Source organism: Panthera onca, chromosome B3, assembly GCF_046562875.1.
Source record: "Panthera onca isolate mPanOnc1 chromosome B3, mPanOnc1 haplotype 2, whole genome shotgun sequence".
In the NCBI taxonomy this organism is placed as follows: Eukaryota; Metazoa; Chordata; class Mammalia; order Carnivora; family Felidae; genus Panthera; species Panthera onca.
The window spans coordinates 23,581,672-23,653,760 of NC_138344.1; the positions used below are offsets into that span (position 1 = coordinate 23,581,672).

The 72,089-nt window shown below is 38.9% G+C and overlaps 1 protein-coding gene and 3 pseudogenes across 1 annotated transcript; 2 read left to right on the forward strand and 2 right to left on the reverse strand.

Annotated features, from left to right (window-relative positions):
- The first annotated feature begins 34,154 nt into the window (after positions 1-34,154).
- Positions 34,155-35,173, forward strand: LOC132668819 (heterogeneous nuclear ribonucleoprotein F-like; annotated as a pseudogene).
- Positions 35,174-45,945: 10,772 nt separating this feature from the next.
- Positions 45,946-48,196, forward strand: LOC145715526 (uncharacterized). The gene is made up of 2 exons (XM_081795804.1): positions 45,946-46,324; positions 47,958-48,196. The coding sequence occupies exons 1-2, from the start codon at positions 46,117-46,119 to the stop codon at positions 48,164-48,166; spliced, it is 417 nt and encodes a 138-aa protein (XP_081651930.1). The 5' UTR covers positions 45,946-46,116; the 3' UTR covers positions 48,167-48,196.
- A 15,676-nt stretch (positions 48,197-63,872) lies between these two features.
- Positions 63,873-64,626, reverse strand: LOC132668339 (small ribosomal subunit protein eS26-like; annotated as a pseudogene).
- A 1,200-nt stretch (positions 64,627-65,826) lies between these two features.
- Positions 65,827-69,115, reverse strand: LOC132669615 (centromere protein K-like; annotated as a pseudogene).
- Positions 69,116-72,089: the final 2,974 nt, after the last annotated feature.

The following is a 72,089-nucleotide window of genomic DNA, read 5'->3' on the forward strand; positions in this document are numbered from 1 at the left end:
TCCATGAGCTTGGAATATCTTTCCATTTTTTTGTGTGTCATCTTCAATTCCTTTCCTCAGTATTTTATAGTTTTTAGGGTATGGGTGGTTCACCACTTTGGTTAGGTTTATTCCTAGGTATCTTATTATATTTAGTGCAATTGTAAATGGGATTGTTTTCATAATTTCTCTTTCTGCTGATTCCATATGGGTGTATAGAAATGCAAAACAGATTATTGTACATTGGTATTGTATCCTACAACTTCACTGAATTCATTGTTCCGTTCTAGCAACTTTTTGGTGGAGTCATATATATATATATATATACATATATATATATATATATATATATAGTGTCATCTGCAAATAGTGAAACTTTTACTTCTTTATTGATTTGGATTTTTTTTGCTTCTTTTCATTGTTATATTGATGTGGCTAGAACTTCTAGTACTATGTTGAATAAAAGTGGTAAAATTAGGGGCGCCTGGGTGCCTCAGTCAGTTACATGTTTGGCTCAGGTCATGATCTCACAGTTTGTGAGTTCCAGCCCCACATCTGGCTCTCTGCTATTGGCATGGGGCCTGCTCACTTTGAATCCTCTGCCCCCTCTCTCTCTGCCTCTCCCATGCTTGTTCTCTCTCCCTCAAAATAAATAAACTTTTTTTAAAAAGGGGTAAAAGTGTATATCCTTGTCAATTCCTGACAACAAGGGACAAGGTCTCAGTTTTTCCCCATTAAGCATGATGTTAGCTGTGGGTTTTTCATATATAGCCTTTAATAAGTTGAGGTATGATCCCTCTAAACGTACTTTGTTGAGGATTTGTATCATGAATGGATTTTATACTTTGTGAAATGCTTTTGGGGAGGGGTCAACATGGTGGAGAAGTAGGAGGACCCGAGTTTCCCAAATCCTTCAAACACAGCAGTTTTGAGTCCAGAAGACTTGGAATTCCAGGAATCCGGGCTATAGAGTAACAAAAACCTCTCCAGGGGCCCTAGGTGGGCCATAGGTGTGTGATAGCAAACTAGGAGAGATAAAACAGGTGGCATAGGCATGGAGGGGAGCAATCCCCCATCTTTGGAGAGACAAAAGAAAGAGAAAAAGGCTGTGGAAGTGTAGGATTGTATTTGGACAAGAGGAAAACCACAGACCTAGGAAGAGAAAAAATGGAGAAAGAACCAATTTCTAACCACAGGGCTTTCTCTGGACTGGGGCCAGCTACCCTGTTCATGCACCTGGGGAGGTGGGGAGCCAGCTCCGGGCTCGGTAGGGAACTCAGAGGCACAGTCTGAGAGAGCAGTCCCCTCCCTTGAGTGCTGTGTGAAGAAGACAAATAGCTGTTCCAAGGACAAAAGACCCTGCAGGCACCCACCAGCCAGATGTCCTTTGTCAGCTGGCTGGGTGGACTGGCACTACCTGGGAACCAGGGTGCACAGAATGAGATCCTTTAAGACATCAGGGTTTGAATCCCAGCCGAGCACCTGAGAGGCAAAGGAGACTGTAGAGCAAAAGACACTTGTGCACTTACACCCACATTACACTGTGAGGATGACCTAAACAGAGTGATTTGGGACACCCAGTGCCGAGGAGGGTGTAGAGACTAAGGTGTTGTCATTTTTCTCCCCATCACCAACAAGGTGGTGCTTCAGGGAACAGAGAAGGGGCCCACAATGGAAGCAGGACGTGCTTACACCAAACCACACTTCTCCATGCCTGGTAACTGCATATCTAACAGAATAAGATTGACACTGACCAAACCAGACAGCCCCTCCTCCAGACCAGCAGAGCCACAGGTTCCAAGGCACCATCAGATATCTGTCCAGCAGTTTTGAATTATCTTATTTGATTCTTCGTCAATTTTTATTTTACATACATTTTCTCTCCTTTTCTTCCTTTTCTTCCTCTTATTTCTTCCCTTCTCTAGTCTGGTTAGTCTGGTTGTTGGCTTGTTAAAGCAGACATTTTTAATCTGTTTTTTCAGACCTCTTCTGCATCCCCTTCTAATTTATTTTCCTCTCTCTCTCTCTCTCTCTTTCTGGATTAAGCCATATAGTTTCTCTGATTCTCTGTCTGGTAATTTTTTTTTCTTTTCTTGTTCCCCACCCCTGTCATTTCTCTCTTTGTATGGGATAGGCTTCTTCCACCACCACCATCCCCCCTTTTCAAAAATTTTTCCAGGGTTACTTCAATGAACAAATCAAAGCACACCTGCTGGAAGGTCCAAACTACCACTGCAAGTAGGGAGATAAAGCGACCAGAGTCACAACAACAGAGAGCACACAACACAGTCCAAAAACACTTCCAGAATGTCCAGGCCCTGGAAAGTGTATGAACACTTTTTTTTTTTTTCTTTTTTTTTTTCAACGTTTATTTTTTTATTTTTGGGACAGAGAGAGACAGAGCATGAACGGGGGAGGGACAGAGAGAGAGGGAGACACAGAATCGGAAACAGGCTCCAGGCTCCGAGCCATCAGCCCAGAGCCCGACGCGGGGCTGGAACTCACGGACCGTGAGATCGTGACCTGGCTGAAGTCGGACGCTTAACCGACTGCGCCACCCAGGCGCCCCTGAACACTTTTTAATATAGTAGTGCTTGCAGGTGTAGGACACATAACAAGCTATTAAACCACATAAGGGAAATAAAACTAGCCAAAATTATGAAACAGAATAATTCTCAAAAGAAATCCCAGGAAAAAATGACAACTAGAGAATTGCTCAAAACAGATATAAATAATATATCTGATCAAAACTGTAGAATAATAGTCATAAGATTAAGAGCTAAGTTTGAGGGGCGTCTGGGTGGCTCAGTCTGTTGAGCATCTGGCTTTGGCTCAGGTAATGATCTCACAGTTTGTGGGTTCAAGCCCTGCATCAGGGCTTGTCAACTGTGTTGACAGTTTAGAGCCTTGAGCCTGCTTTGAATTTTGTGTCTCCCTCTCTCTCTGCTCCTCCCCTGCTCATGCTCTGTCTCTCTTTATCCTTAAAAAATAAATAAAAACATGAAAAACATTAAAAACAATAGTTGGGCTTGAAAAAAGCATAGGAGGCAGCAGAGAATCTATTGCTTTAGATATGAAGGAAATAGTCACAATGAATTAAGAAATGCTGCAAATAAGGTGCAAAATCAGCTAGATGCAGTAACAGCAAGGGTGGAGGAAGAAAAGGGGAGAATAAGTAAAATAGAAGATAAAATTATGGAAAATGAAGTCAAGGAAGTATTTTCTTATTAAAATACTAGATCATGAAGAGAGAATTAGAGAACTAAGTGATTCAATGAAACGCAATAATATCCATATCATAGGAGTTCCTAAAGAAGAGAGAAAGGGGCAGAGGTTTACTTGAACAAATTAAAGCTGAGAACTTCCCTAACCTGGAGAAGAAAGCAGACATCCAAGTCCAGGAGGCATAGAGAATTCCCTTCAGATTTAACAAGAATAGGTCTTCTCCATGGCATATCATAGTGAAACTGGCAAAATACAAAGATAAATAATCCTGAAAGAAGCTAGGACAAACAAGCCTTAACCTACGAGGGTGAAATGCTGTTTCTTCATCTACTGAATGATCATACGGTTCTTATCCTTTCTCTTATTGATGCCGTGTCACACTGATTGATTTGTGAATATTGAAACACACTTGCAAACCAGGAATAAATCCCACTTGATAGTGGTGAATAATTTTCTAAAATGTATAATTGGATTTTGTTTGCCAGTATTTTGTTGAGGATTTTTGCATCTATGGTAATCAGAGATATTGGCCTGTAGTTCTCTCCTCTGGAAGTGCCTGTTTTTTGTTTGTTTGTTTGCTTGCTTTCTTGCTTGCTTGTGTGTTTCTTTGTTTTTTTGTTTGTTTTTTTCAGAAAGAGATAGAGATCAGGGGAGGGGCAGAGAGAGAGAGAGAGAGAGAGAGAGAGAGAGAGAGAATCTCAAGCAGGTTCCACATTGTTAGCATACAGCCTGATGCAGGCCTCAAACTCACAAACTATGAGATCACGACCTGAGCTAAAATCAAGAATTGGATGCTTAACCAACCATCCAGGCACCCCTCTTCTAGTGGTGTCTTAATCTGGCTTTGGTATCTGGTAATGCTGATCTCATACAATGAATTTGAAAGTTTTCCTTCCTTTTCTATTTTTTGGAATAGTTTGAGAAGAAATGTATTATTAACTCTTCAAATGTTTGGTAGAATTCAACTGTGAAGCCATTTGGTAGTTACTTTTGTTTGTTGGGAGTTTTTGTTTTTGTTTTTGTTTTTGTTCTGTTTTTTAGTTTGTTGTAGTTTTTACTGATTCTATTTCTTGGCTGGTAATCAGTCTGATCAAATTTCCTATTTCTTCCCCTTTCAGTTTTGGTAGTTTATATGTTTCTAGGAATGTAACCATTTCTTCTAGGTTTTCCAACTTGTGTCATACAGTTTTTCATATTATTCTTTTTTTTTTTTTTTTGTGGTGTTAGTTACTATGTCGCCTCTTCTATCATTTGTAATTTTATTTACCTGTGTCTTTTCTGCTTGCTTGTTTGTTTTTTCTTGATAAGTATGACTATAGGTTTATCAATTTCAATGACTTTTTTCAAATAATCATTTCCTGATTTTATTGATCTGTTTTATTATTATTTTTGCTTCTATATTATTTATTTCTGCTCTAAAATTTATTATTTCCTTCCTTCTGCTATTTTTACTTTTTTGTTGTTCATTTTCTAGCTCCTTCTGGTGCAAAATTAGGTTGTTTATTTGAGATTTTTCTAGCTTCTCTTGGTAGGCTTGTATTGCTCCAAACTTCCCTCATAGAACAGTTTTTACTGCATCCCAAAGGTTTTGAACCATTTTATTTTTCACTTTCATTTGTTTCCATGTAGTTTTTTTATTTCTTCGTTTATTTCTGGTTTACTCATTAATTGTTTAGTAACATGTTATGCAACCTCCATGTATTTGTGGTCTTTCCAGATTTTTCCTGTGGTTGACTTATAGTTTCATAGTGTTGTGTTCAGGAAAAATGCATGATATGACTGTTCTTTTTTAATTTCTTGGGGCTTCTTTTCTAGCTTAATATGTGATTGATTATGGAGAATGTTCCTTGTGCACTTGAAAAGAATGTGCGTTCTGCTGTTTTAGGATGGAATATTCTGAATATATCTATTAAATCCATCTGTTCCAGTGTGTAATTCAAAGTCATTGTTTCCTTATTGATTTTCTGTTTACATGATCTATTGATGTAACTGAGGTGTTAACATTTGCTATCCTTATTATATTATTGTGAGTTAGTTCCTTTATGTTTGTTATTAATTGCTTTATGTATGTGGGTGCTTTCATGTTGAGTACATAAATATTTACAATTGTTATATCTTCTTGTTGGATTGTCCCCTTTATTATTATATAGTATTCTTCTTTGTCTTTTGTTACACTATTTAAAGTCTATTTTTGCAGGGGCACCTGGATGGTTAAATCAATTAAGTGTCTGATTTGGCTCAGGTCATGATCTCATGGTTCACAGGTTTGAGCCCTGCATCAGGCTCTGCACTGACAGTAGAGAGCCTACTTGGGATTCTCTCTCTCCCTCTCTCTCCTCCTCCCCACTCACTCTCTTTCTCCCAAAATAAATAAATAAACTTTTTTTAAAAAAAGTCTATTTTTGCAATATAAATATTGCTACTCTGGCTTTATTTTGAAATCCATTTGCATGATACATGTTTCTCCATCCTGTCACATTCATTCTGCAAGTGTCTTTCAGTCTAAAACGAGTCTCTTGCAGGCAGAATATAGATGGATTTTGTCTTTTTATCCATCCTGACATTCTCTGTCTTTAATGATATGTATTTATTGCCATTTTATTAGCTGTTTTGTGGCTGTTTCTGAAGGTTTTTTCTGATCCTTTCCTGTTTTCTTTTCATTGTGTGTTAGTTTCTTTAGTGATATATTTGGATTTCTTTGTCTTTGTTTTTTTGCATATTTTTAAATTTTCTATTTAAATTCCAGTTAGTTAACATATAATGTAATATTAGTTTCAGGTATACAATACAGTGAGTCAACATTTGCATACAACAGCTGATGCTCATCACAAGAAGTGCACTCCTTAAAACCCAACACCTACTTAACACACCCAGCCACCTACCTCCCTTCTGGTAACCATCAGTTCATTCTCTACAGTTAAGAGTCTGTTTCTTGGTTTGCCTCTCTCATTTCACCCCCATGATAGTTTATTATATTTCTTAAATTCCACATATGGTATTTGTCTTTCACTGATTGACTTATTTTGCTTAGCATAATACTCTGTGTTCCATCCATGTGTTTGCAAATGACAAAATTTCATTCTTTTTTATGACTGAGTTGTATTTCATTGTGGATACACACACACACACACACACACACACACCATCTTCTTATTAGTGGTTTTGATTTGTGGTTACTATTAGGTCTGTGTATAACATCTGCATATAGCAGTCTATATTAAGTTGATGGTTGTTTAAGTTTGAACCCATTCTTTTCACCTCTTCTCCCCACATTTTAGGTATATGGTGTCATGTTTTACACCTTTTTTATTTTATGACTTCCATGACTGATTTTTTACAGAAATACTAAATTTAATGCTTTTGTGTTTCCTACATTTATGCTATCACTTTTGGTCTCTTTTCTACTTCAAGTGTCCACTTTAATATTTTTTGTAGGGCTGATTTAGTGATTACGATCTTCTTTAGTTTTGTTTGTCTAACAAACTCTATTTCTCCTTCTAATCTGAATGATAGCCTTGCTGGAGAGAATATTCTTGGCTGCAGATTTTTCACATTCAGAACTTTGAAGATATCATGCCACTCCCTTCTTGCTTGGAAAGTTACTCCTGAAATATCCTTTGATAGCCTTAGAGGGTTTCCCTTATATGTAACTATCTTTTGTTTTGCTGCTTTAAAATCATTTTTATCATTATTTTTGTCATTTTAATTACAATATGTCTTGGTGTGGATCAACTTGTGTTGATTTTGTTAGGGGTTCTCTGTGCCTCCCAGTTCTGGATATCTGTTTCCTTCACCAGGTTGGGGAAGTTTTCAGTACTCTCTTCCAATAAATTTTCTTCTCCTTTTTTCTCTTCTTCTGAGGCTCTTATAATACAAATATTATTATGTTTGATGGAGTCAGAGTTCCTTAAGTCTGTTCTTGTTTTGCATAATTAATTTCTTTCACTTTTGTTAAGTTTTATTACTTTCCATTACTCTGTCTTCTAGGTCATTAATTCATTCCTCTGATTCTTCCATCCTGTTGTTCATTCCATCAAACATATTTCTCATTTCCTTTATTTAGTCCTATCTCTGCTATGTTATTCCTTATCTCTATGTTAAGGATCTCACTAATGTCTTCCACTCTTTTTTCAAGCCCAGTGAGAATTTTTATGATCATTACTTTAAATATGCTATAAGGGATATTCTTTATATATGCTTCACTTAGATCTCTGGCCATGGCCTTGTCCTTTTCCTCCATTTGGGTCAAATTCCTCTGTCTTCTCATTTTGTCTCAGTTTCTGTGCCTGCTTCTGTTTGTTAGGTGTTAGGAAAGCCAACTGAATCTCCTATTCTTGAGGATATTGGACTTATGAAGAAGAGTTCCTATAATGCCTTGCAGTGTATTGTCCCCTATTCCCCAGGTCCTAGTGCTTCAAGGAGTGTCTCCAATGTGTGCTCTGTTATTGTGTCCTGTCCACTTTATCCATCAGGCCAATAATCTGTAGAGGCTCCTTTTGCCTGCAGTGGGCACTGTTTTGTCCTGGTCTGAATGTGGCAAGTTTTAACTAGTTGTGCTCTTGTCTACTTGTGAAATGAGACCTAACACTTCCACTGGAATCAAGGCCCAGTAAAACTCCCAGGTCAGGAGATGAAGTTTGTGCAGGGATATAGGTGGGTCTCTGGGGAGGGACCCATCCACATTTGTAATGTGTCAAGAGTGACTGGGAAGGGTGGTTCCACCAAAGCACAAGGGCAGGGTTTGGGCTTGGTGTAAGTTAGACAGCGTGGGTGATGTGCTTATGCTGTAGGTTGGGGTAAGAAAATGGCACCTGCCAGTTTGCTCCTGGAGGGGTATGCATGAATGCTGCCTCCCTGGGACATGCTCTGAGATGATCAAATGACCTTCTCACTCTATGCCCCAGGTGCTCTTCAGATGTTTGTTTACATGCTGCATGTCTGTGGTGTGTTTTCCCTACCTTCTCTCCAAGAGAAGCCCCAGTGCCTCCAGGTTCTCCTAATTCCAAGCCCACTGACCTTTAGAACTCAAGGTTTTAAGCTCTGCTGGTTGCACGAACTCACAAAATTCAGTCCCTCTCACTTTCCAAACTAATTGTTGTGGGTATTCATCTTCCCAGTGCACTCCTCTACGTGTTAGTCTGTCTCTTGCACTTCTCCATGACCATGGCTGCCTCCCCACAGCAGCAGTCATATTTTTTTTCCCAAACCACATCTCCACACTTCCTACCTTCTTCAGTGTAGATTCTTCTTTACCTTTAGTTGTGGAGTTTGTTCTGTTAGTCTTCAGGTAAATTTCTGGAGGTCATCCTAAAGTCTTCCTACTCCACTGTCCTCTCTCTCAAGGTATCTATTTTTTTCTAGGAGTTTTATGGAATCAGCTCTTATAGTCAAAGTAAATTTATAATTTTTCAATAATTATGTTGTATAGTGTTTTGTTTTATAACATGCTTTATGGTAATTGTGTTTTATAATATCTACGTAAAAATAGTTCAACATACATTTTTGTAACTTGAAACCTTAAAGCTTTACTGTTAAGGGAAACAATGTGTAATCACCGAATACCTAGATAATGTCAATGTAAGATAAAATATTCAAATATTAATTGTTGAACATAATTTTACCTATTCTTGGCATCTTGTTTTCATATGGCATAGAGAATCTTAATGTATTAGATATTTCTAAACATGAGAAAATGTAGTCTGTAAAAGGCATAGAAATTTATGAAATGATGTATCCATAAATTTACTACAAAATGTAGCACATGCCAGAAAGTTAACCATTGCTTATGTCCTGGTTTTCTTTCTATAGGAAGGAGAATATTGATTTAAAATTCTAATTATTAGGAACAAGAGTTAAGATGGCAGAACATGGTAAACCCATGGTATGGGTACCCTGAGCTTGTCTCCTCCCTGAAACACAGCTAGATTAGTACCAAAACTTTTGAACACCTAGGAAATTTACCTGAGGATTAACACAAAAATCTTTATAACTTGAGCCACAAAACATGGCAAGTATGCAGTGGAGAGAGGTGAATTGGGAGAGAGAAAATTCGTGGAGGGCAGGGAGCTAATTTTGCAGAACAGAGGACAGAGAAAAAGAGAAAGGGGGAGAGTGTGGCACATGGGGATTGCTCAAGGAAAGCACTCCCCCCAAAAATAGCTGGAGTGAGAACACTAACAGGGTACTGAGAAACCACAACAAAAATGTTCCATAAAACCATTGACAGGGAGAAAGGAGAGCATTTCAATACCAACAGGATTCTATAAACAGTGGCCATAGAGCCTCCCCTTGGGCAACATTCCCAGCAGAACCCAGAGAACAGCCACGTTTTCTGGTATTGGGACAAAGATGCCAAGAGTACAGCACAACCTGGTGATGGCTATGCTGTGATCTGCCATAATCGTTGAACCTCTGCCACTGAGCAATCATACGAACATATTCTGGGGCGCGCCAACACTCACCCATTGCTTAGCAAGACCCTTCCACAGAGAGTCAGTGCGGGTTTCAGCCACAGGGGTCTCTGAAGTGTGGGGTTTTTGAACACAACCTTATCTGAGATAAAACTCTGGATGGAAGTGTTGCTGAGCAGGCAGACAGCTTGGAAACGGACATGGTAGAGTCAGGAAGTGGATAGAGGCCTGAGACAGAGTAGGGGTGCTTGACTGCAGGTCATGAGAGCACAAACTTCCTGCACCAGAGACTGGGGATCTGGGTGCAGCCATTTTCACCTCTACCTCGCAGGCATATGTGCACACGCACATGGATCCACCCCAGTAAGCTAAGCAGCACGAACTAATGGAGAATGGAGCCATTATACCATGACCCACCCAATTGCACCCCCCAGACACATTGCCCAGACTAGCACAAACCCATTCACCTGCTTAGTGTATAGACTATAGTGTGCTTTAAAGTTTAAGTTCTAAGGGAAACTTGATGTAACTTCATCTAAGTTTCATTCTGTTTACTGGTTCACTTATTTATTCATTTTCATTGTTTCTGTTTTTCCTCAAATTATTTTTTCTTTCTTTCCTTTCTCTTTCTTGGATACAGAAAAAACAAATTCTTTTTTAAATCTCATATATTCATTTATTTAAAGTGTTTATCCTATTTTACTTTCTTTATTTTATTTTATTCTATTTTGTTATTTTTTAATTTTTAATTTTTTTCTTAACTTCTTTTTCTTTCCTTTCCCTTTTTTCTCTATTCTACCAAACTTATTTCACCAAGCAGACAGAAACACACCAAGATATAACTTCGTTTATTTGATTTTTGTTTTGTTTTTGTTTCAATTGTATTAATTTTTGTCTTCCTCCAAAATGACAAGATGAAGGAATTCACTCTGAAGAAAGAACAAGAAGAAATAACAGCCAGGGATTTAATCAACATGGATATAAGTAAGATGTCTGAACTATAATTTAAAACCATGATTATAAGAATAACAGCTGGAATTGAAAAAAGTATAGAAGATACCAGAGAATCCCTTTCTTCAGAAATAAAAGAACTAAAATCTAGTCAGGCCAAAATTAAAAATGCTATAACCAAGATGCAATCTGGAATGGATTCCACGACAACAAGGATGGATGAAACAGAGCAGGACATCAGAAAGATAGAAGATAAAATTATGGACAATAGTGAAGCAGGGAAACAAAAAAGAAAAAAGGCAAAGATCATGACACACGACTTGGAGAACTCAGTAACTTATTACAAAAGATTAACATTCTAATAATAGAAGTCCAAGAAGATGAAGAGAGAGAAAAGGGGCATAAGGTTTATGTGTCCAAATTGCAACAGAAACTAACCTAATCTGGGGAAGTAGATAGACATCAAAAACCATGAAGCACAAAGATCTCCCATTAGATTCAACAAAAATGAATCATCACCAAGGCATATCATAGTCAAATTCACAAAATACAGAGACAAGGGAAGAATTATGAAAGCAACAAGGGAAAAAGAAGTCCTTAACCTACAAGGGAAGATAGATAAGGTTCACAGCAGATCTATCCACAGAAACTTGGCAGGCCAGAAAGGAATGGCAGGATATATTCAACAAGCTGAATGGGAAAAATATGCAGCCAATAATTCTTTATATAACAAGGCTGTTATTCAGAATAGAAGGAGGGATAAAGACTTTCCCAGACCAACAAAAGCTAAAGGTGTTTGTGACCACTAAACCAGCCTTGCCAGAAATTTTGAGGGGGAACTGGGTGGAGAAAAGACAAGAAAAAACAAAAAAGAACAAAAGAAACAAAACTAGAAAGGACCAGAGAACATCATCAGAAACTCCAACTCTACTGGCAACACAATGACACTAAATTCATATCTTTCAATAATCACTTTAAAGGGTTTTTTTTATGTTTATTTGTTTTTGAGTGAGTGTGAGAGAGACAGAGAGACAGAGACAGAGAGACAGAGAGAATGACCAGGGGAAGGCAAAGAGAGGGAGACAAAGAATCTGAAGGAAGCTCCATGCTCTGAGCTGTCCACACAGAGCACAGCAGGTTGGAACTCATGAACCATGAGATCATGACCTGAACCAAAGTCAGATGCTCAACTCACTGAGCCACCCAGGTGTCCCTCAATAATCACTCAAAATGTAAATGGACTAACTCCTCCAATCAAAGGACACAGTGTCAGAATGCATTAAAAAAGAAAACCATGGGGGCGCCTGGGTGGCGCAGTCGGTTAAGCGTCCGACTTCAGCCAGGTCACGATCTCACGGTCCGTGAGTTCGAGCCCCGCGTCAGGCTCTGGGCTGATGGCTCGGAGCCTGGAGCCTGTTTCCGATTCTGTGTCTCCCTCTCTCTCTGCCCCTCCCCCATTCATGCTCTGTCTCTCTCTGTCCCAAAAATAAATAAAAAACGTTGAAAAAAAAAATTTAAAAAAAAAAAAAAAAAAAAAAAAAAAAAGAAAACCATGATCCATCTATATGCTGCCTACAAGAGACTTAGTGTAGCTCTAAAGACACCTGAAGATTGAAAGTAAGGGGGGTGGAGAACCATCTATCATGCTAAAGGACATCAAAAGAAATCAGGAGTAGCTCTACTTATATAAGACAAACTAGATTTTGAAAGAAAGATTGTAACATATTAAGAAGGGCTTTTTATCATAATTAAGGGATCTATCCACTAAGAAGACGTAAAAATTGTAAGTATTTATACCCTCAACTGGATAGCACCCAAATATATAAATCAATTCATCACAAACACAAAGAAGCTCATTGATAATAGATGCTAACAGTAGGGGACTTCAACACCTCATTTAAAACAATGGACAGATCATCTAAGCAGAAAATCAACAAAGAAACAATGGCTCTGAATGACACACTGGGCCAGATGGGCTTAACAGATATATTCATAACATTTCATTTCAAAGAAGCAGAATACACATTTTTCTCGAGTGCACAAATAACATTCTCCAGAATAGATCATATATACTGGGTCACAAATCAGCTCTCAACAAGCATGAAAAGATGGATATCATACCTTGCATATTTTCAGACCACAGTGTATGAAACTTGAAATCAACCACAAGAAAAAATTTGGAAAGACCACAAATACCTGGAGATTAAAGAACACTCTACTAAAGAATTAATGGGTTAACCAAGAAATTAGGGAGGAAATTTAAAAGTACATGGAAGCCAATGAAAATGAAAACACGACAGACCAACACTTCAGGGATGCAGCAAAGTTGGTCATAAGAGGGAAGTACATAGCAATCTAGACCTTTCTAGAAAAAGGAAGAAGGGCTCAAATAAACTAAACTTACACCTAAAGATTCTGGAAAAAGAACCAGCACCTTTGTGGTTTTAGATAAAGCCCCAAAACCACAGAAGAAGGGAAATAATAAAGATTAGAGCAGAAATCAATGGTATCAAAATTAAAAAAAAAAAACAGTAGAACATATAAATGAAACAAGGAGCTAGTTTTTTGAAAGAATTAACAAAATTGATAAACCCCTAGACAGATTGATTACAAAGAAAAAGGAAAGGACCTAAATAAATTAAGTCATGAGTGAAAGAGGAGTTATCACAACCAATACCACAGAAAAACCAAGCAATAATAAGAGAATATTATGAGCAATTAATGGCAACAAATTGGGAAATATAGACGAAATGGACAAATTCCTAGATGCAGATGAACTACTAAACTGAAATAGGAAGAAATAGAATAAATGAAAAGACCCATAATCAGTAAAGAAATTGAATCAATAATAAAAAATCTCCCTACAAACAAGTGTCCAGGGCCAGATGTCTTTCCAGGGAAATTGTACCAAATATTTAAAGAAGAGTTAACACCTATTCTTTTGAAGCTGTTCCAAAAAATAGAAATGTAAGGAAAACTTACAAACTCATTCTATGAAGCCAGCATTACCTTGATTCCAAAACCAGACAAAGACCACACTAAAAAGGAGAACTACAGACCAATTTCCCTGATGAACATGGATGAAAAAATCCTCAACAAGATACTATCCAACAGGATCGAACAATACATTAAAAGAATTATTCACCATGACCAAATTGGATTTATACCTGGGATGCATGGCTGGTTCAATAACTGCAAAACAATAATGTGATACATCACATCAATAAAAGAAATGACAAGAACCACATGATCCTCTCAATAGATGCAGAGAAAACGTTTGACAAAATACAACATACACTCTTGATAAAAACTCTCAAGAAAATAGGGATAGAAGGATCATACCTCAAATTCATAAAAGCTTTATATGGAAGACCCATCACTAATATCATCCTCAATGGGGAAAAACTGAGAGCTCCCCCTCCTAAGTTCAGGAACATGACAGATTTGTCCACTCTCATCACTATTATTCAACATAATGTGGAAGTCCTAACCTCAGCAATCAGACAATAAATAAATAAATAAATAAATAAATAACAAATAAATAAATAAATAAATGTCATCTAAATAAGCAAGAAGGAAGTCAAACTTTCACTCTTCACAGACAACATGACACTCTATATGGAAAACTCCACACACAAAAAAGTGCTAGAACTGATACATATATTCAACAAAGTCGTAGGATATAACATCAACATACAAAAATCAGTTGCATTTCTATATACCAATAATGAAGCAGCAGAAAGAGAAATCAAGGAATCAATCCCATTTACAATTGCACCAAAACCCATAAAATACCTAGGAATAAATCTAACCAAGAAGGTAACAGATCTGTATGCTGAAAACTATAGAAAGCTTAAGAAAAAAAATTGAAGAAGACACAAAAAAAATTGAAAGAAAACATTACATGTTCATGGATTGGAAGAACGAACATTTTTTTAATGTTTTTATTTTTGAGACAGAGAGAAACAGAGCCATGAGCAGGGGAGGGGCAGAGAGAGGGGGAGACACAGAATATGAAGTGGGGTCCAGGCTCTGAGCTGTCAGCACAGAGCCCGACGCGAGGCTCAAACTCACAGAGTGTGAGATCATGACCTGAGCTGAAGTCAGATGCTCAACCGACTGAGCCACCCAGGTGCCCCAAGAGTGAACATTGTTAAAATGCCGATACTACCGAAAGCAATCTATATATTCAATGCAATCCCTATAAAAATAACACCAGGTTTCTTCACAGAGATAGAATAAGCAATTCTAAAATTTGTATGGAACTAGAAAAGACCCCGAATAGCCAAAGTAATATTGAAAAAGAAAACCAAAGGAGGCATCACAATTCTGGACTTCAAGATGCGTTACAACATTGTAATCATCAAGACAGTATGGCACTGGCACAAAAACAGACACATAGATCAATGGAACAGAATAGAGAACCCAGAAATGGGCCAACAAACATATGGCCAACTAATCTTTGACAAAGCAGGAAATAACACCCAATGGTAAAAAGACAGTCTCTTTAGCAAATGATGTTGGGAAAACTGGACAACAGCATGCAAAAGAATGAACCTGGACCACTTTCTTACACCATACACAAAAATAAACTCAAAATGTATAAAACATCTAAATGTAAGACAGGAAACCATCAAAATCCTGCAAGAGAACAGGCAACTTCTTTGGCCTCACCACAGCAATTTCTTACTTGACATGTCTCCAGAGGCAAGGAAAACAAAAGCAAAAATGAGCTATTGGGACCTTGTCAAGATAAAAAAAGAAAAGAAAAAAAAACCTTCTGCACAGTGAAGAAAACAATCAACAAAACTAAGAGGCAACCTATGGAATGGAAGAAGACATTTGTAAATGACATATAGGATAGAGGGGTAGAATCCAAAATCTATGATGAACTTACCAAACTCTACACCCAAAAAAAACAATCCAGTGAAAAATGGGTAAACGACATGAATAGAAGACTTCCAGATGGCTAACAGACACATGAAAAGACACATGAAAAGATGCTCAACATCACTCATCATCAGGGAAATACAAATCAAAACCACAATGAGATACCCCCTCACACCTGTCAGAATGGCTAACATTAACAACCCAGGAAACAACAGATGTTGGCAAGGATTTGGAGAAGGGGGAATCTATTTGCATTGCTGGTGGGATTGCAAACTGGTGCAGCCACTCTGGAAAACAGTATCGTGGTTCCTCAAACAATTAAAAAATAGAACTACCGTACAACCCAGCAATTGCACTACTAGGTACTTATCCAAAGGATACATAAATGCTGATTCAAAGGACACATGTCCCCAATATTTATAGCAGCACTATTGACAATAGCCAAATATGGAAAGAGCCCAAATATCCATTGACTGATGAATGGATAAAAAAGCACAGGAGAAAAAAAGAGAGAGGCAAACCAAGAGACAGATTCATAACTATAGAGAACAAACTGATGGTTACCAAAGGGAAGTGGTTGGGGGATGGGTTAAATAGGTGATGGGGATTAAGGAGTGAATTTATCATGATGAGCACTGGGTATTGTAAGGCAGGGTTGTACACCTGAAACTAATACTACACTGTATGTTAACTAACAGGAATTTTTTTAATGGATCGTTTAATCTTTATTATGCCAACATGAAATCTTTAGAGAGACAGACCAGGGCTGGGGTTGTGGATCAAACATGCCAACAGGGACTGAGACACCTTCTAGATTCCATTTTCTCCATATTTAATGTGTAGCCCTTCATCTTCATGTTGTATTTCATGGGTAGTAAATTGGATCTGGTTTTTATGCTATCAAGAAGTGCAATGTATGAAGAAAATAGAGCAAAAGACATTTTATTCAGTTTGCCATTTTCTACACAAAAGCTTCCTAAGGAATGTCTGATTTTTTTCACATTTACACAACTGGCATTGATTTATAAAGGAACTGGGCATTTTCTGAGTGCATCATTCAGGGAGATAAGCTTTATTTGTTTTTCTTTTTACAATTATGCTTTTCTGTGAGAAACATAACATGTATCTGAGTTATCTTAACATGGAGTGGATTCATCACTCACCTGCAACAAGCAATCCTAGGAAAAACAGGAAAGGATTGAAATGGTGTGTCAGCAATACTACTGAGGACTCATTCTCTTCTTAGATTCCATTCCTCCTGTCTCAATGTCTACCTGTTCCTCCTTGGTCTTCTTGAGTCACATTATAAGATGGTAGTGGTAAGTAGAGACTTCTGTCCTTTTTCAGTCTGGAATAAAATGACAGTGTGAAGGACCAATGGCAAAACCTTTCTTCTTATGGAGCTTTGCCTTCTTCTGGAAGGAAAATCCTCCTAAGAGACTTCCACCTACTTCCAATATCTCATTGGAACAACTGTTTTACTGTTGTCTTATTGTCTTCCTGCCCACCAGGGATGTGGTTTTACCATATTACCAGCATTTTCCCTTATTAACACTATACTTGAACTAAGGCTTCTCACAAGTCAACTAACTTACTGTGTTAGTCATATTTCCTGCTTCTGCAGGGAGAGGGTGACAATGCCTTAACTCCAGTGCTTCTTTAGTTGTAATTATAGTATGGCCATTGTTGAAGCTATGGAGGTAAATATACCCAATTAGCTCATTGTAAAGTCTTCTTGGATGCACACTTACTAGACCTAGAAATATGGAGTACTTATATAATCCATCTCACTACTTATGCTTCATTTCCTTATCTATTATATGAAAATAATAAAAATGATTACATCATTCAATCTTTTGGGAATCAAATATATTAACAAATATAAAGAATAAACATTTCCTTGAGTATTAGTAAGATCACTATGAAAATATATTGCCTTTACAAATATGCTCTCTTTGAAAAAAAAAAAAAAGACATGCTCTCTTTGTATTATTGTTTACATCATCTTCTTGTCCTATAGCAATTTATTCTTTGGGCACAACACTGAAGTATTTCACATTACTCTTGGCCCTACCTAAATATCCCATGCTTCGGAACGGCCATAAGCCAAGACCAGGAATAGCAAAAGACAGGCTCTGTATTTGAAGAACTCCCATATAGTCATCACGGAGATGTCAGTGGGAAAGGAAAATTACCAGGATTTTCAAAACCAAATATGGAAGATGTTGGTAATAAAGGCTTTTTTCTCACATAAGACCTCAATAATTAATAATAATATAACAATAATAATAATAATAATATAATAAATTCAGATATAAAATATTCACCTATAGTTCTACTTACATGGGGAAGCTTCTAAGTACATGATAAGGACACAAAGAATGCATAAGCTCTTTCCAGGTGTATTCTTTGCATAGCAGAATCATAAGCTAAGTTGGAACAGGGAAAACCTGATAGAACGTTAAATCACCAGCTGGTCTGATGAGAGGACTAGTGTGTGCCTAGTGCCTAGGCAACGGATGGTGCCTGAAGTGTATTGCCAATGGTGGAAACACTTTAGACTGACCCACAATTAGTCACACTATTATGCAATCTCATCCCCTTGAATGTGGGTGGAACCTGCCAATGTGGTAAAGGATATCACTACTGTGATGATGTTATGTTATATGACAAAGGTGAAGAGACACTGAAGGCATAATTAAGGTCGCTTATGTTTGGAGACATGATGAAAAAAAACATGACCACCAAATGACCCGTGAAGTGGAACTGAGACACAGAGGATCCCCCCCTTCCCTTCTCCTAGCCTTGGAATGTGAATTTCACCCCCCTTTTCTGTTCCCAGAGGCTACTCCAAGTACATAGCCTTGAGATGATGATGTGACAAAATACCTGCATAATATATGTGATTGAGCCCATTTAAGGCCTCTTTATAAATTTTAAGGCTTGGTGAGTGAGTGTGGGGATCAATTCATCTTCCCCTAAGACAAGCTGTCCCCTAAGACAAGCTTCCTATGTAAGTTTCTTTATGATTATTAAAATTGCCACCTACCAACCTGGAGTGGTCTATGTGTTTCTTCAGTATTCCCTGTCTCTACATATGGGGTCCAGTTTCAGATTACACCAGAAAATTTCCTGAGAGGGTTGTTAACCTACAATTGGTGAGCCACCAGGAAAACAAAGACATTAGACTCAAGACAGAGGCATCCATGGGGAAATCCTGAGTTGGCCATCAACCTCTGTGTGGGGAGAGGTGGCCCAAATTTCAGATACTTGTAGACTGCTGAATGAGTACAAGGACCCCTGGACAATGCCACATAGTCTAATGTGCTTGTTGGAAAAACTGCAAATTGCACACTGCAGCAAGGAAGGAAAACATATAGGAGCTGCAGTGGGATGGCTTCTAACTATGGTCAGTTCAGCTGGCCACCAATGCCAGGCTGTAGGCTGAAGCTCATGTCTAGAAATTTAAAAATGAGGTAAGATTAGAAAAGGATATGAGAGTGCCCACTAGGTTGATGGTTTTAGGGCTGGTGGACAAGACGGGAGAACAGGATAAAAATTTAAAGACCCTAGTGTGCTGTCTTGTAAAGCTAGGAGGGCACAAGATGCCATGGAGTAAGATCAGGGAGCTCCCCCGTTGAGCATGAACGGGGGAGGGTCAGAGAGAAAGGGAGACACAATCTGAAACAGGCTCCAGGTTCTGAGCTGTCAGCACAGAGCCCGACGCGGGGCTCGAACTCACGGACAGTGAGATCGTGACCTGAGCCGAAGTCGGACGCTTAACCGACTGAGCCACCCAGGTGCCCCTGCCTCATCTTTTTTATTTTATACTTTAGTCTGTGCATTCACTTCTTCCTCCACTTGGTTCTCATGGCACAGAGGTTTCCAAAAAGATGGCACTAAGATGCCAAAGATGCCAAAGACGATACATATATTATATATATTATATAATATATGTAATATATAATATTATAAATTATTATAACAATATATAATATATTGTTATATTATATATTATTATAAATATATATTATATATTATTATATATTATTATAAATATATAGTATATATTATAGTATATGTTATATTATTTATATATATTATATTATTATATATATTATATAATATATATATATTTATATATTTAGTGCCAACTTCTTGGAAACCTCTGTGCCATGAGAACCAAGTGGAGGAAGAAGTGAATGCACAGACTAAAGTACAAAAGAAGAAAGATGAGGCAGAGATCCAAGTAAACCACTAGCTTGTGTACTCATGGAGCCACAAGGGCAGAAATAAGGAAAGCCACAGGCCAGGAATTCTGATATCAATTGTTGGACTACATGCCTACTTTCTAGAGTATGATTCAATGGATCTAGAACATCCATTGCCATCTGAACATGATGACCTTTGAGAGACTTGCCTTGCTCATACCAAAACAGGTCCTTTGCTCTGGACCTGTGACTTCCGAGACTAATTCCATTTTCATTTGTGGCTGAATATAATATGTGTACAGTAAATCCCCTCTTCTGCTCTCTTACCTGAAGAAAAAACAAAAAACATAAAACAAAACAATATATGTAACATTTATATATTTTTAAAAACAAAAAATATGTATAAATATAATATATAGCATCAATTAATGAGAAAACAAAATACTACATATCTTTTGACTCTTAATACAAAGAAAAATTTTAAATAGCAATTATATCCACAACTCTTTGGAGAGAAAAGTTGCATCCTTTCTCTGTCTTTAAGTTATAAATCTTTTTTGCTGCAAAACAAATTGCTTTCATTGTCAACAGCAAAAAGGAACTTATAGATATTTAAAATTTCAGGGACATAGTTGTTATTATTCCCTATTTTGTTTTGTTGTTTTGTTTTTTTTAAATTTATTTACTTAAATTCGTGAGTTAACATACAGTGTAGTATTGGTTTCAGGAGTAGAACCCAGTGATTCCTCACTCACATGAAACATCCAGTGCTCATCCCAACAAGTGCCCTCCTTAATGCCCCTCAACCATTTATTTAGTCCATACCCCCACCCAACACCTCTCCAGCAACCCTCAGTTTGTACTCTGTATTGAAGAGTCTTCTATGGTTTGCCTCCCTCTCTTTCTCTTATTTTTGATTCCCTTCCCCTATGTTCATCCGTTTTGGTTCTTAAATTCCACATATGACTGAAATCATATGACATTTGTTTTTGACTAACTTATTTCACTTTGCATAATACACTCTAATTCCACCCACAGTTTTGCAAAAGATAACATCCCATGCTTTTTAATCACTGAGTAGTATTCCATTGTATATGTACATACCACATCTTTTTTATACATTCATCAGTCAGTGGACATTTGGGCTCTTTCCATAATTTGGTTATTGTTGATAACTGTTATAAACATTGGGATGCATGTACCCCTTCAAATCAGCACTTTTGTACCCTTGAATAAATACTTAGTAGTTCAAGGTACTGGGTTGTAGGGTAGTTCTATTTTTAATTTTTTGAGGACACTCCATAGTGTTTTCCATAGTGGCTGCACCAGTATGTATTCCCACCAACAGTGCAAAAGGGTTCCTCTTTCTCCAACTACTCACCATCATCTGTGGCTTCCCGAGTTGTTAATTTTAGCCATTCTGACAGGTGTGAGGTGGTATCTCATTGTGGTTTTTATTTGTATTTCCCTGATGATGAGTGATGTTGAACATCTTTTCATGTGTCTATTAGCCATCTGGATGACTTCTTTGGAAATGTGTCTATTCAGGTCTTCTGTCTGGCAACTGCTTTTTTACTGGGGCAAGACTGACACTGAACCAATGCAGCTGGTCTCTCCTCCAGACCAGCACAGTCACCAACCCCCAGGGACCAACACACAAATCTTTTTTTTTTTTCTTTTTTACCTCATTTTTCTTTCTTTCTTTTAGAATCAGGTTCATAGTTGTTGTTTTTTTTTTTTTAGTTTATTTTTTTATTTATTGTGAAAGAGAGAGAGAAAGAGAGAGTAAGTGGGGAAGGGGCAGAGAGACAGGGAGACAGAACCCCAAGCAGGCTCTGTGCTGTCAGTGCAGAGCCCAATGCAGGGTTTGAACTCATTAACCATGAGATCATGACCTGAGCCAAAGTCAATAGTTGGATGCTTATCTCACTGATCCCCCCAAGAACCCCACCTCCCCCAGGCTCATAGATTCTGATTTGCTTTTTGTCATTTCATTTTATCTTTTTGTTGGTGGGGGAGTTATCTAGGCTATTTTATTCTTTTCTTTTTCCTTCTCTTTTTTTTTCTTGTGCTCTTTCTTTCTTTCTTTCTTTTTCTTTCTTTTTTTCTTATTTTGCCTTTCTTTTTCCTTGAAATCAGCCTTATAGTTTTTTTGATTCTCTCTTTGTTTGTCTGTTTGCTTGTTTGTTTTTTGTTCCTGTTCCTTTTATTTTTATGGGATCTGACTCCCCCCCCCCTTTTTCCCCCAGGGTTACATCAACAAACAAATAAAAGCACACCTAGTTAAAGGTCCAACCATTTCAACACTGCAAGCAAGGAGGACCTCTGCAGAGGACTAACCTGAGGGAAAGAGCAGCCAAAACACAGCAGCAGAGTGTACACAGCATACACCAGAACCACTTCCTTGAGTGCCCTGGACAGTGTATGACCCCTTTTTAATGTAGACATACTTTTAGGTGCAGGAAACATATTGAGATTTTAAAACATACAAAAGACATAAATGTAGCCAAAATGACAAGATGGAGGAATTCTCCCCAAAAGAAAGGTCCAGAAGAAATCACAGCCAAGGACTTTCTTAAAACAGTTATAAACAATATATCTGAACTACTAGCTGGGCTTGAAAAAAGCATAGGGCCACCAGAGAAACTCTCACTACTGAGATCAAAGACCTAAGAACTAGCGAGGATGAATTTAAAAATGCTATAAATGAGATGCAAAATAAACTAGATGCAGTGACAGAGAGGATTGAATAAGCAGAGGAACGATTAGGCGAAACAAGATAAAAGAATGGAAAATAATTAAGCTGAAAAAAAAAGGGAAAGAAAATTACTAGATCACAAGGGGAGACTTAGAGAACTAACTGGTTCCATGAAACAAAACAATATATCATAAAAGTTTTAGAAGAGCAAGAAAAAAGGGCAGAAGAAATAACAGGAATTCAAATCGGTAAGGAAGAAGTAAAAATTCACTATTTTCAGATGACATGATACTCTATACATATAAAACCCAAAAGACACCACCAAAAAACTGCTCGAACTGACCAATGAATTCAGTAAAATCAAGGGATACAAAAATCAACATACAGAAATCAGTTGCAATTCTATACACAAATATTGAAACAGAAGAAATATAAATTATGAAAACAATCCCATTTACAATTGTGTCAAAATAATAAAATACATACGAATAAAGAGGTGAAAGACCTGCACTCTGAAAACTATAAAACCCTGATGAAAGAAATTAAAGACGACACAATGAAATGGAGAGACATTTCATAGTCATGGATTGGAAGAACAAATATTGTTAAAATTTCTATACTACTCAAACAATCTACACATTTAACGCAATCCTTATCAAAATACCAACAGTAGTTTTCATATAACTAGAATAAATAATCCTAAAATTTGTATGGAATCACAAAAGACCCTGAGAGCCAAAGCAATTTTGAAAAAGAAAAATAGGGGCAACTGGGTGGCTTAGTCGGTTAAGCATCTGATTTCAGTTGGTCATGATTTCACAGTTTGTGAGTTCAAGCCTCACATCAGGCTCTGTTCTGATGGATCAGAGCCTGGAGCCTGCTTTGGAATCTCTTTCCCTCTCTCTGCCCTTCCCCTGCTTGGACTCTGTGTGTTTCTCTCTCAAAAATAAATAAACATTAAAAAATTAAAATAGAAAAATAAAAGTAAAGGCATCACAATTCTGGACTTCAAGTTATATACAAATCTTTAGTAATCAAAACAGTATGGTACTGGTACAAAAATAGACATAAAGAGTAACGAATTGAATAGAAAACCCAGAAATGAATCCACAACTATCTGGTCTATTAATTTTTGGCAAAGTAGGAAAAAATATCCAATGGGAAAAAGAGAGTCTCTTCAACAAATGGTGTTGGCAAACTGGGCAGCAAGATGAAAAAACATGAAACTGGACCACTTTCTTACACCGTATACAAAACATAAACACAAAATGATTAAAGACCTAAATGTGAGATCTGAAACCATGAAAATTCTAGAAGAGAGCACAGGTAGTAACTTCTCTGACAGGATCCATACCTATCGCAACTTTTTTTCTAGAAAAGTCCCCTGATGCAAGGGAAATAAAAGCAAAAATAAACTATTGAGACTATCCCAAAATAAAAGCTTCCTCAAAGTGAAGGAAACAATCAACAAAACAAAAAAGCAATCTACAAAATGGGAGAAGATATTTGCAAATGCCATATCTGATAAAGTGTTAGTATCCAAAATATATAAAGAACTTCTAAAACTCAACACCCAAAGAACAAATAATCCAAATTAAAAATGGACAGAAGACATGAACAGTCACTTTTCTAAAGAAGACATCCAGATGGCCAATAGACACATAAAAAGATGTAAACATCACTCATTATCAGGGAAATATAAATCAAACCTCAATGAGAAATCACCACACACCTGTCAGAAGCTAAAATCAACAACACAGGAGACAAGAAGTGATAGGATGTGGAGAAAAAGGAACCCTCTTGAACTTTGTTAGGAATGTAAACTGATACAGCTATTATGGAAAACAGCACAGAGATTTATAAAAAAATTAAAAATAGAGCTACATTCTGATCCAACAATCACACTCCTGGATATTTACCCAAAGAATATAAAGACTCTAAAGACTCTAAGACACTAATTCAAAGGGATACATGCAACCCTGTGTTATAGCAGCATCACCTACAATAGCCAAGATATGGAAGAGCCCAGGTGTCCATCCATAGAAATATATATATATGTGTGTGTATATATATATATATATAGAGAGAGAGAGAGAGAGAGAGAGAGATAAAATAATCAAGTATTATTCCAACATAAAAATATATTTTAATGAGTAAAATCAAATTTGTTGATAGTCTAGATTATTTTTGAATAAGATAAAGTAATAAAGCATTAAGTATTGAACATTATTTATTAATTTTTGTCTTACTATAGAAAAATTGGGGCGCCTGGGTGGCTCAGTTATTTGAGCATCTGACTCTTGATTTCAGCTCAGGTCATGATCCCAGGGCCATGGGATCAAGCCCTGAGTTCGACTCTGTGCTGAGCATGGAGTCTGCCCAAGATTCTCTCTCTCTCTCTCTCTCTCTCTCTCTCTCTCTCTCCCTCTGTCCCTCTTTCTCCCTCTCTCTTTAAAATAAAAATTAAAAACAATTTTAAAAGAAAAACTAAAGGTAAATTTGAGTCTCTTACTAAACATGTTATGCTTTATTGTAAGATTGTACTATAAAGTATGTTTATAAAAATTATAAAATATATTCATAAATTTGCTAATGTAAAGAATTCTGGGGGCACTTGTGTGGCTTAGTCAGTTAAGCATCTGAGCTCAGGTTGTGATCTCACAGTTGGTGGGTTCAAGCCCCACATTGTGCTCCATGCTGACAGTGTGGAGCCTGCTTGGGATTCTCTTTCTGCCTCTCTCTCTGCCCCTCTCCTGCTCATGCACCCCTCCCCCCACTCTCTCTCAAGAAGAAATAAATTTTTAAAAATTAAAGAAAAAAAGAATTCTGGTATGGCAAACAGTTCACGATTGCTTACTACTTAGTTTAAATTAGAAATTAATGTTTCTAAGCACTAAGAATTCTAATAAATGTATAAGACTACTGGAAATAATAGGAAGAACAGCTATATATGTGAGGAAATTAAGATCTGTGCTTCGGGGGGGGGAAGGATAAGGAACAAAAATACATATTTGTTGAAGGAAAAGGAAATAATTTTGCACTAAAGTAAAACCGGTTATTTACAGAGGGAAAGTTTAAGTCAAGAACTGATTGTAAAAAAGAAAGTTGTAAAAGTTTTATTAAGGTAGAGTCTTTGGAAAGAAATTATATGTGTGATTCGTACTGGCTAAGATTAGGATAAATTTAATTAATGAATTGCCATATCAAAAATACATTGGTGCAAAGTTTTCATTTTCTCTTTGTTAAAAGTAAAAAGTTTTCTTAAATTATTGGGCTGCTTTTCATAAGAAATTGTAAACAAAAGATATCTGCCTAAAAAAATAATGATTCTGTTTGCCGAATAGTTTATCATGCTTATAAGGTCTTTGATTATTTAAGGAATCCAAGTCTTAATATTAAAAAAGCTAAATTTGGGGCACCTGAATGGCTCAGCTGTTTAAACATTGGACTCTTGGTTCCTTCTCAGGTCATGATCTCTTGGTTGGTGAGTTTGAGCCCTGTATCAGGCTACATGCTGATGTACAGAGCTACTTGGGATTCTCTCTCCCTCCTTCTCTCTCTGCCCCTCTCCCCAGCTTGCATTCTCTCCCTCTCCCTCTCCCTCTCCCTAAATAAATAAATAAATAAAACTTAAGAGCTAAATTTTACTCACAACTATTTAACCTTCCATATTTGCCTTTGATATCTTTTATTGACACTTTTGTTAAATGCGTAATTAAATATTGTTTCATAATGATTGTGATCCTATTTACTCAAATGTTCAAAACTCTTGATATTAGATTTTTTTACATACTTCCCAAAAACAAATTCTAAAATAAAGTTTTTTGACTACACATAACTGAAATTTTCTAGCAGGCCCCTGGAATATTAAAAAAAAAAAAAACATTTTGTCTGTGTGATAAATTAAACTAATAAGTTTATTTGGCATATTAAGCTACATGAAAACATGGGTGCCTGGGTAGCTCAATCAGTTGAGCGTCTGACTTTGGCTCAGGTCATGATCTCAGGTTTGTGGGTTCCTGCACCACATTAGGATCTATGCCGACAGCTCAGAACCTGGAGTCTGCTTCAAGTTCTGCACCTCCCTGTCTCTATGCCTCCCTTCTCATACTCTCTCTCTCTCCCTCTCTCAGAAACAAATAAGCATTAAGAATGTTTTTAAAACTTACATAAAAACATTGTCAAAGATGTGGTATTAAACCTTCTTAGATGATATTTATGTAGATATGTTATTAAAATAAGTATTCTAAAATTATGTGAAATTCCTAGAAATCTGATGTTTCATTATGTAATTACCTTGAAATGTTGCATGTCACAAAAATAACAAAATTTATTTGTCATTTGCATTGTAATGAACTCTAATCAGATCTTTAACCATGGCCATTTTTAAGTCTTTTATCATTTATAGATGCTTTTATCATTTACAGTGTTTTTACTCAGATGCCTCTATAAAATTTTCTGTAAATGTGCTTCATCTTCAATGGGACTCATGGAAAAAACTCTTGAGTACAGGCTTCTGATAATCTTAAGATCATAAAAATTCCCAGAACTATTGGAAAAACTGGATTCAAGCAGAACAAGTATTAATAACAGGGGACTGAATGGAGATATACTTTTTGTTTGTTGGTTGGGTTGTGTGAAAGATTGATGACTTTTCTTAAATATTTTATTTTTTCCAAATGTAAGAAAACTTTTTCTCTTAAGCTAACTGACTTACAGAAATTTGAACAAAGTATACCTTCATAAACAAATTGAAACATTTATCTTTTCTCCTTACCTCAACCCTCCAGAATTCAGAAAATTTCAGTGAGTGTTCTTATATTTTATGGAAATATATTTTATTACATAAGTTCAATAAGAATATGTCTTCCTCATAACAGTATACATTGGAAATATTGGTTATATTACCAAAACTGGAATGTCATATCTGAGAAAGACTTGCATAGGTTCAGATATAACCAGACAGTTTTAAGGAACTAAGGTTGATTTTATGGGGCAAATAAAGCCACCTTGGAAATATCAGCTTGATACTTTGCAGAGTTTCAAGCAGTTTTACCATGTGGATAAAGAAGTTTGCTTCATGGAGGATGCAGGAATCTCAGGGTATTTTGGGGGGTCCTGAGAAGAGAATTCACTCAAATCTATAGGTATTTCAGGCAAAGTCTGATGGCAAATATTGGGCTTGGCTCTGGCCTCAAGAAGTTATTAAAAATTCAATCTAGAGATTCCTCATGAAAAGATACAGCAATGTTTTAAACAGTCTATATAGTCGATCTCTATTCTTTTTTTTTAAATATGAAATTTATTGTCAAATTAGTTTCCATACAACACCCAGGGCTCATCCTAACAGGTGCCCTTCTCAATACCCATCACCCACCCTCCCCTCCCTCCCACCCCCCATCAACCCTCAGTTTGTTCTCAGTTTTTAAGAGTCTCTTATGTTTTGGATCCCTCACTCGCTAACCTTTTTTCTCTTCCCCTCCCCCATGGACTTTTGTTAAGTTTCTCAGGATCCACATAAGAGTGAAAACATATGGTATCTGTCTTTCTCTGCATGACTTATTTCACTTAGCATAACACTCTCCAGTTCCATCCACGTTGCTACAAAAGGCCATATTTCATTCTTTCTCATTGCCATGTAGTATTCCATTGTGTATATAAACCACAATTTCTTTATCTATTCATCAGTTGATGGACATTTAGGCTCTTTCCATAATTTGGCTATTGTTGAAAGTGCTGCTATAAACATTGGGGTACAAGTGCCCTATGCATAAGCACTCCTGTATCCCTTGGGTAAATCTCTATTCTTTCTATGCCTATGTAAATAATCAGTCCACTTTTTTTGTTTGTTTGTTTTTAACCAGACTTATTTTGCAAATTAGTGTTAAGTTGGCTATCTTTGGTAAAAAGAGAGGGTGATTATAGAGAGAAATATGTTTCAGTAACATCTTTATAGATATTATAGTTTTTATGTTTATTTTTGAAAGAAAGAGAGAGAGACAGACATAGACCTTGAGCAGGGGAGCAGCAGAGAGTGAGGGAGACACAGGCCCCTCAAAAAACCACCAGAGACATTTGAGCTATAAACAAGGAAGATCTGTCAGATTGCTATTAACTACCATCACTCTCTGAAAATGCTTCAAGTCTGACAGCTAGAAGTCTTTGTAACTAGCAGCACTCAGAACTAAGAAACTGGCTATTATTTGACCCAATCATTAGCCATTGATTTTCTTTTGTTTCAGTAGAAAGGCCCCTTATGTAATCCCTAATTACTTGAACCATAGGCCTAACTTTGAAAGTATACCTACATCACTTCCTCCTGAAATGAGTTTCACTAAACTGAACTATTGTCAGGACTACAACCAGATCAATGAGATGAAACAATCTATCAGTTCAACTTTTAGTATGTGAAATTTCCAATGAAGTTTCGAATGGAGAAACTGAAGGGTTCAGGACAGGACTACTACCCCCAGAATATGCCACTTAGACATGTGGATTATTTTGAGCTAAAGGTACTTGAGAGCCTGTGAGAAACTTCCATCTCTTCTTTAATCACAGAGAAAAATCTAACTTGAGGGTCTTTCCCAGAATAGGGTTATTAACAGAGATAAATTTTATCTGATTGACCCATCTGTATAGTAGAGCAAATATCTCATTACCAAACATCTACTCTCTTATCACGCTGTGAAGTGCATTCTTTCCTCTGAAATCCCAGACCTCTACCCCTTTATTCTTAGTTGAGAATGACATGTATACATCGTTTTGTCTGTGTTTGGAATTTCCATGTCTGTGTGGATTGCCCATATGTACATACACCTATTAAATTCAATTTTCTCCAGTTAATCTGTCTCATATCAACTTGATTCTGAGTCCAGATAGAAGGACCTTTGAGAGGACAGGAATTCTTGCTTCCCAACAAGGGCATATGTGAGACTGGGGATCAAAGCAGTGAGCTATTTTTGATAAGGCAAAAATACTAGTGAATCAGATTAAAGTTCTGGACATATCCCAAGTATGGCTAGCATTTGAGTTAAATATGTCTTTGACTCCAAAAATTATGGGTACCACTACAGCAGAAACAAAAGAAGGGAAGAATGCCCTTAGGGTTTTAGCCCTAGTTCTGGAATGAGGCCAAAATCTGATCTACTTCCATATAGCAACAGATCCTAGCATTGTACACATGACTCCACCAGGTAGGGCCTCTCACATAACAGTCAATGCAGAAACAAATGAGCTGATCTCAGAAGCAGTCTGGCTGGTAATTACTCATGAGCCCTTGCAGTTAACTCTTTGCATTGACAACCAGGCTGTTCCAAAGGGATTAATCCTAAGACTCAGACAATAGAAAGCCAAGAAATGGATGATTACGAATAAGCCCATGTGGGGTCAAGATATGTAGAGAGACATTTGGGCCCATCTGTAAGAACCTACCTAAAGAAGCCCTCACTGTTTTCCATGTTCCAGCTCATGAGTCACTGACACCATGTAGCAATCGGGAAGCTGATACCTTAGGCTTGGATATAAATTTTAGCCATTGACACTTCAGTAGATACAGCAGATGGGTGCAGAGAAGGAATGACCATCTAAGTGCCCTGGTGAGATGGCATATTTCCAAGGATGTCAGATATCCCTTAAGTTTCAGTAATTTGGCTAGTGCAGTTATTCTAAACAACACCTAAAGCAACTGCCAAAAGAATCTGGGGCCATTCTGGCACAAAAACAGACACTTAATTAAATGGAACAGAATAGAGATCCCAGAAATGTATCCACAAACATCTGGCCAACTAATCTTTGACAAAGCAGGAAAGAATATCCAATGGAATAAAAACAGTCTCTTCAGCAAGTGGTGCTGGGAAAACTGGACAGCAAAATGCAGAAGAATGAACCTGGACCACTTTCTTACACCATACACAAAAATAAACTCAAAATGGATGAAAGACCTAATATAAGACAGGAAGCCATCAAAATCCTTGAGGAGAAAGCAGGAAAAGATATCTTTGACCTCGACTGCAGCAACTTCTTACTCAACACCTCTCCAGAGGCAAGGGAAACAAAAGCAAAAATGAACTATGGGGACTTCAACAAAATAAAAATCTTCTGCACAGTGAAGGAAACAATCAGCAAAACTAAAAGGCAACCAACAGAATGGGAGAAGATATTTGCAAACAACATATGAGATAAAGGGTTAGTATCCAAAATCTATAAAGAACTTACCAAACTCCACACCCAAACAACAAAGAATCCAGTGAAAAAGTGGTCAAAAGACATGAATAGACACTTCTCCAAAGAAGACATCCAGATGGCCAAACGACACATGAAAAAAATGCTCAACATCACTCATCATCAGGGAAATACAAATTAAAAACCACAGGGATATACCACCTCACACCTGTCAGAATGGCTAACATAAACAACTCAGGCAACAACAGATGCTGGTGAGGATGCGGAAAAAGAGGATCCCTTTTGCATTGTTGGTGGCAATGCAAGCTGGTGCAGCCACTCTGGAAAACAGTATGGAGGTTCCTCAAAAACTTAAAAATCGAATTACCCTATGACCCAGCAATTGCACTACTAGGTATTTATCCGTGGGATACAGGTGTGGTGGTTCAAAGGGACACATGCACCCCAATGTTAATAGCAGCACTATCAACAATAGCCAAAGTATGGAAAGAGCCAAATGTCAATCAATGGATGAATGGATAAAGAAAATGTGATATATATATATATATATATATATATATATATATATGTATGTATATATATACAATGGAGTATTACCCAGCAATCAAAAAGAATTAAATCTTGCCATTTGCAACTATGTGGATGGAGCTAGAAGGTATTATGCTAAGTGAAATTATTCAAAGAAAGATAAATATCATATGACTTCACTCATATGAGGACTTTAATACACAGAACAGCTGAACAAAAGGGAAGGGAAGCAAAAATAATATAAAAACAGGGAGGGGGACGAAACATAAGAGTCTCTTAAAATATGGAGAACAGACAGAGGGTAACTAGAGGGGTTGTGGGAGGAGGGATGGGCTACATGGGTAAGGGGCACTAAGGAATCTACACCTGAAATCACTGTTATGCTATATGCTAACTAACTTGGAAGTAAACTAAAATAAATAAATTAAATTAAATTAAATTAAATTAAATTAAAATATAAAAGTTAGACATAGAAAAAAATAAATATAAATAAATAAATAAATAAATAAATAAATAAATAAAAGAATCTGGGGCATTTGCCAGAGCTCCTGACCAGTAAGGAATTAGTAAATTGATTATATTGGCTTCCTGTCCCTGAGTGAGGGTTCTAAATATGCTCTAATCTGTGTGGACACTACATCTGGCCTAACCCAAGCTTTACCTTACTGTTATGTAAACCAGGCTGCCACAATTAGGGGATTGGAGAAATTAAGTACTATGTTTGGATACCCTCATGGCATAGATAGTAATCAGAGTCATATTTCAAAGGTTAGTATATGTAATACTGGGCAAAAAAAAAGCATGACATTAAATAGAGGATTCATCTCCCCTATAACCTACAAGTGACAAGTTAATAAAAAGAAAAAAATGGGGCACCTGGGTGGCTCAGTCGGTTAAGCATTCAACGTCAGCTCAGGTCATGATCTCATGGCTTGTGAGTTCAAGCCCTGTGTCAAGCTCTGTGCTGACAACTCACAGCCTGGAGCCTGCTTCAGATTCTGTGTCACCCTCTCTTTGCCCCTCCCCCACTAATGCTCTGTCTCTCTCTCACAAATAAACATTTTTTTAATGTGTATAAATAAATAAATAAATAAATAAATAAAATGTTAAAACAACAAATTAAATTGTTAACAGGTAAAACCACTTTGGCCAGCTGGAGGAAAGTACTGTCCCAGCTTTTAATACATTTAAATAATCAGCCATTAGGGCCTGTTGACCCATATGCAGACTGAGGACCCCTGCCAAGGCAACCAACCATGAAAAGGTGCAGAAGTCATGGGAAATAGCCATTGCCCTGACTCTCACCATGAATCCATGTGCTATGTTTCTGAAAACTCCAAGCCCCATAACACCAGGGAAAGGCATTATTTACTGGAATTTGCAATGGGACATCTTGCCAAGTTGGTAGGTTACTTTACACCCTTGTGTGAGGGGGATCTACTCAATCTGCACTGAGTTCCCATTGTCCTGCTGCAATCTGGACTTGTTGAAATGCACTATGCATGATATGGAATATCCACTTTGAGAAAGAGGAGAAATTGGGGGTCCTGGTATGGCCTATCCTATCCCCATCTCATCTTCTCATGCCTAGTAATGCTTCCTTCCCTGGCCAACGTGCATGTTGTACATGCACAATATGTACAACCAAGTAAAGTTCCTAAAGCTGCCAACCTCCCTTTCCTCGAGGCCAAGTAGACATTGCTTTTCCTTGATATAATCATTTGGTCACTGCTTTGTTCCCTCCATAGGCCTAGAGGATGCTATAGCACACAAAGAAGCCCTTACTAAATTCACTCAGCAAGCCCTGAATGGTAACCAACAAAGCCCATCCCTACTAAACACTGAAGTTACTCTACTGAGAAAAACTGTCCTCCAAAATAGGATGGCTTTAGACATTATTAGTGCCTCACAAGAAGTCACCTGTACTGTTATCCAAACAGAATACTATGTGTTCATAACTGATGAGTCTCCTAATGTATTATCTTTATTAAATCGCATGAGGACACAAGTAAACGCCCTGAGTGATTCGACCCCCAGCCTAGGAGATTTAATAAATTAATGTTTGGATCCTTGGATCTTAGTAGAAAAAGTTCTCACTAATTTAAAAAATTATTCCCTTAATCAGTATTTTCTTTTACATATGACTACTATTGCCATGACATGTGCCTCCAATGCAGCCAGATAGCCACTTCCACACTAATAAAACACCTTGCTGACCACTCATAGCCCATTGCAGAAAAGAGGGGCACATAATATTGTAAGAACCAGTCACGATGGGTGGAATGTTGGGGAATGTGATCAAAAAAGACATGACCACTGATTGACCATGAACTGGACCCAGGAACTTGGAGGCTCCTTCCCATTCCTCTCCCCCTGACCTCAGAATGTGGGTTCCGCTTGCCTTTTCTGCTCCAGAGGCTGCTCCAAGAACATGAGCCTTGAGTTGGTGATATGATGTTGAAAACACCTTCACCTTAAAAGTGACTAAGCCCATAGGGCACCTGGGTGGCTCAGTTTAGCGTCCGACTTCAGCTCAGGTCATGATCTCACAGCTCGTGAATTCAAGCCCACATCAGGCTCTGTGCTGACAGCTCAGACCCTGGAGCCTGCTTCTGCTTCTGTGTCTCCCTCTCTCTCTGCCCCTAACCCACTTGCATTCTGTCTCTGTCTCTCTCAAAAATAAATAAACATTAAAAAAAAATTTAAGTGACTAAGCCCAGTTAGGGCTCTTTGTAATCTTTTTAAGATTTGGTGAGTGGGTGTGATTATTATATTATTGTTTATTATTATTATTAATTAAAATTACCAGCTGCCAACCTGACGTGGCCTGCATTGTACTTCACTCTCTCCCTGCCTTCTGCCTATTTCAGTTTCAGATTATACCGGGAAAGCTCCTGAGAGGGTTGTGAACTGATGTGGGAAACAAAGGCAAAAGGAAAAAAATGAAATTTCCTTACTACTTATATCCCATTGACAAATCCTTGAAACAGGCATTCATTTTATCTACACCAGAGAAGGTAGGCAGAATGATGAGGTTTTGTTGAACTTGAATCAGAAGATGATGTAAAAATTGCCCTTAAAAAAGATAGGGAAAGCATGGGACACTGGTACATTGAGGTGTTTAAGTCCCACAGAACCGAAATGGATTGGGTGTTGAAGCACAGTGGTCCAAACAGTGCCGACACAGCCATCAATGGCTTTGTTCAGGTTTGAGGACTCCCATTTGGATGTACCATGGAATAAATTGTTCAGTTTTCCTCAGGGTTAAAAATTGTGCCAAATGGAATCACATTGCTTGTGGACTCCGAAGGCAAGACTACAGGGAAAGCCTTTGTGTAGTTTGCCTCACAAGAGTTAGCTGAAAAGGCCCTAGGGAAGCACAAGGACAGAATAGGGCACAGGTATATTGAAGTGTTCAAGAGCCATCAGGAAGAAGTTAGGTCATACTCGGATCCCCCTCTTTAGTTCATGTCTGTACAGCAGCGGGGGCCCTATGACCTCCCCAGCACAACCAGGAGGTATATTGGCACTGTCAAGCAAGCAGGCCTGGAGAGGTTGAGGTCTGGTGCTTACAGTGCAGGCTATGAGGAGTGCAGAGACCTCAGTGATGGCTGCAATTTCACCAATGATCTGCTTGGGAGAGACCTCAGTTATTGTCTCTTGGGCATGTATGGCCACAGAACCGGAGATGGCGAGTTCACTGTCGAGAGTACCAAGGACACTGTGTCCACATGAGAAAGCTGCCATACAAAGCCACAGAGAACAACATTTACAAATTCTTCTCTCCAACTTAACCCTGTGAGGGTCCATATTGAGACGAACCCTGATGGAAGAGTGATGGGCAAAGCCAATGTTGAGTTTGCCACTCATGAAGAAGCTGTGGCAGCTATGTCCAAAGACTGGGCCAACATGCAACACAGATAATAGAACTTTTCCTGAATTCCACAACTGGGTCCAGCAATGGGGCGTATAGCAGCCAGATGATGAAATACATAGGGGTGTCAGCCCAGTCCACTCCCAGAGGCCTCAAGAGCCAGTCTGTGAGTGGCTGTTACAGGGCTAGCTATGGAGGCCAGAACAGCATAGATGGATATGACTAGTTTTGTAGGAGCATTTGGGTTATCACAATCAAATTTTCACAGGCAGCAACAAGCAGTGAAAAGCAATTATTACTCTAGAGGAAGCTATAGGACCCATGTTACACCAGGAGTTTGTGAAATCTGTATTTAAAAGTTACCTCTTCAGTGTTTTCTCATGCAAACTTTCTTCTATCATGTGATATTGAGAAATTAAAACTATCAGCTTTTCTGAATTAACATTTTGGTAGTGCATATCAGAATGATATTATCCAAGTTAAAGTAGTTCATTAAATGGATCTTTTATACTACATCACTGTGAACACATGGGGAGATGTACTTTTTTGGAAAACTCAAGGTGCTAGATACCTAATTCAAAGAGAAATATTTCTCATGTTTGTTAATTCTAGTTTATTTTCATTTAAAATCTTTCAGGTTGAGTTTAAGCTTTTTTTTAAAAAAATAAGTTAGTTTTGAAACTTAAGACACATTACGAATATTGTAGGAATTGGTGAGTCTTGACTTAAAACTTTCTTTGTACTGTGATTTTCTCTTGGGTGTATTTTGCAAGTGAAACTTGTTAAATTTTTTGTTGTTGTTGTTACCTAAATTTTTCTTAAAATAAAGATTTTTCTACAAAAAAAAAAAAAAAAGAAAAGACCGAAAAACTTGATGCCTTCTCCTTTTTCCCATCCTTATACAAAGTTGTCTGTCTTGGGAACAGGACAGAGACTTCAGTGACTAACACAGCTACTGATCCTAACACTCCCATGGGAGGTTTCCTCCTCATTGTTCTAATATTATTCCCTTCACATCTCTGACCTAGGTGCTTCTAGCTGTGAGACCTCCACTGAGAACTGACTGAATTATAACCCAACTAGGGACTTCTTAGGGAAGTTGGCTATAAAAAACATGTGTTACAATGTCACTTAGAGCATGATGGATTTCCAGCTTTTCTGTTTTCTGTCAATGTCCCCTTCTAACCACTTAAACTACAAATTTTCCCCTTATAAAACTATTCTAGTATTTCCCATGGATAAAAATGACAAGTTCTTCAAGACAAGGTAAGACATGGAATTCACGGCAGGTGAAAACCCAGGTGAAACAAAATTCAGCATTTAAACTAATTTAAATTGGTTTAATCAAAATAGACATGTCTTTAGAGTTATCAGCATTAAATATGAAAATTTTATTCTACCAATGTTTACTAGAAGTCAAATAAGCTCATGTTATATCTATCTTGCAATTTGTCAGCAAAAACATGACATAAAATGATGGTTAATTTTGTCTCAAAATTTTCATAGGTAATTGTGAAGTTAGCTTTCAAAGTCTTTGGTAACCTGAAACTTTAAAGTTTTGCTTGGAAGATAAATTGGATTGCATTTATCTGGGTCTTTTCCAAATAGGATAAAATACTAAAGCATTTGTTACTAAGCACAAAGTTTATCTGCTTTTGACTTCTTATTGTGAGAAACTAAGGATATTTGGGTCTGTTGGAAACATGCTTTGTGCTTAAATGTATCCATAAATTTGTCACCTAAAGAATTCTGGTGTAACAGTTCACAATTGGCTACTACTTAGTTTTCACTGGGAACTAATGTTTCTAAGAGTTAAAATTCTACTAAGTGTAATTAAGACTAATGGAAATGAGGGAAGGAACTCTGTATGTGTAAGAAAGATATAAGGAATGGACATACATTTTTGTTGAAGGTAAAAGAAGGTAATTTTGTCCTAAATAAGACTGGTAGTTTGGAGAGTAATGGCTTGGGACAAAATATTAAGCAAAGGAATGTTGAAGAAGGTTTGTGAAGGGAAATCTGTGGAAAGGAATTTTATGTGTGGTCGGGATGGATTAAGATTAAAATGAATGGATTTTAAAAGTACACTGGTATATAAGATTGAAATTCTGCTTTCTCTTTGTTAAAAAAGACAAGATTTCTTGGATTGTTGGTCTGCTTTTGATAAGAAAATGTAAACAAAGTTATTTTCTCTTTTCTTTGTCTAGAAAAACCAGTTTCTATGTTTTGCCTTTATCAGGTCTTTGGTAATCTGTAATCCTATTTAGGCGTGTGTTTTAAAACTTTCTAAGGTTTTAACAAAATTCCTCAAGATTCAAATCATAAAGAGACCTCTTTGACAAATTAGGCTTGATGATTTGGTATGTTACCTTCTGGTATAAGGCTGTAGAAGGTTTGGTATAAGGTCATCACTTGTTACTATTGAAGTGTTATGTGCCACAGAAATAACTGAATTTCCAACTCTCATATTATATCTTTAACAATGTTCATTTCTGAGTTTTTGTCATTTATAATTGTTCTTATTCTATTGTGAAATGTGTTTTGTCTTCAAGGAGATTAATTAAAAGGACTTTTTTGACAAATACTGGTATTTGATATCTTTAAGATTAAAACTGAAATGGGTAAGAATTTCTAGAACCAAAAAGGTGCATTCAAACTGAGCAAGGGGCACCTGGGTGGCTCAGTTGGTTTAGTGTCCAACTCTTAATTTCAGTTCAGGTCATGATCTCATGCTTCATGAGTTCAAGCCCCATGTAGGGCTTTGCACTGACAGCCCTGAGCCTGCTTGGGATTCTCTGTCTCACTCACTCTCTGTCCCTCCCCCTAGTGCTCTCTCACTCAAAAATGAATAAATAAACATTTGCAAAAAACTGAACAAGAATTAGTAACATGGGACTAAATGAACTGAGAAAAATGATTATAGTTTTTGAGACTCTTGTTTGAAACATTGCTGGTTCTCTAATGTTTGCTCTTCAAGATAAAGAAAACTTCCTATGACTTACAGAAATGTGATAAAGTATTCATTTGTGAACACACTGAAGTGTTTAACTTTTCTCTCTTACCTGAAACCTGTGAAATTCAAAAAGTCTCGGTGAGTATTATTTCTTCCATGGCAATCATAACTATTTTTCACAAGTTCAAGAAGAATCTTTTCTCCTTGTAACAGGACACCATTGGAACATTGGTTATTTTACCAAGGATTTCATTCAAATGTCATATTTGAGAGAGACGTGCATCGACTCAGATATGACCAAATACCTTTAATAAACTAAGATTGACTTTATAAAACATGGAGACATTACAGCCCCTTGGTACTGTTGGCCTGATACCTTGCTGACAGAGTTCCATAGCTTTACCAAGTGAGTAAAGAATGTCACTTCCTGACAGGTGCAGAAACTTCAGGATACTTTCAGGAACTCAGGAAGAGGAATTTGCCCAAATCTACAGGTATTGTAGTCATGTCTGATGGCAAGTACTTGGCTTGGCTTCAGAACTGGAAAGGCTACTAAATGATCAATTTAGATTCCTTTTGAAGAGTTCCAGCAAACCTGATTTTGAAAGATATATATGATCAATCACTGTTCTTGCTGAGCTTATGTAAATAATTAGGCCAAGTTTGTTAAAATTGGACCTGTTTTGCAAATTAGTTAGTCTTGATTTGGCTATAAGGGCAATTAGGCTTGATTTGGAAATAAGGGTAATTATAGAGAGAAAAATTGTTTCAACAGCACATCTTTGTGGATGTTAAATTCTAGTTATGATTGTCTTTGAATGTTGTTTGCCTAAGCTAGATAACTTGAGGTAAACTTCGGACTTTGACACATTATCTCATGTATAGACAATATTTTTTCTTGTTGTTGTGTGGGGACAATAACAGGACCCCATGGGCATATGATTATTTGAACAACTGGAAAATAGGATGAATTCTCCAACAATTGTACAACTCAGCTATCACCTTGACCAATTCTGTGTGGCTGGGATGACAAAATTGCAGAGTACTCCACTCCATGAAGTTAACTATGGACTTGTGAAGTTAATGAATAGCTCCACTTACCTTATGCTATCAGGTTGGATGCACTTGGGAATGCTTTTATCTCCTGAGACAAGCCTTCCCCCACTTGCCAGTGATTCCTTGTATTTAGATTAGGCTAAACCTAGACAAAGAGGGTTTCTTGATGGTTTTATTAGACATATCTGTCCCAGGAGCCACTTCTATTGTTGTAAAATTGCAAACAGAGGCTTTGACCAAGCATACAACAGCCATCTTTAACCAGTAACCCACATATTCAAAAGGTGGCCCTCCATAACCAAATAGCTCTTGATATCCTGACTGTAATGCAAGGAGGTCCAGAATTAGATGACTGGCTCCTAACAAGATCCAATGGCTATGCGGCTCTAACTTGTGTCCATAGTTTCCCCCAGGCTGGATAGGCTCCTATACTCTGGGTTTTGCCTGGATGCATGGACACATTATTAAAACCATTGCCAGCCTAGCCAACCTTCCAAATTTAAAACAATAGTGGACATGTCCTATGTTTCATTGGCATGACCACCTAGCATCCATCTTTATTCCCTCTTTAGGAATGGAGGATACAGTTAGGTGCATGGAAGTTCTTACTAAGCACACGGTGAAAGGCTTAAATGACACTTAAAATAGCATTTCTCTATTAAATACTGAAGTAACACAAATATGTAAAGCAGTTTTACAAACTAGAATGGCATTACATGTTTTAACTGTTGCACAAGGTGGAACTTGAGCTATCATAAAAACAGAATGCTGTGTATACATTCTAGATTATCATAAAAATATTTCTGGATTTCTAAATAACATGAATGCTCAAATTGGTGCTTTAAATAGTCTCTTTCCTTTAATAATAGGTTAAACTCCTGGATTAGAAGAGGATTTTTGTCAACTGTCAAAAGACTTTTATCTGGGCTTCTTTTTCTTTTTGTTGTCCTAATTATGTTTTGTTGTTTTCTCTCATGTCTCTACACCTGATGCAGAGACTCCTTCACTACCATAGCATCAAGCCTACAGATGACCCTTTCCATTCTGGAAGATCCATACATGCACTCTCTCTTGGATTCAACTACCTCTCAACCCCAAGTGATCAATGTTGATCCATAAGTAAGTAAGGACATCTCTATGCCCCTATTCAGCAGGAAGAAGTTAACAGAAGATAAGACCTTCCACCTTCAGCAACCTTAAATATTTAAGGGTCAAAATTGTTCAGGGGAGAATTATGTGGGGAACAAAGGGAAAAAATGAAATTCCCTTAATACTTGCAGCCCATTGACACATCCTTGAGACTGGCAGAGTAAATTTCCTCTAGGAACTAAACTGCCTCAAGCTGAAACTTTGATGAGGGCAAAAGGCAATCTTAGCCCAACTCCCCAGGATCCTGTGAGTCTACTTTAAACATAAAGAATTTCCTTTGGAAGTTTCCTTTATCTCTTCCCACCAAGATGTATGTTAGCAATCATACTCCAAGCCTATGGCCCACTGATATATATCTGAAGGGTCTCATTATAATAGGGAAAAATAGGATAAAATAAGCAGAGAGATAAGGTAGGAAGAGAGGGAAAGGTTAGGACCTGAGGTCCCTGGGTGGGGAAAACACATATTTAAAACAACACTGGGAGTATCTGACCAGGAGCAAACTCCCTCAGGCATAAGCTTTCTCTTAAGAATGTAACAGACACCACCTGCTCCCCCTCAGGTTCCCCTAAGGAATTTGACAATCAAAATACCTAACTAAAATAAATAAACCATAAAACTTATGTTATACAAGGGACAGTACAATCAAAGTCTGACTCCTCACACAATGGAATCAGGCCATTCAGAAATGGACAACCCAGTACCTAGAATTACCAAGCCAATAAGGGTAGAGCCTGAGAAGGAACATGGGGGAAGATTGGGGGTCAACCAAAATTCTATAAAACAAAGTCCCTTGCCTATAGTCCCCAGCATTCACTTTTGAATACCCCCTCTCTGCAATGAGAGCTTTCATACTATTCTTACTTTCTAATCTTATACTCTAAGAAACTTTTGACTGCTGCTCATTTCATTTTGTGTCCACCTCTTCATTCTTCAAAGTGGTGAGACACATAATCCCAGGTATTGAGGCAAAAAAAAAAATCCTGCAACATCATGGCTGAGTTTTTACTAAACAGTAATAAATTACCTTTTCCTAACAATATCTAGCCCCACCATGATCCTGGGAACCTTGTTTCCAAAATTCCTTGGAGGCTTGCACTGTCTCTATCCTCCTCCCAACTCAAGAGTACATAATAGTCACCCATCACAACCCCATTACTGTTCTTTCTGCCCACAGGTCTTATCCCTGTGCTTTAATAAAACCTCCTTTTTGCACTGATTAAGACATGTCAAGAATTGTTTCTTGGCCATAGGCTCAGGACTCCAACATATCCACACCATGAACCAACACTTCATCATTGATTTTGAATTAATTAAAATGGAGATTATCTTTTGTGAGCTTTTTCTAATCAGATGAGCCCTTTAAAGAGGATACTAGGCCTTCTCTGATACTACTGCATGTTTGGAGGTGGATTCTAAGGTTGTTATATCAAAGAGGCTAAAATATAACACCTAATTGGGTTGAATTCATGATATCATTACAACTACCAGGGAATCAAGATTTATTCTGTTGTCTTATGCAGCTTGTGAATGGTTAAACAGTTTGTACTTGTGAGAGCTTAATGGCCAAAGAAATTGTGTATGATTTACCCTAAAGTGTGGATATACCAGTAATAAAAATGTTTTAGCACACAGGGATCTATGATCGAGCTGATCAGAGTGTCCCTAGAACTAGTTGGAAAGCCTACTGGAGTATTGCTTGAACTATATGAGTTCAACCACAAAGTTCAACCACAAAGGATTCCTAGCTTCCAGACTTAAGTCAATTCACAGACTCAGAGTGGAACTAAATATATCATGAAAAGAACACTTGAACATGCCACAAATATTGATTTTGGTGTCACAAATAAATATTAGTAAGTAAATTGGCAAATATTGAATCCACACGTAATGAGGATCAACTTGTACATTAAAATAACAAAAGATGTGAACATTGGTTTCAACACTTCCATTGTGACTCCAATATATTATATATTCTTTACAGAATCAGTTTTAACTTGTTCAGCTATTATTTCTAAGGAGTGGCAAGATATGACTGTTGGTGATGTCATTGGTACTTTGAGTGGCTTCTTTACAATCATTGTGGGAGTATTCTTATTGCATGCCTCTAAAGATGTCAGCTTTACTCTAGCAAGTCTCCCTGTGTCTTTTCGACAAGATGAAAAAGCAATGAATGGCAATCTCTCTAACATGTATGAAGTTCTTAGTAATAATGAAGAAAGCTTAACCTGTGGAATTTAACAACACAGTGCTGAAAATATCTCCCAAAGAAATGGAAATCTCACAGCTTTTTAAGAAAAATGTAATTAAAAAGTTAATCTATAAAAAAAATTGTATATAGCAACAGGGCTCAGGATACCACCCTAAAATATGGCACCTTGGCATATTATTTTAAGCTGAAGGAATTTGAGAAAAAGTAGTTGCTAAAAGGACTCCCTAACCTTCTTTCCTGAAGCAAGTGTTAAGACACTCGTGTGAGAGGCGCCCTCCCTATACTTGGAGGAAAGGAGCATACTTATCTCCTAAGACAAATACCAAGATAAATCTGAATAAACAGACCTTGCCAAATTTCCTCCAGTTTACTATACTTAGGCCCATACCCTTTTGTCCTATTACATTTTTCTATGGTGTTCCACTGTTACCAAACCTTGTATAAAAAACATACAGGTTTAATGTTCCTGTAGGTCCTCTCATTTCGTAATGAAGGCTCCTGTATTACATAAAACTTAAATAAATTTGTACACTTTTCTCTTGTTAATCTGGCTTTTGTTACAGAATCGCAGTGGAGAATCTAGAATGGCAAAAAGAAAATCTTTTTTTTTTCCCTTTCCTATTGTAGAAAGCTGTGATTTCAGTACTGAAGGATTTCAGAGGTATAGATGAGCATGTAGTTTAGATTTAATTGGTCAGAGAAGGCTCCCTGGAGGAAGTAAATGATGACTAGAGACATAAAAAGTAAGTAGTAGAAACTCAAGGGAAATAGAACAGGGAATACAAAAATAGGATTTCTGTTCCAGGTAGGAAATAGGATATGAACAGATGACAATCTATTTGAGGCACCACAGGTAGAGAATATTTCATCTACCTGAATCAAGTGGAATATACATGTAGAGGCTAAATTTTAAAGGAATGACACTTTGATTACTTGATCGTATGCTGTTCTTTTCTTATACATTGATTACCTACATCTGATATCTTCTCAATAGGAATGCTGTTGGTGTGCCTATAAATTTAAAATTTTGGTTTCTTGTTATCTAAAGGCTTGCTAATGCAAACCCTTGGTTTTAGAGAGAGAGTCTATGCAGGCAAAAGGATAGAGCATTTAGCAGAGAGAAAAAAAAAATCCTGAAGTCCAAGGGAGAGCTCACAAGGAATTATCCCACCATTTTTTTCATCTACTTAGGCTTTCCTGTGTGAGACTCCAAACCAGTCCGTGAATATTCCATGCACAAATTATTTGCATGCCATTATTGCTCATGTTTCAGGAATAGAAACTTAATTTCATTTCTAGGATTCAGGATTGCAGCGCCATCTGGCATCAAGAAAATGAGAAGTCAAAGTCAGTCTCATTCAAAAGCTCACAGTAAGTTACCAGCAGCTTCTGGGGATAATGCTGAGTTGTTATGGAAGGGACAAAGTCTCACAAGGCTGAACAGAGAAAGAGTAATAAGGAGGAAAACAGGGACCCAAGAACCAAAAATAACTTCATTCATTTGAGTAGGAACGTTTTTAAAATCTTTATTTCAAAATTGAAACATAATGCTATGTTTTGCTTCCAGGGAAACAACACAACTCAGAATTATTTACAGAAAAAACACAGGGAAACCTGGTTCCATATCTACTTTTTAATGCCACTTTCTACAGTTAACTGTTGTTCAGGTTGGTCTAACCCTATTAGACTGATGGATTTCATTTACAAACATGGATTACAGGAGTGTGCTTCCATGGACTCACATACATAGCTGTATTTTATTATAAAACCTGTTCAGTTGTGTTTGTTCTGTGTCAAATTCATCCTTCCATAAATGTGGGTGTGTGTCATTTTCCTAACCATTTGCAATGTTCTTAAGATGGTTCATTAGATGAATGTAATTTCACAGACTAAATCCTTGGTAGGTTGTTTTTAAAAAGTATTCCAATATGACTGAGAAAAAATTATCACTTTATTGTCACCTTGTTGGAGTTTCTCTAGGTGCATCATATTATTTCTTCTTTTGCCAATTTTTCATTTTAAGGAGTCCAGTTACTAATTTTGAATTTTTCTATTCTTCAAACAAGAAGAAAAAAAGTGGATTCCTTATCCACTTTTTTCTATAGTGAGAGGCTAAGAGAAAAATTACCAGGTGTACTCACAACTGCAAAGAAATGATCTTTCCCCTCCCCCCCCCCCCCCCCACCATTTCTGAAACCAGCCAGGGCGCGCCCGGTCGTAGTCTGACATAAAGGCGGGAACCAATCAAGTTCTGCTGAATGGTTTGAAATAAAGGTGGGAACCAATCAAGTTCTGCTGAGCGTTCAAATTTAAATTTCAACCTATAACAGCTCTGTAACCTCAAAAAAAATCCCTAACTTGTTTGTGCCTATCTATAAAAGAAGCTGTAAGATCCTTGCTCGGGGCCTCTTAGCGTCACCGGCAACGAGTGCGCGGAGGACCAGGTTCGAACCTGCAGTAAACGACCCTTGCCGCTTGGCTTTGACTCTGGACCCTGGTGGTTTGTTTTTGGGGGGTCTCTCAAATCGGGGCATATCATTTGGGGGCTCGTCCGGGATACCCCCAAACCCACCAGACCCCAAGTCAACGGGTCGTCCCTGAGACCGATCGGTAAGTGAGCCGGCTCTGTCCGTTTCTGTTTGTCTGTTCGTTTCTGGCTCTCTCGCGCGGGATCTGTATCAATGACTGACACGGCCCTGGCGGATGCGCTATAGGGCAGATGGTCGGGTCCAGTAGGAGACGTCCACTGGCACCCATCTGGGGCACCTTTTTGGGCCCATTGGAATTTTTCTGTTCGGGTGGCAGACACCCAAAACGCGCTAGCGATCTAAGTGTTGTGTTCTCTATTCTATAACCTTTAAGTGTTAAACTCCTTCTCTTTCACAGGTGACCTGGCCTGGCCCAGCCAGAAATCCTCATAACTTTACTGTTTCTCCTTTTAATCCTTTCCTCCACCTCCAGGATACAGATGGGCCAATCTCAAAGCACTCCTCTTTCTCTCCTCGTTGCTAACTTCAGGGATGTTAGAACCAGAGGACAGAATTTGAGTTTAGACATCTGGCGGAGAAAATTAATAACCCTCTGCCACTCCGAATGGCCAACCTTCGGCGTTGGATGGCCAACCGAAGGAACTTTCTGCCTCCTTATAATTGCCAAAGTGAAATCAAAGATTTTTCTACCGGGTTGCAAGGGACACCCGGATCAGATTCCCTACATTCTTGTATGGCAGAGTTTAGTGGAAAATCCACCCCCTTGGTTGGCCCCCTTCCTATCCTCGGGAACGTGTAAGGTCCTTGCCATGTGGCCTGCAGGTCCCCCAAAATCAAGGACGCCAGCAGCGCCCTTGTATCCCATATTGCCCGATAGTCAGGACCTACTATCCCTAGACCCTCCACCCTATCATCCCCCTCCCCTCGCACCCCAGGCCCTGCCCGCAGCAGCCGCCCCACCAGTCGCCCCGCTAGTTGCCCCCCTAGGGGAAACGGGAGGATGGGAAGGGGCAGCTGCGCCAGAACCGGGGGGACGGGAGGCAGCAGCCGCACCGAGCCCCATTGAAAATGGAACAAACCGCGAGGGGCCAGCCGGTCGAACCCACGGGCGCACCCAGCATGAGCCAAACCCCCGCCTCCCTGACTCCACTGTGGCCCTACCCCTGCGGGAAATAGGACCCCCCGATGAAACAGGCAACCCCCGACTCCAGTATTGGCCCTTTTCCACCAGTGACCTTTACAACTGGAAAACGCAGAACGCTCGATTCTCTGATAACCCTAAAGACCTAATAGCTCTTTTAGACAGTGTCATGTTCACCCACCAGCCCACCTGGGACTACTGTCAGCAGCTCCTCCGCATCCTGTTCACTACAGAGGAGCGAGAGAGGATCCAATTAGAAGCAAGAAAGCTGGTTCCCGGAGACGACGGTCAGCCGACATCTAACACTGATCTCATTAATGCGGCTTTCCCCCTAACCAGACCTCCACAGGACGAATGGGACTATAACACGGCAGAAGGTAGGGGAAGGCTACTCATTTATCGCCAGACTCTAATGGCGGGTCTCCGGGCTGCAGCTCGCAAGCCCACCAATTTGGCTAAGGTATATTCGGTCTTACAGGGAAAGGCAGAGAGTCCAGCTGCTTACTTAGAGAGATTAATGGAAGACTTTAGGCAGTTTACCCCCATGGATCCAGAAGTCCCTGAGAACCAGGCTGCAGTCGTTATGTCCTTTGTAAATCAAGCAGCTCCTGACATTAAAAGGAAACTCCAAAGGCTAGAGGATTTAGAAGGTAAACAGATCCAGGATCTACTCCGTATAGCACAACGGGTCTACAACAACAGGGACGCCCCAGAAGAGAGACAGATTAAAGCCACAGAGAAAATGACTAAAGTCCTGGCCGCTATAGTCCAGAAAGAACAGCCACCCCCAGAAGGCATTCAAACAATGCGCCCTCCCAGGCGGCACTTAGATAAAGATCAATGTGCCTATTGTAAAGAGAAAGGCCATTGGATACGAGAATGCCCCGAGAAGAAACAACACCGCCCCAGCCAAGGGCAATGGCAGCCTAAAATAGCCCCCATACTGTTTGCCCAAGATACAGAATAGGGAGGACGGGGTTCGGATCCCCTCCCTGAACCTAGGGTAACGTTGCAAGTGGAGGGGACCCCGGTCCAGTTCCTAGTTGATACCGGGGCACAGCACTCAGTTCTGGTCAAGCCCCATGGAAAAGTATCTGAAAAATCATCCTGGGTACAAGGGGTCACCAGAATAAAGAAGTACCCCTGGACAACTCAGAGGACTGTGGACTTAGGAACTGGGAAGGTAACCCACTCCTTCCTGGTCATACCCGACAGCCCCTGGCCCCTGTTGGGGAGGGATTTGCTTACCTAAATGGGGGCCCAAATTCATTTCCAACCGGGGGGGCCCACAGTGACTGACGTCCACAACCAACCCATATCTGTACTTACTGTGAAACTAGAAGATGAATATAGGCTCCATCAGGAACCCACTCCTCGGGATCAGGGCATCGAGCCTTGGCTTCAACGCTTCCCAGATGCGTGGGCAGAAACAGGTGGTATGGGGTTAGCAAAACATCGCCCAGCCCTATTTATAGAGGTTAAGCCCAGGACGGACCCCATCTGCGTGTGCCAATACCCTATGCCCACGGAAGCCAAAAATGGCATCACACCGCACATCCGCCGCCCCCTTGACTTCAGGGTCCTACACACCTGTCACTCAGCATGGAATACCCCAGCTGCTGCCCGTGCGCAAACCCAATAGCGGGGAATACAGACCAGTGCAGGACCTGAGAGAAGTCAATAAGCGGGTGATGGACACACATCCAACCGTTCCTAACCCCTATACTCTCCTGAGAGCCCTCAGCCCAGAAAAACAATGGTATACTGTTCTGGATCTAAAAGATGCTTTTTTCAGCCTACGACTAGTGCCTAAAAGTCAAGAGCTATTTGCATTCCAGTGGACAGATCCAGACAGGGGCATAAATGGCCAGCTCACTTGGACCAGACTGCCACAAGGATTCAAGAACTCTCCGACCCTGTTCGACGAGGCTCTACACGAAGATTTAAGTGAGTACAGACAACAACACCCTAATATAACTCTCCTACAGTATGTTGATGATCTCTTAATAGCTGCCGAGACACCCGAAACCTGCATCCAGGGAACCGAAGGTCTCCTGCGAACTCTGGGAACCTTAGGCTACCGCGCCTCAGCAAAGAAGGTTCAAATCTGCAAGTCAGAGGTAACTTACCTGGGTTACTTACTGAGAGGGGGGCAACACTGGTTAACGGATGCCGGGAAGGAGACTGTCCTTCGTATTCCCAGACCGCAGACACCATGACAGGTGAGGGAATTCCTAGGGTCGGCTGGGTTCTGCCCAGGGTTTGCTGAATTAACAAAACCTTTATACCAGGCAACAAAAGATCAACAGCCCTTTAGTTGGACGGAAGAAGCTGAACAGGCCTTCCAACAAATCAAAACTGCTCTGCTATCAGCACCTGCCCTGGGACTCCCCGATGTCTCCAAACCCTTCCACCTATATGTAGATGAAAACCAGGGCATAGCCAAGGCGGTGCTAACCCAGCATTTGGGCCCTTGGCGCAGGCCAGTAGCCTATCTGTCTAGAAAGCTAGATCCAGTGGCCGCCGGATGGACACCCTGTCTCCGGATGATTGCAGCCACTGCCCTAATGGTAAAGGACACTGATAAGCTGACCATGGGCCAAGAGCTACAAGTCACCACCCCGCATGTCATCGAGGGCATCCTCAAGCAGCCGCCTGACCAATGGCTGAGCAATGCCCGACTCACTCATTACCAGGGACTGCTGTTGAACCCCCTCAGGGTCATCTTCACCCCCCAACGGCCCTGAACCCAGCATCACTGCTGCCAGACCCAGACATGGGAACCCCACTTCATGACTGCGCCGACATACTGGCTCAAGTTTATGGGGTCCGGGAAGACTTGCAGGATCAGCCATTATCGGACGCAGACGCCATCTGGTTTACCGATGGAAGCAGCTTCGTTCACCAAGGACAAAGGTATGCGGGGGCGGCCGTGACTTCAGAGACTGAGGTGGTGTGGGCAGAAGCTTTACGCCCCGGAACCTCGGCCCAGAAGGCTGAGCTAATAGCCTTAACCCAGGCCCTAAAGTTAGGAAGAGATCGCAAGCTAACCGTGTACACTGATAGCCGATATGCCTTCGCCACCGCTCATGTACATGTGGCGATATACAGAGAACGGGGGCTCCTCACAGCTGAAGGGAAAGACATCAGAAATAAAGAAGAGATTCTAGCCCTGCTAGCAGCCTTATGGGAACCCAAAAAGCTAGCAATTGTGCATTGCCCAGGACACCAGAAGACAACCGACCCAGTTTCCCGGGGCAACAATTTGGCTGATCAGACTGCAAAAAACATAGCTCGGCCCCCAGCGCAATTGCTGACCCTACAGCTGCCGGACCCTGGACCCCGGGAATTGCCCCCCAGCCCTGAGTATTCAGAAAGCGACATTCAATGGATGAATAAACTTCCTATGACCAGAATCAAAAATGGCTGGTGGAGAGACTCTAAAAGCAGCAGTATACTCCCAGATAAACTAGGATGGCAAGTTCTAGAGCAGATCCATCGCAGCACCCACTTAGGTTCCCGGCGAATGTTGGACTTACTGAGACAGACTGGACTAAAAATCAGAAATGTCTCTGATAAGGTCGATCAAGTAGTCACTAAATGTACAGTGTGCCAACTCAACAATGCGAGTAGCAATCCTCAGACAACAGGGGTAAGACAAAGAGGGAGCAGACCGGGTACCTATTGGGAAGTAGATTTCACTGAGGTAAAACCAGGAAAATATGGATATAAGTATTTGCTAGTTTTTGTAGATACCTTTTCAGGTATCTGAAAATGGACTGAATGGATATGAAAATATCTGAAATGGACTGAAACCTTTCCAACCAAGAATGAAATGGCGCAGATCGTAGCCAAAAAGATCCTAGAAGAAATCTTGCCCAGGTATGGTTTTCCAGTAATGATAGGGTCAGACAATGGACCTGCATTCGTCTCTAAGGTAAGTCAGGGACTGGCTTCCATACTTGGGGCTGATTGGAAATTACATTGTGCATACCGACCCCAAAGCTCAGGACAGGTAGAGAGAATGAACAGAACCTTAAAGGAGACCCTAACCAAATTGACCATGGAGACTGGCGCTAATTGGGTGGTCCTTCTTCCCTATGCTCTGTTCAGTGTGCGTAATTCCCCATACAAACTGGGACTCACACCCTATGAAATAATACATGGTAGACCACCCCCCATCATCCCTAACCTAAAAGATAACCTTATCAAAGCTGAAAACGATAATAGTCTTGAATTATTGTTCTCCCTACAAGCCTTGCAGAGGGTCCATGAAGATGTATGGCCCAAATTAAAAGAACTCTATGAGACTGGACCCCCACCTATTCCACATCAATTCCGGCCAGGGGATTGGGTCCTCGTCAAACGTCATTGGCAGGGAACTCTGGAGCCCAGGTGGAAAGACCCTTCCAGGTCATCCTGACAATGCCTACTGCCATCAAAGTAGACAGAATCACCACCTGGATCCATTTCGCCCACGCCAAACCAGTGGACCCTTCTCAGACCTCATCGACCTTCAAAGACAACCTGGACTGTTGATCGGACTAAGGACAATCCTTTAAAATTGACCCCTACACTGCCAACGGACAGAGCCGTAACTATGGCACTTGCCTTTCTCTTGATTGTTCTGCAAATTCTGTCTGTAAATTCAAACCCCCAGGACCCCTATAATTTGACATGGGAAATTACTAATTTAGAGACTCATGAAGTCTACAACAAAACCCTAGGAACTGCCCCATTAAATACCTGGTGGCCAGATTTATATTTTAATTTAGAAAAAATTAGTCCATTAAAAGAAATGGAAGGAGGTAAATGGAGGCAACTGCAAAGGACGGTATCAATAAGTAGAAATGGATTTTATGCATGTCCGAGATTTAGGACGGGGGCGATGAGGCACACATGTGGGGGGTTTGAAAACCTCTATTGCGCAGCCTGGAGTTGTGTCACCTCCAATGATGGGGAATGGAAGTGGGAAGTAAAACCCCAATTTATTGAAATGTCCTATGTCCAACCATGTACCCGCACCAGGTATGATGAAAACTGTAACCTTATTCGTGTGAGATTTACAGAGGAGGGAAAAAAAGGACAGGCGGTGGGTCTTAGGACTCACTTGGGGACTCTACTTATATCAATATCCCCTCTTTGGGACTGCCATTCAAATAAAATTAAAAGTCTCCCCTCGTGTACAACCTGTAGGGCCAAATCACGTATTAAAAAAAATAAGGAAAAAAAGAGACGAGTCTATCCCAGAAGGTATAGACTCCCTATGGAAATTGCTAACAGCAGTGTATGAGGCCTTAAACCGATCGGACCCTGAGGCAACAAGGGCCTGCTGGCTATGTTATGATATAAAACCCCCCTTCTACGAAGCCGTAGGACTAGCTGCCCCTTTTTCACAGTCAGACGAAGATTCGCCAGCAGCTTGCAAGTGGAATCGAAAGGGCCCCAGCCTCACACTGCAAGTGGTCACTGGCAATGGGACTTGTATAGGAAAGGTCCCCTCTAGCCATATCCAGCTTTGTGCCCAGACTAGTCGCCCTATAGGTGAATCTAAATGGATGATTCCAGCTCCTGACAGCTGGTGGATTTGTTCTAAGACAGGGATCACCCCATGTGTTAGCAGGGATGTTTTTAATTTGTCACCCGAATATTGTATCATGATATTAATATTTCCAAGGTTTATTTACCACCTAGAAAATGTTATATATGATCTGTGGAAAGAAGGGACGGAAGCAAGAGAGTCAATAAGAACAAAATGGGAACCCTTTACGGCCATAACCTTGGCCACCTTATTTGGCCTCGGTACCATAGGGGCAGGAACAGGGATCTCATCACTAGCCATCCAGCACCGAGGGTTCAATAGCCTAAGGGCAGCCATTGATGAGGATATAGCCAGACTTGAGGACTCAATCTCGCACCTCGAAAAATCTCTGACCTCCCTTTCTGAAGTGGTCCTACAGAACCGAAGGGGGCTAGATCTAGTCTTCCTCCAACAGGGAGGTTTGTGTGCAGCCTTAAGAGAAGCATGTTGTTTTTATGCTGACCACACCAGAGTAGTCCCAGAGTCCATGGCTAAAGTTAGAGAAGGCCTGGCCAAACGGAGGCGTGAACGAGAACAACAACAAGGCTGGTTTGAGTCTTGGTTCAATCAGTCCCTATGGCTAGCTACCCTGCTTTCTGCTCTAGCTGGGCCCCTTATACTCCTCCTTCTCCTCCTCACCTTCGGGCCTTATATTATTAAACTAGTTGCCTTTATCAAAGATTGAGTTAACACGATCCAACTGATGGTCCTTAGGACCCAATACCAACCCATCATTACCGAAACATTTGAGTCAGACAGATAAGATCCAAGATTGGCTCTTAAGGCACCAAAGAGAGGGGGGAATGAGAGACTAAGAGAAAAATTACCAGGTGTACTCACAACTGCAAAGAAATGATCTTTCCCCTCCCCCCCCCCCCCCCCCCCCCCCCCCCGCCATTTCTGAAACCAGCCAGGGCGCGCCCGGTCGTAGTCTGACATAAAGGCGGGAACCAATCAAGTTCTGCTGAGCGTTCAAATTTAAATGTCAACCTATAACAGCTCTGTAACCTCAAAAAAATCCCTAACTTGTTTGTGCCTGTCTATAAAAGAAGCTGTAAGATCCTCGCTCCAGGCCTCTTAGTGTCACCGGCAACGAGTGCGCAGAGGACCGGGTTCGAACCTGCAATAAACGACCCTTGCCGCTTGGCTTTGACTCTGGACTCTGGTGGTTTGTTTTCGGGGCGTCTCTCGAATCGGGGCATATCAATAGCTCTTTGAAATCATCGTTATATAGTCAAAATGATCTTGATATCCTATCATGTTTGAAAATGTACTGTTAGGTTAGAATATATTGTCTGTGTATTGGAATTATAACATTAGATTTAAGTTAGCTATTTTATTCTCTAAGAAATAAGTCAGATTTTTTTTATCCTCCATGCAACCAAATAGACTCCTATACTGAAAATTAGTTGGGATTTAAATTAAAACCTGTTAATATCAAGTCAATTTACCAAGCATTTGAAATTTTAAAACAGGACAAAACTGTCTTGAAGTCTGTGGTTTCCTGATAGAATGTTGCTACATATTGCGTTTTGATTTCTAATGCTTTTTCTGGGGCACCCCTGGGTGGTTCGGTCGGTTAAGTATCGGACTTCAGCTCAGGTCATCTCACAGCTCCTGAGTTTGATCCCTATGTTCAGCTCTGTGCTGACACCTCAGAGCCTGGAGCTGTCCTAAGATTCTGTCCTCTCTTTCTGCCTCTCACCTGGTCACGTGCTTCTCTTTCCTTCAAAATAAATAAACATTAAAATAAATTTTATAATGCTTCTCTGGAAGATTAAATTTTATGGTATGCCAATTTTGAATTTTCTGTATTAATCAGAAAATCTTACTTGTGGACCATCTACAGGGAAGCCGATAGTGGGAAACCAGAAACAATGCCGCCATTGTCCCAAATCCCAGAGTCCAGAAGTTTGTTGTTCCAGGTTCCACCAGTGTGCCAGGACTGGGACCTCCAGCAGAAAATGCGCCACCTTTCCACCCTGTAGAGTTTCTCGCAGGGCGCCAGGGATGGTCCAGAATGGAAGGGAGGGCAGTGGCCCACAAGGGAGGATCCCATGAGCAGCTGTATTGCATAGGGGAGAGGCGTCCCACGTGACTTCCTTCTGCCTCCTCACTTCTGTCTTCCTGGCTTCTGTTGTATTCTTACCTTAGGGGAATTTCCATCAGTAGTTTACTCCATGGAGAAAAAGACCATCTATGAAGGGCTGGGAGGGGGGAAGAAGCGGTTTTTCTTGTGTTTTGATTTTGGAATTTATGCATATGGAGGTTATTAGCCTCCAAAAATTAATTCTATGGCTACAGAAAAATAAAGTGGTGTTTTTAGGTCCATAGAATTTTTGTTTTATGATAATCTCTGTAAAACGTGACTTAGAAACATTTATGTTTTTACTTCTCTTTTATCTAATTCCATTGGTCTGAATTTTCAAATACTTTTAAAATTATATTGAAGCTATTATGCTTCATTCATTTATTTAAATGGGAATACCATATTTACTAAAGTGAAATTTTAGGTTTTGTCTTGCATTCTTTGGTACTTTCCTTAAAAAAAAAATCAAATTAACTCAAGAACATTTGCTTGACTAGGACAAAATTTCATCTATCTTTCAAGATTTCTGTTAAAAATAACAAAATTTTGACTTTTAAAAATGTTCTTTGACAATTTTTTGTGTGTTCTGCAAACTTTTGAAATAAGTAACTCTGAATTCTCTTAAAAGTAGCTACTGAACTTTGTTTAATTTCACCCTTGCTGAATGCATCACTCCTCCCTTTCCTTCCTCTCACTAGCTTGCACTGGAACTCACTTTTCTGCCTTAACATTATTGTCCAATGGACCCATTTCCACAGTACTGGTCTTCACTTTACCATTTCAATATATATTACAAAAATATAGCAGAAACTTTTATCTATTGCATTCCACAATTTTAGCAAATTAATACTCCAAATTACTCCAAATTACTCTAAAACTATGATTTCTTATTTCCTTTACTCTTAATTATTTGGAAGTTGACTTTTAACTTTTTTAATTCTATTAGTTATTTATTAATTTTTATTTATTTTTTAATGTAATGGTAGAAAATTTAGGAGTACAGAAAAACTAAGGGGAGGAAGAGAATAATTACAACAGGATAAAACTCCTAGTATCATATTTAGGAATGATCCTCAATTATTTCCAGGGTTTTTTAAAATTATATATATATATGTATATATATAAGATTATATATATATAAGATTATATATATACGTATATATAAGATTATATATATACGTATATATATATATATATATGAAATAAGGATATATATATGTATGTGTATATATGTATATATACATATATATATAATCTTACTTTATATATAAAGCCATGTTGACTTTATTTTTTTAAGAAGGCATGTGCTAGGGCACCTGGGTGGCTCAGTCGGTTGAGTGTCTGACTTTGGCTCAGGTTGTGATCTCGCAGTTTGTGGGTTTGAGCCCAGCATTGGGCTCTGTGCTGACAGTTCAGAGCCTGGAGTCTGCTTCTGTGTCTCCCTCTCTCTCTCTGCCTTTCCCTCATTCATTTTCTGTCTCTCTCAAAAATAAAAATAACCATTAAATAAAAAAAAGAAGGAATGTGTGCTAATGTAAGAAATTGAAACAATAATCAATTCAAAAATTGGTAAATAAAAGTCCACCTCAGTGTTCTGAGTTGTGCAGTTACACCTTGCAACATCGCATTTTGGTTTCTTTCTATTCAGATATCCACTTAAGAAATACAACTTGTGCTTCTATATGTGCTTCACTGTATGTGTGCATATGTATTATATAGGTCATATAATGTTAATATTGTTAAATTTAGTCAGTAGCAGCATGTATTTGTTCAGTATGTAATATATGCCAAGATCGAAATTTTAATTAAGAGCACATTTTTTAAGGTAACAAATCTCTGAAAAATAGGAATGTATAAAAATGAAGGATAATTTCATTTGAAAAAAATATGGTGTCCTTTTTTTTGTCAATGATTTAATTTCTCTGAATCAAACACTTTTTAAAGGAACATATGTTGTATGGTGGTGTGGTGTTATGTTCTCTTAATTACTTAAAACTTGTACTTTCAGAGCATCTTGAGGGAATGAACTTAAGTAGTAATTTTAAAGTTTTTTTTTTCAGACCAATGTAGCCTATTTTGAATATTAAAATCATTTAAGGGGCGCCTGGGTGGCGCAGTCGGTTAAGCGTCCGACTTCAGCCAGGTCACGATCTCGCGGTCCGTGAGTTCGAGCCCCGCGTCAGGCTCTGGGCTGATGGCTCGGAGCCTGGAGCCTGTTTCCGATTCTGTGTCTCCCTCTCTCTCTGCCCCTCCCCAGTTCATGCTCTGTCTCTCTCTGTCCCAAAAATAAAATAAAAAATGTTGAAAAAAAAAATTAAAAAAAAAATCATTTAAAAGTTATGATTATTATACAAATCATTATATTATAAAATATTACTAAAAGTTTCTCTAGGGGTTCCACTACTAAGCTCTTGTGATGCACATTGTTTTCAGCAAACCATTCCAGGACAATCTGCCTGAGGAAAAAAGCCTGCACAGCCAGCTGGTCTCCGCCCCCCATCCCTGAGCACTGCAGGAAGATGACTTAGCTGTTGGAGGCCCATGGGGGTCAATCCTGCCTGCTTCTGTGCTCTTCCACTGCCTGTTTTCCTTTCTGCAACCCTGGGAAACCTACCTGTTTCTTATTTGCGTGTTTTCGTGCTTTCGTCATTATGTTTAGGATTTAGATTTTTAAAACATGAGCTTGCAGGGGTGTCTGGGTGGCTCAGTTGGTTAGGCGACTGACTTCAGCTCAGGCCGTGATCTCACAGTTAGTGAGTTTGAGACCCAAGTCGGTCTATGTACTGACAGCTCAGAGCCTGGAGCCTACTTCAGATTCTGTGTTTCCCCTCTCTCTACACCTCCCCTGCTCATGCTCTGTCTCTCAATAATAAATAAATGTTAAAAAAAATTTTTAAACGTGAATTTGCAGCGACACTCCAAAGAGGTCCCCTATATAATACACACTTTAAATGATATAATTTTACCCATTTATCTTTTATCTTTTTCATTTAGTTTTAGTTTTACAAATGTGGCCTAAAGAGAGCTTTGAATTTTACACAAAACAATATGAAACTATTTTTGCATTAATTCTATGGCTACAGAAATCATCTGAGAGCAAATTTGTTTAGGTGCCTTCCTTTCAAAACAATTTTTTTTGGTTTGGTTCTTAATATATTTCTCAAAATGTTTGGGATATTTTTCAGTAAGTGATGGTAGAATTAATTTTGTTTTTAGTTTAATAAGACTCCGATTATAAGAAATACTCAGTTTTCATTTGATTTCATCACTCTATTACTTTTCTATGAAGTCTGTCTCCTCACATAGGGCAGAAATAGGGGCTTCTTGGAGCAAATTTGCCAAAGTGCCACTTGCTTTATCTTAAAAGATTATGTGGGTATTACACAACATATCAGTATATATTTGTTTGTTTCAGTTTTTTGTGTGTGTGTATGCAGGAAATCAAGTTTTGTGAGTTTTTTAAAGTAATCTCTACACCCAATGTGGGGCTCAAACTCACAACCCCAATATCAAGAGTCACATGCTCTACCAACTGAGCCAGCCAGGCACCCTGGATATCAAGTTTTTAATAATATGTTCCCTCTCTCCCATATGTATCTCCCCTTTCCAAGGGATACAAATCATATTTATGCATTATCTTCAGACTCATATACTTGTATTTTGAACAATATGATACAGCTTTTCTCTTTGTAATTCTCAACTTCAGCCTATATGAAGCTGTCTTAGAATTTGCTGCCCCTTTATCCAGTCACTGAAGGTAATTTCTCTTATGTGAGTAGAAATCTTACATCTTTAGCTTATCACTCTTTACCCTCCACTTGCATGCATACCCTGTCTAGTTCACCACCTCCTGTATCAGAGATCCTTAGAAAATTTTTCTTAATATCAGAAACATTTTTCATATCAATAAAGTAATGATCTCGATTATAATTTGACCTCATAATTTAGCTCTTTCCTCATTTTTGGATATTTTGTTTTTTCCAGTGGTTCTGCTTGACTCTGCTATATCCCTCTGGCAAAGGCAATGGTTCTCCTACTTGAGTGTTCATGAGCATAATCTGAGGGCTTGTTAAGACACAGGGTGAAACCCCCGCCCAGGTTTCTAATTTACTAGGTATGCTTTGGGGCATGAGAATTTGTTTCTTACAAGTGCCAGGATTGATCTGAGGACCACACTCTGAGAGAAATGATAGTGTAAGCAGTGCAACTGAAGGTTCACTAACTGGGATAGAGAAAATCACTGAAATGTACCAAATATGAGAGTGCAGAACTGAAGCTCAGTCTAATATGTAAATGAGTGCTTTATACTCAAACTTTATCAAGGCAAATGTGGGAGGGGGGTTAGTCATAAACTCACCTCTGGAGGGAAAGGACTTGTTCAAGATCCCACATAAGTTTAGTTAAAATTAGGATTCTATCAGGGTGCCTGGGTGGCTTGGTCGGTTAAGCGTCCAACTTCGGCTCAGGTCATGATCTCACGGTCCGTGAGTTCGAGCCCCGCGTCGGGCTCTGTGCTGACAGGTCAGAGCCTAGAGCCTGCTTCAGATTCTGTGTCTCCCTCTCTCTCTGCCCCTCCCCTGTTCATGCTCTGTCTCTCTCTGTCTCAAAAATAAATAAACGTTAAAAAAAATAAAAAAAAAATTAGGATTCTATCAACATACATGTCCCTGACAAGTACACCCTTAAGCAGGATGCTAAACCTTTGTTACTCTAAGTGAACAAACACCATTGGCATCAGCTGGAGTCTTGTTAGAAATGCAAATCTGAGCTCTCATCCCAGACCTACTGAATCAGAATCCAAATGGTAATATTGTCTCCAGCGATTCCTATGCTTCTTATAGTTTGAAAAGCACTGGACTAGGCTCTCCTCCAAAGCTCAAGTCCCCGAAGCAGAGCTCAGCTCAGAGAGCATTTAGATAGCGAATGCTTTGTGGTTATGTTGTAAGTCAGCTGCTGTTTAAGATTTGTTTGGGAGTATTACCCAGGTGTGGCACCCTTCCAGGTAGGGATTTAACAAGCATGCCCTAAAGGTATACTATCTTCCCTTCCTATCTCAGAACAGCTTCTAACTGACAGCAGATACATCCCACAAGTTGGCTGGTGGGGACATTCACAAGTTCTGGGATTGGCATAGATACAAAGACAGTTACAGTATTACAACTGTCAACTATTAGTCTCTTCTGACAGGATTGCCTTAGTGCAGGACTGGATGTGATCCAAAGTCAATGGAACTGGAACTACAAGTTCAGCTTGTGAAGGTTCCTGATGCAGCCATGTTTAAGAAGATTGACATTAGCAGGTGATCAGAGTTTTTCCCTGAGGCTTATATGGGGAATTAAAAAGAAGCAGGTGAATGTTTTTATATGCTTTAAAAACACTGATCCTAGAGGAGTTGTAGCCCCTTCCAGAAAGTATTGCTCCAGAGCAAGCTGGGAATCACTTCTATTTGCACTCAAGAAGAGTCTTTTTTCTATTAGTCTGAGGAGAACCCAGCTAAGTTTCCAGGTAAGGGAGTGAGAGAGTAACTTGATGTAGAATCTTAAGGCATGGTGTTTATTGCAACAGGCAACAAGCAGGGTCAATTTCTCCAAGTCATGCTGTGGTTAAAGACCTCCAGCCAGAGATATGAGTTGAATGCCAAGGTAAGTGAACAGCCTAGGACTTGGTAAACGACGTTTATGTTCTGCCCTGGTCCTGTCAGCATGTCAGAAGGAGGGTTCAAGACTTGCTTCGTGCTTTGCATTTCTAAGTGGCCAGTGCGGAAAAGGGGACAGCCATTCAGGCCAACTCACAACAGTTGTCTTTCGTCAATTAAAAGAATTTTGCTTTTGAACAGAACCTAGGATTGCCAGGCGTTGCATTTAACAGATGATGTGAATATAACCACTATCAGCCAGCATCTATAGAATACTTTTCTTTATTGGCCAGTGTTCTTCTTGCTTTCCATAGAATATTCCGTTTTAAAGGTAAAAATATCATAGAGGCTTATTCAGGCTCATAACCAAGTGAAGGAAGATCCCTGGCTTTCTCATAACTATTGGGTATCCCTTCTTTTTTTTAAAAAAATATATGAAATTTATTGTCAAATTAGTTTCCATACAACACCCAGTGCTCATCCCAAAAGGTGCCCTCCTCAATATCCATCACCCACCCCCCCATCAGCCCTCAGTTTGTTCTCAATTTTTAAGAGTCTCTTATGCTTTGGCTCTCTCCCACTTTAACCTCTTTTTTTTTTTCCTTCCCCTCCCCCATGGGTTCCTGTTAAGTTTCTCAGGATCCACATAAGGGTGAACACATATGGTATCTGTCTTTCTCTGTATGGCTTATTTCACTTAGCATAACACTCTCCAGTTCCATACACGTAGCTACAAAGGGCCATATTTCATTCTTTCTCATTGCTGCGTAGTACTCCATTGTGTATATAAACCACAATTTCTTTATCCATTCATCAGTTGATGGACATTTAGGCTCTTTCCATAATTTGGCTATTGTTGAAAGTGCTGCTCTAAACATTGGGGTACAAGTGCCCCTATGCATCAGTACTCCTGTATCCCTTGGGTAAATTCCTAGCAGTGCTACTGCTGGGTCATAGGGTAGGTCTATTTTTAATTTTTTGAGGAACCTACACACTGTTTTCCAGAGCAGCTGCACCACTTTGCATTCCCACCAACAGTGCAAGAGGGTTCCTGTTTCTCCACATCCTCGCCAGCATCTATAGTCTCCTGATTTGTTCATTTTGGCCACTCTGACTGGCGTGAGGTGGTATCTGAGTGTGGTTTTGATTTGTATTTCCCTGATGAGGACCGACGTTGAGCATCTATGGGTATCCCTTCTTTTTTGTTTTTGTTTTTGTTTTTGTTTTTATTTTTGTTTTTATTTTTGTTTTTGCAGGGTGGGGAGGAACAATTTACAGCATTTATTGAAGATCTGCATATAGTATGAAACAGTAAAAACATGATATAAATGCAAAGCAAGATTTTTCAGCAAAAGTTCTCTGATATTTCTTATGAGGACTAGGAAATTTCCAAGACTATTTAGAACACATTTGTTAAAACATTAACAATTGTGGTACATGTAGGGAAATTTCTCCTCATAAAAAGATTTATTGCATTCTTCCTCCTTCCCTTCCCAATCTTGATGTCATCTTCCAATGGAGATGAATCCTCCAAGCTTCTCTTTATAGTTTTATTCCTTGTGATTACATATATAAGCTATACAGTTTATAGAGTTTACTTGCTCTTAACTGCCTGTTTTATTGGTTTGTTTTTAACTTAATATAAGTATACTACATTTTATTGTGCCTCACAGACACTGCATTTTTTAAAAGTTTATTTTATTTATTTATTTTTAAATGTTTGTTTGTTTGTTTTGAGAGAGAGTGTGTAAGCTGGGGAGGGACAAAGAGAGGGAGAGAGAAAATCTGACAGTGCAGAGCCTGACGTGGGGCTCAAATTCATGAACCATGAGATCATGACCTGAGCCAAAATCAAGAGTTGGACGCTTAACCAACTGAGCCACCCAGGTGCCCCTTTTTATTTATTTATTTGTTTTTAGTAATCTACATCCCTGGAGCTTGAACTCACAACGCCAAGATCAAGAGTCACATGCTCTTCTGACTAAGCCAGACAGGAGCCCCAAATATTGCATTTTTTTACAGTATGAATGTTTACAACAATCCTGAATTAACCAAGTGTACCTGTGCCATTTTCTGACAGCACTTGCTTATTTCATGTCTCTGTGTCACATCCACAATATTTTAAACTTTTAAATTTATTTATTATAAAGATTTATAACAGTGATAATGATTCACCAAAAGCTAAGATGATGGGTAGCATTTTTTAGCAATAAAGTATGTTTAAAATAAGGTATGTTCTTTTTTTTTTAAGACATAATGCTATTGCACACATAATAAACTACAGTAGCACAGTAGAGTGTAAACATGACTTGTATATGCACTGGAAAACCAAAAAATTCATTTGACTCACTTTGTTGCAATAGTCACTTTATTGCAGTATTCTGGAACTGAACCCACAGTATCTCCAGAATATGGCTGTGTTATGTTTTCAATATTTATCTATGCTGTATGTATGTAGTTCCAGTTGTTCATTTTCATCTCCAGATAATTCTATTAATCTCTATGTCTATCACTACTGTATATCTAATACTAACACTTGTGCATACTTGTGTACATTAAATATATGTACATATGTATGAGTGATACCATTTTATATGGTATACAAAAAAATCCACAAGATAGGGCCCTTCTATACCTGATGATTGTCTGAGTCATGTGTAGTGTTCAATTATCACCGACACTGCTGCCATGAACTTTTAAGTGTGTATATCCTTAGATCCTTACACTTAAAAGTAGGAGTAAACCAGATTCTTATATTCAGCAATATGAAAAGTGATAAATGGATATTGTGAATAGATATGTGCATGTCTAGCTAGAGGTTTGGGTAGGGAATGAGGGACTAAGACCTCTTGTTTATCTGTAGTTATTTTCTTACTACTTAAATCCAAATTTCAGTGGTGCCTGAGTGGTTTAGTCACCACTGGACCTAAGAGTCTGACTTCAGCTTAGGTCATGATCTCACGGTTCATGGGTTCAAGACCCGCATTGGGCTCTGTGCTGACAGCTTGGAGCCTGGAGCCTGATTTGGATTCTGTTTCTCCCTCTCCCTCTCTCTCTGCCTGTCCCCTGCTTGTGCTCGCTCACTTACTAGCTCGCTCACTCTCTCTCTCTCAAAAATAAATAAACAAGAAAATTTTAATTCCATTAAATAGTTCTAATTCTTTATTGGACTGTGAACATGATAAGGGAAAAATCCACATGATTATTCCTTTTATTGACTTACATGGAATTGTGTATGAAGGCTTGCACTGAAGTTATTCAGGAGTGAGGTAGGAAAAATTAAAATTTCAGTCATTTATTTATTTATTTAGGCCTAGGCTACCATGGTGTATGTGTTAGTCATTAAGTTTATAAAGGGCTGCTGGGAGAAAGGATATTTTCAGTGTTTTATGTCAATCACAGATAAGTCAGGAGGTACATAGATGCTTTTGTAATTCTTTGATTCTCAAAATTAGGATTGCAAGCCTTCCTTATGCGCCCCCACCCCCCACTCTACTGCTTTAACACTCCCTTTCCTCTTCTATCATTTCTGCCAGTGTCCTACTCCATAAAGTTTTCAATATTATCCTCTTGGAGTTTTCTTTTGTGTATTAATTTTCCCAAATAATTTAAAAGGTTGAGAAAGGAAGGGGCTGGAAACTGCAATCCAGGTGAAAATGATAGTAGCTCAAAACATGACAAACCAAATATGGCAAAATATTTAAAATTAGTGAGTTGCCATTTCTATATACTATGTAAATTTGCTTCAAAATAAAGTTAACAGTAGCCATTTCTTTAATATATATATATATACATATATATTTATGTATGTATTTACTTATATATGCATAAAATTCTTCCAGAAGTATACATAGACACTGATAACACAGGTGATTCTGTATGTCTTAGAGTGGCAGCATGGCAAAGGAAGAGGGATCCAACTAGAGTGTCTATATAACTTATCCAAAATAACATACTTCTGAGAGGAAGAAGGGACTATTCATCATCATGCCAGGACAGTGGTTGTAAACTGAGTCTTCACCAGGCAAATACAGCTATATGGCCATCAGGGATGGAAGGCAGACTTGCCATTACATGTCATTTTGTACATTATGATTTTTCAACATGTGAATATATTAACCATTCAAATTCATAAATTAAAAATAGGCATAGGGGAAAGGTGTTTAGAAATCAAGGTCTTGGTGCTATTAAAATTGATTTTAGGTCCTTTCAGATAAAAAAAGTATAGATATTGGGGCACCTGAGTGGCTCAGTTGACTCTTGATTTCAGCTCATGATTCATGAGATAGAGCCCTGTATCAGGCCCTGCACTGACAGTGTGAAGCCTGCTTGGGATTTTCTCTCTCCCTCTCTCTCTCTGCCTCTTCCTCACTTGTGCTCTCTCTCTCTCTCTAAATAAATAAACTTAAAAAATATGTAGTCCTATATAACTATGATAGTCCCCAATTTACAATGGTTCAAGTTATGATTTTTCAGCTTTACAATGGTGCAAATGCAATACTCATTTCGTAGAAATTATGCTTCAAATTTTTTTTAAGTATAAACTCCATGTTTGTTTGTTTGTTTGTTTTTGTTTTTTCCAGAGAACAATTTCTCTTCAGTACTTAAGGACTTACTTCCTTACATGGACTTCAGTGGAGGTTGTGGGGAAGCACCAGCTGGTCTAAATGTAGGGTTTGGGGATATTTGGGAGGCTCAGTTGGTTAAGCATCTAACCCTTGATTTTGGCTCAGGTCATGATCTCATGGTTTGTGGGATGGAACTCCATGTCCAGCTCTGGGCTGAGCATGGAGCCTGCTTAAGATTCTTTCTCTTTCTCTGCTCCTCTCCCATGCACACACACATTCTCTCTCTCCCTCTCTAAAAGAAAAATAGAAAAGAAAATTTTAATCTGGGTAGGGGTGTTTGGTCTTTTTGTGCTTCACCAGAGCAATTCCTGACCATTTTTCTATGAATGGCACAACTCCCACAGTAATGTAGCTTCACATACAGCTTGGGAAGCACATAGGCAACTAAGATATTCACTTTGGAAATGTCCCTGGCAGTGGTGGCCTCTACTATGTTCTGAATAAAAGGAACTTTTTTTGTTTTAATGTTTTTTTTTTCTTTTTCTTTTTGAGAGAGTGTGTATGTGAACAGGGGAGGGGAAGAGAGGAAGATACAGGATTTGAAGTGGGCTATGCGCTGACAGCCTGATCTGGGGCTGGAACTCATGAACCATGAGATCATGACCTGAGCCAACAGAGCCACCCACATAAAAGGAACTTCTTAATGGCCCTGTCCTTGGGCATGCAGTGGGCATAGCTGGTGCCACAAATAGGCTACATGTGACCCTTTTTGCAACATGGCCATTATTTCTTCTTTCCTTGGTCATCTTGGAAGCAAGGACCCAAGAGAGCAATACTGCAAATTTAATTTTTTTTTTTATGTTTTCTCAGGCTAGTGATCTGAGGCATGATACTCTTTCTTGATGCTGGACAATAGCAGGGTGCCACAGCTACCAGTCAGCCGTGCAGTCTGTGCCCATGCAACCATTATATTTTTCACTTTCAGTACAGTATTCAATAAATTGCATGAGATATTCAACACTTTATTATAAGATAGGCTTTGTGTTTGATTTTGCCCAACTGTAGGCTAATGTAAGATTTCTGAACATATTTAAGGTAGGCTAGGCTAAGCTATGATGTTTGGTAGGTTAGGTGTATTAAACATTTTTGACTTTTAATATTTTCAACTCAGGCTTATCAGAACATAACTCCATCATAAGTTGTGGAGGATCTGTGTATAGATATATAGATCCATAAAAACTGTGTGTGCATGTATTTTTCACATGTAATTACAATGATACTTGCAATCCCAATCTAGTCACACAGGGTTTGATTTGCCTTCCTCCATTCCCTATCTGTATCACCTTCCTCCACATTGAGAACCCTCTTTCCCAGAGTCTCCCTGTTTTGTCTTCTCCTCTCCTCCTCTCTTTTCCCCTCCCATTGTTCATTCTTCTGTTCTTCCTTCCTTCCCATTAGTTGACAGAGGAACACAATGTAGGCATCATAGGTTTAATATCAAACTTTCAAAAATGTCACAGAAAATTCAAGCAGTGTTCTGGAAAGAGAAAGGGCTTTTGATCTAGGGGAATGAGGAATATTTGTAGGTACACAGGGCCTGAATTGACAGTGGCTTAGGGAAGCTGTAGGGACCCTGTCAAGTGGGTGTCCCCTCATGAGTGTGGCAACTTATCTGTTTGAGCCTTGGGTGACAGAAGAAGCCCAGGGCCATGGCCAACCCCAGACAACCTTCCGTGGGGCTGCCAAACAATTTCCTATAAAAGACATATGTGAATTTTTTTCCAAGATGGGTCCAACATTTCTTTTCCTATGGAATAGTGAACATGAGGTCAAAGTCCATGTGATACTTTTTATGTTAGTAACCAGTCTCTGCCACAGGAGAAAAATACATGTTTTCAAGTAAAATTGAATAAAGGAGGTAATAAGTTATATTGTTATATTGTTTTCTTTAAGGGGGCAAAGGATATTTTATGCATAAATATTTTTCTTTCATTCTGCTTATGTCCTCACTTTAAATTCTCAGAAGATACTCCAGAAATCTCTGAATCTGTGTCCTGTTCCATCTGCACATTATTAGTAATGAGTTTTTAAATTTAATTTACAATTAGTTAACACAGTGTAATATTAGTTTCAGGTGTACAATATAGTGATTCAACACTTCCATACATCATCCAATGCTCATTTCAAGTGTACTCCTTAATCCCCGTCATCTATTTCACCAATCCCTCCATCCACCCACCTCCCCTCTGGTAACCATCCGTTTGTTGTCTACAGTTAAGAGTCTATTTCTTGCTTCGTCTCTCTTTCTTATTTTTTCCCTTTGCTTTCTTGTTTTGTTTCTTAAATTCCACTATGAATGAAATCATGTGGTATTTGTCTTTCTCTGACTTGTTTCACCTAGCATTATACTCTCTAGGTCCATCTATATCATTGCAAATGGAAATATTTCATTATTTTTTTTTCTTAATGTTTATTTTTGACAGAGGGAGAACATGAGCAGTGGAGGAACAGAAAGAGCGAGAGAGGGATAGAGGGTGCTGACAATGGAGAGCCTGATGCAGGCTCAAGCTCAGGAACTGTGAGATGGTGACCTGAGCCAAAGTCAGATGCTTAACTCATTGAGCCACCCAGGTGCGCTGACTTCATTCTTTTTCACTATTGAGGAATATTCCATTCTATACATATACCACTTCTTCTTTATTCATTCAACAGTTGGTAGACAGTTGGGCTTTTCCCATAATTTGGCTATTGTAGAAAATGTTGCTATAAACATTGGGGTGCATATATCCCTTCAAATTAGTATTTTTGTAATCTTTGCATAAATACCTAGTGGTATAATTACTGAATTGTAGGGTAGTTCTATTTTTAACTTTCTGGGGAAACTCCATACTGTTTTCCAGAGCAGATGTCCAATTTGCATTCCCAGGAGCAAACAGTGCAAGAGGGTTTCCCTTTCTTCACATCCTTACCAACACCTGTTGTTCCCTGTGTTTGTGATTTTAGCCATTCTGACCAGTGTGAGGTGATCTCTCATTGCAGTTTTGATTTGCATTTCCCTCATGATGAGTGATGTTGAGCACCTTTTTATCTATTGGTCATTTATATATACATAAATTATAATATTATAATTCCTAAGTATAAAAGGATTAAGCACTAAATGGAAGTCAAATGCATTAAAAAAAACTATTGAAATTTAAATGGAAAATATTACATTAACAATATCATAAATTATTTTCCAAAGAATATTGTAGGAAGTAAGGTACATTAAATATTATATAATGACTAAGTCTAGAATATTTTTACTTGCATTCTTGTCCATATAGTTTAAAACTCTAGAGCACTGACTGAATGAGAAGATCATTTTAAAATAAATAATAGAGGAGCATGTGAATAGCTTAGTCAGTTAGGCCTCCAACTCTTGATTTTGGCTCAGGTAATGATCTCAGGGTTTGTAGGTTTGAGCCCCACATTGGGCTCTGTGCTAATAGTGCAGAGCCTTCTTGGGATTCTCTCTCTTTCCCTCACTCTCTGATCCTCCCCCCAGTTGTGTATGATTGCTCTCTCTCTCTCTCTCTCTCAAAATAAACAAAGGTAAATTCTTTAAAATAAACAATAGATTGTGGCATATGCCTTCTTTTTATTCAGAAAAAAAATTTAAGATTATTTATTTTGAGAGAAATAGAGCAAGAGAGAATGAGCAGGGGAGGGGCAGAATAGAAGGAAACAGAGAGAGAGAGAGAGAGAGAGAGAGAGAGAGAGAGAATCTCAAGCAGGCTCCATGCCATCAGTGCAAGCCCAATATGTGGCTCTGTCTCACAAACTGTGAAATCACAAGCTGAGCTGAAACCCAGACTCAGATGCTTAACTGACTGAGCCACCCAGGGGCCTCACAGTTGTTTTTGTTTTTTGTTTTTTTGTTTTTTGTTTTTTGTTTTTTTTTTTATGTAATGTCTATACTCAAGGGGGGCTTGAATTTACAACCAGGAGATCAAAGATTCATATGCTCTACTGAACTTAGCCAGCCAGGGCCCCCGGGGTATATGCAATTTTAAGGATAAAAGGAAGATGGCCTTTGTGCTTTTATGTGCAAATAATGTTCTTATGGAGATAGTCCTCAGAGTTTCCATTAGCCTTGAGTGACAAGATTCTTTAAGTATTGTGTGAAAAAGAGACAATCCTTTTACTGATAGGAGGTTTCCAATTCTATCTGGGTTGGATCTTCTAGATATCTCCAGGAGTAACAGCAATTCATTATAAGGTGGCCAAAGGGAGTCACTAATTTTGAACTGGATCCTGTGGAACATCAAATAGTTTATTTATATGAATCTGTAACGTTTTATGTAGTGCTATCAGCTATGCAGTTGATTCTTTTTTTTTTTTTAATTTTTTAGAAAGAGTGTGAGAGGCACAGAGAGAGAGGGAGAGAGAGAAGCTTAAGCAGGCTCCTTGCTCAGTGTGGAGCCATATGTGGGACTTGATCTCAGGACCCTGAAATCATGACCTGAGTCAAAATCAAAAGTCAGATGCCTGAACAACTGAGCCACCCAGGCGCCTCCAGTTGATTCTTTTGTTTGTTTGTTTGTTTGTTTGTTTTTTAGTAATCTCTACACCCAATGTGAGGCTTGCATGACACCAAGATCAAGAGTCACACGCTCTTCTGAGTGAGCCAACCTGTTGCCCCTATGCAGTTGATTCTTGAATTTTTTTTTTTTCTTTTTGCTATATCAGGTAGAGGGAAATGGTCTCATAGATACTCAAATGGTCTCATAGATACTCATGAGATACTCTCATATACTTTTTTTTTTTTTTTGAGGCATTTTTTTAAGTAGGCTCTATGCCCAACCTGGGGCTTGAACTCATCACCCTGAGGTTAAGAGTCACATGCTCTACTAACTGAGACAGCAGGGCACCCTCTTTTAACCATTTTTGTTTTCAGCTTATCAAACTCTCAATTCAGAAAATGTCACTATGTGATGCTTAAATTCATTGTGTATTACATGAAGAGATTCAGTATCTGTTGTTTATCCAACCCTTTATTCTCTTTCCAAGTCTCCCTTTAACCTTTCGTTCTTTGACTAAATGGTAGAGTATCATTTCAAGATCAGGTATCAATTTTTGGAACACTTCCTTATGTTACCAGATCATCTTCATTCAGTGGAATTATTTCAGGAGTTTCTGCCATTAACTGAGTTCAGTGGCCAAACATTTCATCTGCATAACTAATGTTTATTGAGCATTTGAATTGGTGACTATCTCCATTCCAACAAGTGATAATGTATTCTAACATTCTGTCATATCATTACATGTTCCTTCATATTCTTTTTTTTATTTTAAGTAATCTCTATACCCAATGTGGGACTCAAACTCACAACCCTGAGATCAAGAGTGGCATGATGTTCTACCAGCCAAGCCAGCCAGGTGCCTCTCTTCACATTCTTTAATAAGTTCTACTTACCCATCTTTAAAAAAAAAAAAAAGTTTATTTTAAGAGAGAGGGAGAGAAAGCACAAGTGGGGGAGAGGCAGAGAGAGGGAGAGAGAGAATCTCAAGCAGACTCCACATTGTCAGCACAGAGCCCAACATGGGGCTTGATTTCATGAACAATGAGATCATGACCTGAGCAGAGATCATGACCTGAGCAGAGATCAAGAGTCGGATACTCAACTGACTAAACCACCCAGGTGCCCCATATTCTTCTTAAGCATCTTAACATCTTCCACATCTGTTATACTATCTGGATCTAGATCTTGCCAATTCACTGGCATATGCTTGTGATCTTCTTAGCCTTATGATGAAAATAATAATAATAAAAAAAAGGTGTGGGAACTTCAGTCACATTATCTGTGCATCAGTTTTCTTACTCTTTTCAGAGAATGTTATAGAAAATAAAGAAGCTCACATATTAAAAAAAAAAAAACAAAAACGTTTTGAGTACTTGAAGGGAAGCCCACAAGTTAACTAGTTCTTTTGTCTTTCTCTCCTAACCAGTGGGGTCTGGAGCTGGCATTGGTGTGGGAGCTAGAGAAGAGTGGTACTCAAGGCTAGCTGAATATGGAGTATTAAGTTTTCTGAACACGATTCCAATGTGTGGGGAGTTTTTCCCCATACCATCAAGCAATTCTTAGAGACCATCTGGGTGACCTATAATTGAACTCCATTCTGACACCATCTATCCACAGATAAAATCAGATTCCACAGGTTAAGGATTCAGACCCACAAAACTACCCCCTCATTCATATGCCAATTTCCAAATTCAGGTTGTTACCTGTGCTTCTTACCAACTGGCTGTAATTCAGATTCATATGGCTTCCTCCTTAGGTGGGATTAATTTGCTAGAGTGACTCCTAGGACTCAAGTAACCAGTTTATTCACAGATTACAAGTTTATTACAAAAGATATAATGAATAGCTAGATGGAAAGACACACATGGCAAAGTCCCAAACAAAGGAACTTGTTTCTCCATGGAGTTTGGGTCCAGAACGTTGCACATGGAACCATTGTTTCAGCAACCTGGAAGCTCTCCTAACCCTAACTTTGTGGGGTTTTATGGAGGTTTTATTACATACGAATGGTTGATTGGATCAGTTTACAATGGCTAATAATTTAATCTTCAGCCCATCTCCCCCTCCCACAATATCAGGGACATAGGACTGAAAATTCCAACCCTCTAATCACCTGCTTCTGGCAAGCAAACCAGACCCCTTCTTTCCAGACCTTCTAATGTTACCTCATTAACATAACCAAAGGTAATTTTAGCACTCTCATCACAGGAAATTCCAAGAATTTTAGGAGCTCTGTGCCAGAAAGGGGGTGAAGATATATATTATAAATCACAGTACAAAGGTAGCAATTTCCCCAGAGGTAAGGGTCTCACCTTTAGGGTTGCGGCTCAATATTCTGTGAGCCATGAGCCAGCCCTGGTAGCAAGTTTCAACCATTGTGGTACTCTCCACAGCCTATCTCTTACCACCACAGAGCCACTGCTACTTATATATTTTTTTAGTTTTGCCTGGTGACAATCCTCTCATAAGCTTACTATACCGTACTTATCCCTGTCTTTACTAGCAATGATGTCGCATATACCAAACGATTTCAAGTTTGTTTCAGTTTTTTTTTTTTTTTGAGTATAATGTGTTTCCCAGCAGTGAGAGTCATTGATTCTAAAATGATGATTGAAAATTTACTTTTTGCCAGCTCACTTGTGGAATTGTTGGTAAGAAATCTATGGCTCTTATGGGGAGCTGATTTGGAAAAGAGAGAAGGCAAGCAGTCAGACAATCTACTGTTTATGAAAGGATGATGAGCTAAGTACAGTGTGTTTGTGAATGTCCTGTTTGAGACCCTAGCAGAAGACTCCCAGGTAGGGATTCTTAGGGAAGACATGATTGGGTTAGGGCTCCAGGGTATGGAAAGGGGGTGGATTTTATCGAGGTTCCTAGGCCAGGAGACTAAGCTTGGAGATACTTCCAAAAAGGGAAAATATCTGTTTCACAGACATAGGGAGTGAGAAGAGTGAGACAATGTATGGGGTTTGATGGGTTATTAGGCCCCATGGAATGGAGGATACATGGCATGCATTGAAGGATTGTTACTGGGCTAGTCCTCTGGTAAGATACGGAGAAGTCTGCAGGATAACTGGAAAAACAGAAAGAATTGGATCATAAAGACACATTTGGAACTGGTTCAAACTGTATTCATTTATACTAGCGGTCAGTAAGTACAACCTGTGGCCAAATCCAGACTTCTACCTGTATGTATGTGTCATGTGGGCTAAAATTGATTATGTTTTCAAGTAGCTGGGAAAAATCAAGAGGATACTATTTCTTCAAATTTCAGTGTCCATAAGTAGAATTTTATTGGAATACAATTATGTCCATTTGGTTATGCGTTGTCTTTGGCAGCTTTTGCACTGTAACAGCAAAGTAGTTGCAACAGAGACCTATGGCTCTTAAAGCCTAAAATATTTCCTACCTGGCTCTTTACAGAAGAAGGTTGCTGACCCCTGATTTATATAATTAAACTATTGTTGAATGTCCATGTAGGTGTAGTCATTCAATTACTTGTGTGTATGTTATGGGAGATCACAAGTTAGGAACATAAGACCCCTTTAATCTTAGAGGTTACATTCTGATGGACATTAGATTAATGTTTAATTGGTGTGTTTATTTGAAATGCAGATAGAAGTACTGGCATATGAAATGTGCTTTGTGTTAAGGTGTCTCTACCTCTGAAAACCTCCTGAAAGGCTTCCTGAAGTTTGTACTGTCCA

Bases quoted from the DNA above. Each gene is read 5' to 3' on its own strand.
- LOC145715526 (XM_081795804.1), top strand. From the start codon at position 46,117: ATGTTCACCCACCAGCCCACCTGGGACTACTGTCAGCAGCTCCTCCGC. The intron at 46,325-47,957 runs GTAGGGGAAGGC...ATCTCTTAATAG, and splicing joins GGACTATAACACGGCAGAAG to CTGCCGAGACACCCGAAACC.